The sequence below is a fragment of the Bombina bombina genome, chromosome 1, assembly GCF_027579735.1.
Source record: "Bombina bombina isolate aBomBom1 chromosome 1, aBomBom1.pri, whole genome shotgun sequence".
Taxonomy (NCBI): domain Eukaryota; kingdom Metazoa; phylum Chordata; class Amphibia; order Anura; family Bombinatoridae; genus Bombina; species Bombina bombina.
The window spans coordinates 14,733,667-14,805,755 of NC_069499.1; positions in this window are offsets into that span (position 1 = coordinate 14,733,667).

Consider the following 72,089-nt stretch of genomic DNA (forward strand, 5'->3'; position numbering starts at 1 on the left):
AATATGGTGTCATATGTTAAGTAATACCAGTGTTTAACAATTGAAATCTGAAATATAATGCTCATAAGGTGGACCCTATAAGATAAACTTGTGACAGACCCTTCTGTCAGTACTGAAAGAGTTAACTTTGTTCAGCTTTAAGAAGCTATTTTCTAAAGACAAGGTTGCTAGCCTCAGCTATTGTGTACTGTAATTAAGTTTAGTGATAAACATTCACATTGTTTAATCACATCCAGAGAGCAGACGCCCAAGTGATAAGAAAGACTAAATTGTTTATCTGCTTAAGTAATGTAATTCTATTGTATCATGTCAAAGGGTGTTTTCCCTCTATCTAATGTACAATATTCTTTCAACCCCCCCATCTGGGGTCAGACCAGCATAAATACTGGGCATATAGCCTTCAATAAAGTGCATTCTGTTTTAACCTTCAATGTGGAGCCTGGTCTCATGTTTGAGGGGGTAATTAGCTGGGTTGTGAGTTGCTGATCTCACATACAGGGCATCTTCCATCTGGTATTAACCCTTGGTATCCTGTTGGTACCGTAACAATTGGTGGCAAGCAACGGGATGATCCTTATCGCCCAGAAGAGCAACTACACAAGCCAGTAACCTCAGGAAGAGGGGGATTATTACAATACTGACCAAGATGGAAGGAGCTGTGGGTTTATTGTTCTTATATACACATTTTTACACATTAGTACCACCCACTTACCTTACACAATGGTTGATGCAGTTACCTTACACAATGGTTGATACAATTACCTTACACAATGGTTGATACAATTACCTTAAACCAGTTCCACAGAGTCTTCTATCCTGGAGATAATTGGGAAGTAATACAATTATCTCCATGGACAGAGGCAAAACTCCATTGAACACATGGTAGCAAAAGACAATAATATACATAAAAATATATAACTGTGCAGCTATTGCATAAAACAGGTATATTCAACAAATCCCCAGATAGTCTAGATCTGAACGCACATTATTACTGAATGGCGCTCAGGTCACACACATACAGTTCAATTGCTATGGAGCCAAAGTCTTTCACATAGTCTTTCGTTATACGAATGGGCTCCATGGCATAGCTATCTGGGGTATTACTCTTGAAATAGGGCAAGCACCGAACGACCCGGCCTTCGTTTCCCTGCAGGGGAAAATCAAGCGTTTCAACAGGGGGCCATAGTCTAAAGGCAGCAGGCGGGCAACCAGGCTCCTCCAATGCACAGTGGCGAGATTGGTCTTGTCACATCTCTCCCCTTTTCCAAACAGACTAACAGGGTATCTGACCTCCTGCCGGTCAGTGTCCTGGTTAGTCGGGCAACCCACCCACAAAACACAATCAGCAGTACAGTCCACCCACAATAAATGGTCACTACACCTGGGTAGAGGAGAAACTTGTCCATGTCCAGTTGCCTCACCACGGCTGTGTGGGGGACTGGTACGCTGAATTGGTGGGTTGCGAGGTGGGCAGAGACCTTCTGTACTCTGCCCTGGTGCCAGCACTACCACGGAAGTAGCCTGGTGGGAGCCTGGTTGCTGGAGGGGGAGACCGACTGTCTCTCCTTTGGATACATAGCTGTGCTGCTGGAGGGGGAGAACGATCGTCTCCCCTTTGGACAAAGCACCATGCTGCTGTCGGGGGAGACCGACTCTCTCCCCTTTGGCTAAACAGCCCTGTTGCTGGGGGACAGGACCGACTGTCCCTACCCCCTGTGCTGTAAGTGCAGAGACCACGGTCTCATCTGCACGGTTGTGGGGCTTACTGTCCCCCCCTGGTGCGTTAAGCTGCCACTGGGGAGAGGGGGTAACAAGCTCCTCTCCCATAGATACTTCCAGCCACTGGGGAATGGAGACTGGGCTCCCAATCCCCTGCATCTCACTCTGCTGATGGGGGGCAGAACCAACTGTCTCTGCCCCCTGTAACTCAGCTTGCCACTGGGGAATGGAGTCTGGGCTCCCAATTCCCTGCAGGACCGGTGGAGAGACCTCGGTCCCATCTCCACCGGCCACCTGGGGTCCTTCCCAGTAAATCTCCACAATATCTTCCCAGCTGAACGGGTCTGGATCTGGGTCTGTCATCTTGCTGTCCTGCTGAGCCTTCCCAATGGAGTGGAAGAGATCTCGGTAGTCCTGCTCCAGTTCCCACTCCAGGGTTGCTATGTGAGCCAGGTCTTGCTCTACCTCATGGGAGTCAGCCCAGTCATGCCTAGCTTCCCTCTCATAGAAAATGTCCTGAAGTCTGGTCTGCGCAGGGCTCCCAAAGTCAGGCTCTGCAAAGGACTCCCATAACAAGCCAGGACCATCAAACTCCTCTCCCTCTGGTTTGTCATGCTCGGCTGTCCAGGGTATATACTGTGCCATATACCACCAGAGCGCCTGGTAGGCATCCTCCAGCCATAGCTCCTGCCATACCCGGTGCTCTAGTTCCTTCACCCATTCCTCCAGGGGCTGCTCTCCCAGGAAGGGCATCCACAGGGCCACTTGCTTCTGCAACCGCTGCTCTTCACTGGGGAGACTCTTACCCTGCTGGTATTGTACATTATCCAGGGCCTGGTACCAGATGCCTTTCCTTAATGCATCCCGGCCATCCAGGTCCTCCTCCTCATATAACACTGCTGGTTCCATTCTGTTGCTTTTAGGGTCGCTGTACTGGGACATGCGTTACCCCCAACTTGTAAATCCACGGAATGGTGTCTCCTGTAGCTGTCCTTCTGGCTGTGCGAACGATCCCACCGCTGCCACCAATTGTAACGGCACCCCCAAGCATAAAAGGGTTAAACCACCGTTTAGTAGATCTTCCCTTTCAGAGGCACAGCATACAGTAAATTTCCCCTCTCCCTCCCCCCAAGCATGAGTCAAAGCTCCATGGTGAGGGTCAAACAGATATCAGCAAGTGCTGTGGGTTTATTGTTCTTATATACACATTTTTACACATTAGTACCACCCACACGGTTTTGTAAAACAACCAATAAACACATACAATACTCTCAGACACTCCCACACAAAATCCTCCCCTCTGCCTGATGCAATTACCTTACACAATAGTTGATGCAGTTACCTTACACAATGGTTGATACAATTACCTTACACAATGGTTGATACAATTACCTTAAACCAGTTCCACAGAGTCTTCTATCCTGGAGATAATTGGGAAGTAATACAATTATCTCCAAGGACAGAGGCAAAACTCCATTGAACACATGGTAACAAAAGACAATAATATACATAAAAATATATAATTGTGCAGCTATTGCATAAAACAGGTACATTCAACAAATCCCCAGATAGCCTAGATCTGAGTGCACATTATTACTGAATGGCACTCAAGTCACACACATACAGTTCACTTGCCATGGAGCCAAAGTCTTTCACATAGTTTTTCGTTATACGAATCGGCTCCATGGCATAGCTATCTGGGGTATTACTGTTGAAATAGGGCAAGCACCGAACGACCCGGCCTTCGTTTCCCTGCAGGGGAAAATCAAGCGTTTCAACAGGGGGCCATAGTCTAAAGGCAGCAGGCGGGCAACCAGGCTCCTCCAATGCACAGTGGCGAGATTGGTCTCGTCACATCTCTCCCCTTTTCCAAACAGACTAACAGGGAATCTGACCTCCTGCCGGTCAGTGCCCTGGTTAGTCCAGCAACCCACCCACAAAACACAATCAGCAGTACAGCCCACCCACAATAAATGGTCACTACACCTGGGTAGAGGAGAAACTTGTCCATGTCCAGGTGCCTCACTACGGCTGTGTGGGGGACTGGTACGCTGAATTGGTTGGTTTGCGAGATGGGCAGAGACCAGCTGTACTCTGCCCTGGTGCCAGCACTACCATGGAAGTAGCCTGGTGGGAGCCTGGTTGCTGGAGGGGGAGACCGACTGTCTCCCCTTTGGATACATAGCTGTGCTGCTGGAGGGGGAGACCGAATAGTTCCTTTGATCAACAGACCATTAAGTTGAAATGAGTTTAACAATTATAAACTTTACACAGTTCAAACATGTTTGAGATCTTTAAGCCATTACTCTGTGGTAGAAGTAAAAAATTTCAACACACATTAACTACAAAGTTAACAATATTAGTTAAGCAGCCACCTGCCACCGGACTGCATCCAGTGATATTCTGTTTAGGTAGCGTCACTCCTAGTTCTGGTGAACTGCTTGTGTAATGCCGCCCCCTATATCAATCTACATGATCGGGGGGATTGATGTCCGCAGCCACAGAGGAGGCATACGAGTTAAGGAGCAGCAGTCTTAAGACCACTGCTTCTTAACTCCTGTTTCCAGCGAGATGCATTGGGGCCGATTGACTGTTTGATAAATCAACCTCTATATATAAGCCTCCCTTAGGCAGCACCAAGAAATATTAAACTGTTGCATATCCCAATATGGTGTCATATGTTAAGTAATACCAGTGTTTAACAATTGAAATCTGAAATATAATGCTCATAAGGTGGACCCTATAAGATAAACTTGTGACAGACCCTTCTGTCAGTACTGAAAGAGTTAACTTTGTTCAGCTTTAAGAAGCTATTTTCTAAAGACAAGGTTGCTAGCCTCAGCTATTGTGTACTGTAATTAAGTTTAGTGATAAACATTCACATTGTTTAATCACATCCAGAGAGCAGACGCCCAAGTGATAAGAAAGACTAAATTGTTTATCTGCTTAAGTAATGTAATTCTATTGTATCATGTCAAAGGGTGTTTTCCCTCTATCTAATGTACAATATTCTTTCAACCCCCCCATCTGGGGTCAGACCAGCATAAATACTGGGCATATAGCCTTCAATAAAGTGCATTCTGTTTTAACCTTCAATGTGGAGCCTGGTCTCATGTTTGAGGGGGTAATTAGCTGGGTTGTGAGTTGCTGATCTCACATACAGGGCATCTTCCATCTGGTATTAACCCTTGGTATCCTGTTGGTACCGTAACAATTGGTGGCAAGCAACGGGATGATCCTTATCGCCCAGAAGAGCAACTACACAAGCCAGTAACCTCAGGAAGAGGGGGATTATTACAATACTGACCAAGATGGAAGGAGTACCAGGGACCGAAGGAACCAATGGGCCCAGCATATCCGACAGAACCCCCGAAGAAGCAAGCTTTGATCAGGCGGTTAAAATAAGACTGGCACATTATGGCCCCAACCCATCTGCCGAAATTATCGACCGGGTCATAGCAGCTGTGGAGGCCAACCTACTTCGCCAAAGCAGCGCTGCAGCAGCCCAAGTCACAGCAACCCCAGTGGAAAAGAGAAAAGTAAATTTTGCAGCTTTTAAAAACTTCCTGGAAACAGAAGGAGAGATTGATGGGTACCTTGCGGATTTTGAGAGGCAATGTGCACTACACAAGGTACCCGCAGAGGACTTGGTCATGATATTATCCGGAAAATTATCCGGCCGGGCCAGCGAGGTTTTTCTGGCATTCCAGATGAGGAAGTCTGGGATTATAATGCTGTAAAAGAGGCGCTGCTCTCCAGGTATGCGATTACACCGGAGGCATACAGGAGGCGGTTCAGAGACACTGTTAAACTAGCTGGAGATTCCTACGTTGAGTGGGCATGTAAGGTGCACCGCACAGCAGCTCACTGGATAGCGGGGTGCCAAGCCGTATTTGGGGAAGAGGTGCTGCAGCTATTCCTGTTGGAACATTGCTTCGACAAGTTACCCGCAGGAGTTCGAGAGTGGGTTCAGGACCGTAAACCCTCCACCCTGCATGAAGCTGCTCGCTTGGCAGATGAGTATACGGATGCCCACAAACTGGACACTGCTACCACTAAGCCCCCTGCCAGAGTGGACTACCAACCCACAGTCACCCCCGCAGCTGCCAGTTACCAACCCCCGGCGCACCGCTATATCACACGGCCTCCGGCCACGAACTACCCTCAGAGAGCCCGGTTCAATTTGCGGGGCTACTCACAACCTATTCGGTGCTTTGGATGTAAGCAACTAGGGCACAAAAGAACAGAGTGTCCCCTAAACGCAGCGAACCAAGCACAGTCCTGGAGAAGACCCGCCGGCGGAATCCCACGTAACCCTCAGCCTGCGGCCCACTACGTAGAGGAGCAAGAATGCTTATCCTACATGAAGCAGACCCCGTGCAAGCTGCCCACCGGAATAACCGTCAACTGGTTAAAGTGAATGGGAAGGAGGTCAGTGGTCTATGGGATACTGGTGCTACCATGACCTTGCTTCAAAAGAACTTGGTGTCTGAGAAACAGCACACTGGAGACACTGTGGCTGTGAGGGTAGCAGGGGGCACTGTGTTCCGCCTACCTGTTGCCGTGTGCAAAACTGGCATAGACATGTGTAATCAGTGTAAAGCCAGGTTATAACATTGTGAAATATATATTCATATGTGAAAATATAAGTTTGTGCAAATGTAATTATATACACCTCTAAACTGTGAGGTTCAAGTGAATCTAGTAGCCCCCGCAAGTAGATCTGATCATATATATGACCAAAAACATCCGTAGCACTCGTTCCTTCATGCCTAGGACAACAAATACCCTGATAGGGTAGAATACCTCACACCTCTGGATTTCCATTGGAGAAAAGGATACATCACAAAGCCACGCCTGTATCAACACTGTAGACAGAGTTAATCTGTATAGCACCCATTCGTGAAAAAGTCAACAAATCCTCTGATAGGATGGGATATCTCACGCCTCCGGTTGCTCATTGGAGCATGAGACTACACTCGGGCCCGCATGTTTTAACATACCAAAATAGAAATATATGATCCACTACATATATTGCGGTATCTATACCTGTTCAAACCTCATAAGGTAGCGGTCCGTGACAATCTAGTTGAGTCTGATCGCCCATATTCCAAATCAGAATCGCCGCAACTCTCAACCACTGGTCGAGAGGTTGCCATGGCGATATGTGTAAACAAATAAATAAAGGCACAAATGCGGCTGTATATTATCGTGTCTGAACATTGTTAGTGCTTCCCAGAGCATAAAGTGTTAATAAATGTTAAAGTGGTTACTGATTCAATCCCTGGACATATAACAGTGCTGTTCACAACATGTGAACCCACACCCATCTCGGCACACCAGTTCACTAGTGCTCTCTATATCACACCCAATCCGACTGCAAAGTACAATCACTCCTCACAATCTACTACCATCTATTTTAATGATTTCTTTGCAGTCATTGCCATTTAAAACGTAAGGTTGCCATGGCTTATAAGTGTGTATATCGCTGGATGTTATCACCCGATGAAAGGAAAAACTTTAGATCGAGACGTGAAAGAAGATTCACGAAAAAAAAGCATTAACACCAGCTCGGGTGATAGCTCAGACCCAGAAGTGGCAATAGATAGTGGGGACATCACCACCAGATCCAGAGGTGCGAACAGAGGCCAACAGTGGGATGGGATGAGGGGAGCTAGTGGCGCCAGTACCTCATATACCACATCTCACACCCCCTCGGTTCGTTTTTTAGGACGAGGCACAGGCCACATACGAGGAGGGGGGGCATGTCACGCCGCCCCCCGATCCAGAGGAGATGAACAACAATGTATTTAACATCAGCTCAAGACCCTTGTCACAATCAGAAACCTCTCTATTAAACAAGGGATTATCCTATGTCCCGACAACTAAGATGAACTCATTTAACACATACATCGACATTCAGAAATTTGGGAGAAACTTGAGACTCAAAGAATTTTACAAGACTGACAACAGTGAGACAACACGCTTCCGAACACCTGGGACATTTGATCCAAAATCAGAGAATCCATCCATCACTGCATATACGAACTATCTGACCCAAGTCTCCAAGAATACCCCCAATAAGAGAAGGATGGACAACCTGACTAAGGATGAGAGACGGGCACTTAAGACACTGGCTGACGATACGACCATTGTGATACGCCCGGCAGATAAGGGTGGGGCTGTGGTCGTGATGGACTTACAACAGTACAGATCGGAGCTTTTGGGACAGATAACAGACAAAAAGACCTACAGGACCCTACAAAATGATCCAACCCACAAATTGAAGAGATACATTGATGAAAAACTTGGAAGATGGTGTGAGATGGAATTTATCACTAAACAGGAATATCAATTTCTGAAGAGGGATTTCCCTATAACACCTATTATCTATACGCTACGAAAAATCCACAAGGATCCCCCCCCCCCCCCCCCCCCCCAGGAAGACCTATCGTCTCGGCGAGAGGATCACTCCTACAACCACTAGCTGAGTTTTTGGACTTTCATCTACAGCCAATGGTTAAGAGAATGAAATCATATACACAAGATTCCAATGCCTTCATCCGATCCATCACTCAACTAGGGGATATACAACCAACTGATCTACTAGTGACGATGGACGTATGCAGTTTATATACGGTAATTCCCCACAAATTGGGGATTGCAGCTGTTGTCAACCATCTGAGAAAGAGTCCATATGTGGGACCTCCAGAGGAAGTTCTGGTGGACCTCCTTACGATATGTTTGGAGAACAACTTCTTGCGTTTTGAAAATACTTTTTACTTACAAACAGAAGGGACTGCGATGGGGTCAAATATGGCCCCATCGTTGGCTAACCTATTTATGGCTGATTACGAATCCATACAAATGAAGGTCTATGAAATGGAAGCCATTATGTTCTATTGTCGCTACATAGACGACGTCTTTCTGATATGGCGAGATGGAGAACATTCCCTTGATAACTGGATCCACACCTTGAATGGGATGGATAGCACAATTAAATTTCAACACACTGTCAATAGTGCTACAGTGGATTTTCTGGATGTCAGCGTATTCAAAACCCCAAATGGACTGGGTACCACATTGTTCCGGAAGAAAACTGATCGCAACACGTTATTGCATGCCAAAAGTTGCCACCAACCAGCACTAATACGCAACCTCAGCCAAAATTGAAAAGAGGCGAGTCGGGGCCACAGGCTTAAGAGCTTAAAAGGGTAATTTTATTGCCATACAAATTAAAATAGTGATATTCACAGCAAAAAACATAACAGGTCAGATCTGAGACAGCAGCGGTCTGACATGTTTCAGCTCACTGCCTTAATCATAGACCGTGCTGTCTCAGATGCACAGCCTCCTTAAATTACAAAATCATAGTGACGTGCAATGTCTAAGTTTAACTCTTTGATTACCTGCTGACACATATATATATGTTCTGCAATCCAATGCAAGAGGACTATATAGATATTAAGATTCTGCAGAACGTTACTTTGCAATAGAAATATAAAGTTATTGACAACATGTTAAATAAACAATCTATCAGTTAAAGCAATATTCAATCTATTATGTAACAGTTTGTTCACAAACGTTGCTTAGGGTTCCACAACCAAATTTTGGGTGTTTATAAAGCTAAGGAGTGTCACTTTTTGTAATCAACATTATGACAATTTAAAGAGAAATTATCTCAATACTTCCTATTATATTTATATATTCCTTAGCTTAATCCCTACTAGATGTGTTTGGGTTTCCTCATAATAACTTGGCAGTGTTAAGGGAACTTAACCCCATTTTTTTGTTTTTTTATTTTATATTAAGCTTAAACTAGATGTTGTTGTAACATATAATCTCTATCAACTTGATGTCTATTGCGGTTGTAAGAGAAAGACAGAAACTAGGGAAAGGGAGTAAAGAGCAAAATTCTATAAATATTATACATTAGTGGGACCACTTGACAGTATATATTTTTCTGCAGAATCTTAATATCTATATAGTCCTCTTGCATTGGATTGCAGAACATATATATATGTGTCAGCAGGTAATCAAAGAGTTAAACTTAGACATTGCACGTCACTATGATTTTGTAATTTAAGGAGGCTGTGCATCTGAGACAGCACGGTCTATGATTAAGGCAGTGAGCTGAAACATGTCAGACCGCTGCTGTCTCAGATCTGACCTGTTATGTTTTTTGCTGTGAATATCACTATTTTAATTTGTATGCCAATAAAATTACCCTTTTAAGCTCTTAAGCCTGTGGCCCCGACTCGCCTCTTTTCAATTTTGGCTGAGGATTTTATGCAGACTTACAGAGGTCTGCTGGCGGTTAGCGGGGAGCTCCACAATTGGATGCTGTGCTAAGGAAGGAGCCGAGTAGATTGGTCACGCCTGGTTGTGACGAAGGATCGTAGGAGGGTTCAGATAAGGAAGACAGACCGAGACCGGGAGACCATGCAGCAATTGCAAACACCAGAGGATTAAGGTACTGTGCATACTTTAATTTGATACACTGCCCTCGTATATCCATTGGATTCTGGATCTGCAGTTTAGTTTGAGCGCTATATTGGGACTTTCTGTTTGTATATGCTGATTTGAATTCTGTGTCCTGACAGCGTACACTAACTGTTAGCGTCCGCTCCTCTACACATTTTTTTGTGCACACAGCAGCAGGCTTGTTTAAGGGTATTTAGATAATTATTTCGTGTTTTTTATTTGCCATACGTCTTCCATATATTATAGATAAATATGGATAATACACAGCAACAAGTTAATCTCTTTTCCTTACGTGCTATACAAGATTCTGATGCAAAAAGACCCTCATTAGAGGATTTATTCTCAGTTAATATGAGAATACAAGATATAGGAGATATCTTTCAAATTATGGAGAACAAATTAGTGAAAGAGTACAGATTATGGTGGGACATTAGATCATTAGAAAAATATCTATCTCTGAATATGATCCCCAGAAGGCTGCGTCTAAAAAAACATCCAACCTTTCAAGTGGATATATCAGACAAAGAGTTTATGGTAGCCTGGAATAACATACTTTCAGAATGTTCACTTAAGCTGATGCGCATCATAATCATACACAAAGAAAAACAACATGCACAATTGAAAGAAGAAATCTTAGAACTCCAACAAGAGCTCAATAAATTTATAGAGCACAAAGATTACATACAACTAGACAGCATTCTAGACAAAACGATTACAGAGGTCAAGACAGAAATTGACATAACTAAACAAGGAAAATTTGAAAGGGACTCTTTGGACTATAAATTGAATACAGTTTATAATTGGAAACAAGACAGAACAAGTAAGAGGTCATCGAGATCAAGATCAAGGAGAAGAAATAGAAGACGAGTCACATTCTCGGACACAGATGGAGAATCAGGAGAAGATAGAGACTTTCAAACTAACTCTACCATACTCACAGAGGCATGTAGCAATCAGCAGAGAACCTATGATAGTCAACCTAATACACATAGTACACACATAGAACCCAGTAATGCACCTAATGCAGCCTATAGTAATCAACATGTCACAGGTGCAGTAGGAGGGATTCTAAGATCTAATGAGCCCCCAATAACACAAGCAAAGAACAAAAATAAATACCAATTGCAACCCACCTATGATAGCATTATAGAAACAGCCAATAATGATAGGCAGGTTTTTCAAAGGGACCAGCCCAACCTAAAAGGAGGAGGAGGCCACACAAGAGGGGGGGGGAAACGTAGGGACAAACAGGTACACACTGAGACCCCAAATAAAACAGAAGAACAAGTACAAGATTTAACTATCCTGAATCTTTCAAATACAGACCTAGATGAAGAGGAAGAAAAAGTATTAAAATATGGTCTAGGATTTGTTCCCTCTACCAATTTTAATCTCTTTGAGACATTACTAGATTTAAACAAATTTGTGAGAAATCTAACTGTTAAGAAATGCTTCAAAGAGAGTAGAATTGAAGAAAACACTTCTGATACATGTGAGGTAGGGTCTAATGTGTATGATAATGTTGAATTTAGTGAGGCTACAGATTATCTATCCCTATTAGATTTAGAAATGGAATCATCTCAAGGAGAAAATGTTAAAGTAAAATTTAAATCGACTTCAGTATTTTACCCTACAGGGAAAAGAGGAATCTATTTAGAATCCTTTCATAAACGTGTAGAGGTAGAACTACACAAACTGCAGGAATCTGTTGTAACGGAACATGAAAGATCAAACAACCTGACAAAATTAGAACAGGAAGCCATACAGAGGCTCAAGTCCAAACATGATATTGTGATTCGTAGAAGTGACAAAGGTGGCAACATTGTTGTCTTAGACAAACAGGATTATATCCTAGAAGCAGAAAGGCAATTAAGTCAAACAGAGGTATATGAGAAATTAAGTTTTGACCCTACTAATGCATTCCAGCTAAGCTTGAGACAGATCCTAGATGATGGGAATGAATTAGGCATTATGGATGACGACACTAAGGCATATTTATGGGTTAAAAACCCTAGAATTCCTATATTCCACCATCTCCCCAAGACACACAAGGGTCTTGACAATGTCCAGGGACGCCCTATTGTCTCTGGCATTGGATCCTTGTTGGAACCCTTGGGAAGATGGATGGAAGGTATTCTACAACCTCTAGTTAAAATTCTTCCCTCATTCCTTAAGGATACAAAGCATTTACTGGTCCTGACAAAAGACATTAATTGGAAACCAGAATTCTCATGGTTGACTATTGATGTAGTTAGCCTATACTCAACCATACCATTAGACAAAGGTATGGTTGCTGTGGCATACTTCCTGGATAAATATACAGGTTACAGTAATACAGATAAAGACTTCATATTAAGAGTTCTTTTTTTCTTGCTAACGCACAATTATTTCTCCTTTGGCGGCAGCTTCTACTTGCAAAAACGAGGTACAGCGATGGGGGCCACTTTTGCCCCCTCATTTGCAAACCTATATATGGGGTGGTGGGAGCTATCCCATATATATGGAGAGAGCTGCAACCAGAGGAGAAATATTGTGATGTATCGGAGATTCATAGATGATCTCCTCCTAATATGGCGGTGATCGTCTGAGGAAGGCATCAAATTTGTGGAAAGTCTCAATGACAACGATGTTGGTCTGAGCTTTACGAGTAATGCAAGTAAAATAAGTATTGAATATTTGGACCTTACACTCTCTAGTGAAGGTAGTAAAGTAGTCACCAAACTACATAGGAAACAGATTGCAGGTAATAGCATTTTGCATGCTAAAAGTATGCACCCCAAACACACAAGCTTTGGCATACTTAAAGGAGAATTCATTCGTTTACGAAGGAATTGCTCTTCAACATCAGAGTATCATAATATGGCCAGGGACTTTAAAGAGAGGTTTTTGCAGAGAGGATTCTCTAGGAAGCAAATCACTAAAGCATACAATATAGTATCTAGAATGGATAGAGATCAAATGCTCAATACAAATAGAGCGCACAAAGATAAAAAGATGATCAACGTACCAATGTTTGTAACAAATTATAGCAAGCAATTTGATCAGATTGCAAACATTATTCATGAATGCCTACCGATCCTCAAAGGAGATGGAGATCTCTATGAGATAGTACAAAAAGGATGTAAATGCATCCCAAGAAAAAACAGAACCCTGGGGAACATTTTGGCCCCAAGTGAAATTAAAATAAATCCACAAAGACCCACAAGCTGGCTGGAATGTAAGGGCCACTATAGATGTGGTGCTGCAAGATGCAAAGCTTGCTCCTACACCCTAACTGGTAAAACTTTTCAATCAACATACACACAAAGGGTGTTTACTATAGATGCATGCACAAATTGTCGCAGCACATATGTAGTATACCTTGTAACATGCCAAGAATGTTTAAAACAGTATGTAGGTCTTACTACAAGGGAAGCTAGAGAGAGGATAAAGGAACATATCTATGATATCAAATCAGAAGATCCAGACTCACAAGTAGCGAGACACTTCAAATTTTGTCACAATAGTAGCACAAACAATCTATCGTGGCAAATTATTGAATGGGTTAAAGTCCCCAGTAGAGGGGGTGACAGAGACAAACTGCTTCGCATGCGCGAGGCATTTTGGATCTTCAAATTGGATACGAGGGCCCCTAGGGGCCTAAATATACATACTGACCTTATAAACTGCTGGAGATAATTCTCTCGGCATTAACCGCAATGAAATACATTTCTATTTTTCTTAATTTATGATGCTAAACAAAATGGGCACATTTTGGATATATGTGCCTACTCTGGTCTTGCTACAAAAAATATATACTGTCAAGTGGTCCCACTAATGTATAATATTTATAGAATTTTGCTCTTTACTCCCTTTCCCTAGTTTCTGTCTTTCTCTTACAACCGCAATAGACATCAAGTTGATAGAGATTATATGTTACAACAACATCTAGTTTAAGCTTAATATAAAATAAAAAAACAAAAAAATGGGGTTAAGTTCCCTTAACACTGCCAAGTTATTATGAGGAAACCCAAACACATCTAGTAGGGATTAAGCTAAGGAATATATAAATATAATAGGAAGTATTGAGATAATTTCTCTTTAAATTGTCATAATGTTGATTACAAAAAGTGACACTCCTTAGCTTTATAAACACCCAAAATTTGGTTGTGGAACCCTAAGCAACGTTTGTGAACAAACTGTTACATAATAGATTGAATATTGCTTTAACTGATAGATTGTTTATTTAACATGTTGTCAATAACTTTATATTTCTATTGCAAAGTAACGTTCTGCAGAATCTTAATATCTATATAGTCCTCTTGCATTGGATTGCAGAACATATATATATGTGTCAGCAGGTAATCAAAGAGTTAAACTTAGACATTGCACGTCACTATGATTTTGTAATTTAAGGAGGCTGTGCATCTGAGACAGCACGGTCTATGATTAAGGCAGTGAGCTGAAACATGTCAGACCGCTGCTGTCTCAGATCTGACCTGTTATGTTTTTTGCTGTGAATATCACTATTTTAATTTGTATGGCAATAAAATTACCCTTTTAAGCTCTTAAGCCTGTGGCCTCGACTCGCCTCTTTTCAATTTTGGCTGAGGATTTTATGCAGACTTACAGAGGTCTGCTGGCGGTTAGCGGGGAGCTCCACAATTGGATGCTGTGCTAAGGAAGGAGCCGAGTAGATTGGTCACGCCTGGTTGTGACGAAGGATCGTAGGAGGGTTCAGATAAGGAAGACAGACCGAGACCGGGAGACCATGCAGCAATTGCAAACACCGGAGGATTAAGGTACTGTGCATACTTTAATTTGATACACTGCCCTCGTATATCCATTGGATTCTGGATCTGCAGTTTAGTTTGAGCGCTATATTGGGACTTTCTGTTTGTATATACTAATACGCAACATTCCTAAAGCACAATACCAACGGGTAATAAGGAACAATACCGATGAGGATCTGATGCGGACACAGATGTCAGAAATGACACAAAGATTCATTCAACGAGGTTACAACAAGAAGAATCTTGAGGAACAACAAGAATTGGCTCTCTTATCTCAAGATGAGCGGAGAATTCAGAACATCAAAACAAATCCCCAACTTACGTTTGTCACCACATACAATCCAGACCAATATCAGATTGCACAAGCAGTGAAGGATGAATGGAAAATACTCCAGAGTGACCCCACACTGCCATTTGCGGAATGGGCTGCACCACGATTGGCATATCGTAGAGGCAGGAGTCTGAGGGATCTGCTAGTAAAAACTGACATCCCTTCAAAAAACGACAAGCAAGCCTGGCTAAAGAAGAAATTGGGTTGTTATAAATGCATCAGTTGTGTTACCTGCAACAGCATGCACACGGGCACGACATTTCAACACCCTGATTGTCGTAAGAGATATCAGATAAAATACTTTCTCACGTGCACAACCCAGTTCATTGTATATCTATTGAATTGCCCCTGTGGGAAATTTTACACTGGCAAGACGACTGACGATGCCAGAGTGAGGATGGCGAACCATCGCTCCAGTATCAGATCGGCGATAAACACAGGAAAGGCAGAAGATCCGGTGGCCCGCCACTTCCTTGAAGCAGGACACACTATGAGTGACTTACGTTTCAGAATCATTGACCATGTGCCAGTCCTAAGAAGAGGAGGGAACAGAGCCAAGATACTCCTCAGAAAAGAAGCACATTGGATACATGAACTATGCACATTGGCCCCGAGAGGCTTAAATATACAGACAGGATGGCAGAACTTCCTTTAATAATCTATGATACGTGAGAGTTCATTTATCCATTGAATGAGAGTCCATGATTGCAAGATATGCTGATATAATAACATGAATGAGAGTCCACGCCTCTACTTCCTACTCTTGAGATAGATTTAATTTTGGTAGCTATATCTATATATGATTAGATGAGGTGTTCCCTGTTCTCTAATATTTCTATTTAAGTTTTCAATTGAACGTATATGAGATGTGTTATGTTTTTAATGTGTTTTTAACCTTTTAGTATTTCACTTCACTTTTCACACACATACACTGTGGGTAGTTCATTGTGACCTATATGCCCCCTATACATGTTCTAGCCGACCTGATAATGGTACTTCGGTAACTTTTGCACTATGGTTATATATGATGGGATAAGTTATATTTTTTTGGACTCCATATCATTTATATTTTAGTATTTAATTTGGATACTGATGTTCATAATGGGACACCTAAATTACCACTATCATGAGATCTTTTTATTGTGGCTTTGGTACCATCTTCAGTACTTGTAATTGTTATTGTGATGTTCTTACTAGTTTGGTTAGGTTGATGTCAATTTGTGGCCATGGAAAAGGCATCCACACAAGAGAGGCTTAATATTATGTCAATGGAAAATTGTGTTTTATAATTTTTAAATTTTTAAATTTTAATTGTTTTATAAGAGGCCACAAATATGGGTAATTCTTACCCTTGATAATCACGGTTGGGACACTTCTGTTTTTGTTATTGGTTATAATATATATAAAGGTTTATTATATTTTGAACAAATTCTGATTGGTATTATGTTTCTGGACAACAGGACGGACTGTCTACTATACACTATATTATTCTATGGAAGATAGTTTTGCTATCTGTTTATATTTGATTTTTTTTGTAGCTTGTGATCCAGTTGGATGTTGATTTTGTAGCTACTATGGCAACTTTGTGTCATGAATAGTGGGGATATTTATTTTTTATTTTTATTTTTTTAGATTTATTTTTTATATATATAGACGTGGCAGTTAGTTAAGATAATATTTGGGCACATGTTTGTATTTGCAGAGTTATGTTCTAATTTTATTTTTATTTTTGCTTCACAGTAATATTTTTGTTCTCTTTTGTTGTTAGGTTGCCATGGCAACCTTACGTTTCAAATGGCAATGACTGCAAAGAAATCATTAAAATAGATGGTAGTAGATTGTGAGGAGTGATTGTACTTTGCAGTCGTATTGGGGTGTGATATAGAGAGCACTAGTGAACTGGTGTGCCGAGATGGGTGTGGGTTCACATGTTGTGAACAGCACTGTTATATGTCCAGGGATTGAATCAGTAACCACTTTAACATTTATTAACACTTTATGTTCTGGGAAGCACTAACAATGTTCAGACACGATAATATACAGCCGCATTTGTGCCTTTATTTATTTGTTTACACATGTCGCCATGGCAACCTCTCGACCAGGGGTTGAGAGTTGCGGCGATTCTGATTTGGAATATGGGCGATCAGACTCAACTAGATTGTCATGGACCGCTACCTTATGAGGCAACCGGAGGCGTGAGATATCCCATCCTATCAGAGGATTTGTTGACTTTTTCACGAATGGGTGCTATACAGATTAACTCTGTCTACAATGTTGATACAGGCGTGGCTTTGTGATGTATCCTTTTCTCCAATGGAAATCCAGAGGTGTGAGGTATTCTACCCTATCAGGGTATTTGTTGTCCTAGGCATGAAGGAACGAGTGCTACGATGTTTTTGGTCATATATATGATCGGATCTACTTGCGGGGGCTACTAGATTCACTTGAACCTCACAGTTTAGAGGTGTATATAATTACATTTGCACACACTTATATTTTCACATATGAATATATATTTCACAATGTTATAACCTGGCTTTACACTAATTACACATGTCTATGCCAGTTTTGCACACGGCTCATTTTGTTTTGCACACGGCTCATTTTGATTGGCAGTTCACCTAGGGGAGTGTTTTGTGGGCTTATAAAAGTTCTGTTTTTTCACTTGTTGCTTGTCAGAGGAAGGGACGTTGCTGGTCCCGAAACGTCACAATAAAGTTTTGATTTACATTGTTGTCTACAGTCCAGTGAGTGCTTTTTCAACTTCTGATATCTACATACCTGGTTACAGCACCCTGGCAAGTTGCAGTTTGTTGGTGAGAGTGCACATACAATACTACTTCAATTTATATATATATATATATATATATATATATATATATATATATATATATATATATATATATATATATATATATATAACGGTACCCCCAAGCATAAAAGGGTTAAACCACCGTTTAGTAGATCTTCCCTTTCAGAGGCACAGCATACAGTAAATTTCCCCTCTCCCTCCCCCCAAGCATGAGTCAAAGCTCCATGGTGAGGGTCAAACAGATATCAGCAAGAGCTGTGGGTTTATTGTTCTTATATACACATTTTTACACATTAGTACCACCCACAGGGTTTTGTAAAACAACCAATAAACACATACAATACTCTCAGACACTCCCACACAAAATCCTCCCCTCTGCCTGATGCAATTACCTTACACAATGGTTGATACAATTACCTTAAACCAGTTCCACAGAGTCTTCTATCCTGGAGATAATTGGGAAGTAATACAATTATCTCCAAGGACAGAGGCAAAACTCCATTGAACACATGGTAGCAAAAGACAATAATATACATAAAAATATATAACTGTGCAGCTATTGCATAAAACAGGTACATTCTACAAATCCCCAGATAGCCTAGATCTGAGCGCACATTATTACTGAATGGCGCTCAGGTCACACACATACAGTTCAATTGCCATGGAGCCAAAGTCTTTCACATAGTCTTTCGTTATACAAATGGGCTCCATGGCATAGCTATCTGGGGTATTATTACTGTTCAAATAGGGCAAGCACCGAACGACCCGGCCTTCGTTTCCCTGCAGGGGAAAATCAAGCGTTTCAACAGGGGGCCATACTCTAAAGGCAGCAGGCGGGCGACCAGGCTCCTCCAATGCACAGTGGCGAGATTGGTCTCGTCACATCATATATATATATATATATATATTGTCCTCCACTTTTAGAGGACTATTAGGGGACAATTTATCAAGCTCCGCTGCTCCAAACTTGCCTGCCTGCTTTGAGGCCGCGGACAGAAGTCAACCCGATCGAATACGATCGGGTTGATTGACAGCCCCTGCTAGCGGCCGATTGGCCGCGAATCTGCAGGGGGCGGCATTGCCCCAGCAGTTCACAAGAACTGCTGGTGCAATGATAAATGCTGACAGTGTATGCTGTTGGCATTTATCGATGTGCAGCGGACATGATACGCTACATCATATCATGTCCGCTCGCACTATGTTAAATATACCCCTATGTGTGTCCTCCTTCAGATTTCACTGTTTATGTTGTATAGACCTGGTTTTGTATTTCACTTATTGTGTTTGAATATTACACTAAGTTTTGCACATATGTCACTTATCCTTGTTACTAGTTAGACTATTACTATAAATACACTTAGCTGGTATTTTTCCAGCGTTTCTTTTCTTTTTTTGTGTGTTACGATTTGATATTGTCTTATCTGTTCATTAATTCTGCTGTGCTCATGGAAAGATTTATCTCACAACATAAAGCAAATTTCCCAAATATGCCGCCAAAACAAAGGGATAAGAAAGTGAATAAACAAGTTGGTTTAGAAATCACACAAGAGCGCAGTTGTCTAAATGTTGATATGGCTGAATTAGTCATGCAGATCTCGAAGGTAATGATACCTCAATTTGACGCTATGAAACAAGAAATTAAGCAAAAAATACACAGTTTAACGAAGAAAGACAATTTGCTATAAGAATAGCTGAAGCTGAGGCTAGAGCCTCTGATGTGAAGGACAGACTCAATTTACAAGAAAAGTCAAATACATCAGTGTTATAGCGACCCTTAAAGCTAGGGTAGAAGACCGGTCTAGACGTTACAACATTAGAATTATTGGAGAGGAGGGAACCACAACCTAGGCGTGCAGTATTCTGACCCGGAAGCCCAACGGGGCCAGTGAAACAATACCCCTGTACTCCTGGTGCGCTGTAGCCTTAGGCGTGTCAGGGTTTTTTCCCTGTTGTGTTTGCCATGTGCTGCTGGCAGCCATTTTACTCACCTCTCTTCATGACTATGGTGCATTGTGGGGGATGCTGCTCAATTCCTGCACTTCCTTTTATGGCCAGACTGGTGTGCATCATCCATGTGAGACAGGATGCAGTCTCAGAATTGTGATGTCATCACTTATTATTTAAAGGGCCTCTGTTCAGTATGCTTTGCCTTTGCGTTGTCTCAGACCTGTTTGTGAGAGTTCCTGTGTATTACCTGGCATCCTGACGTCCTTCCTGGTTCCTGATCCCTGGCTTGTTCCTGACTCTGCTGTTTTCCTTGTTCCTGATTCCGGCTCGTCTGACTATTCGCTTTGACTCCTGACTCGGCTCGTCTGACTACCAGCTCTGGTTTTGATTCCTGGCTTGTTATTTGTCTTTGCTATTAATTAAGGTGTGATTATTTTTGCACTTCTCGTCTCAGTCTGATTCCTGGCACCCTGACATTACTCAAAGGCCATGAATCCTGATGGTGCTAATAATCCACCTTTACCTGCCATCATTTCCAGGATGGTTGTACAGGATCACCGATTGGATCAATTTGCACTAGCCCTGCAAACCCTGCTGACTCGCACTGCACATTTGGACCAAAGTGTCCCGCAAGTTATGGATGCTCCTGTTTCCGCTGCAGCAACTATGCCTACCAGGAGCATGTCTGGTTCTGCACCTCTACCTCAGCGATATGGAGGCGATCCTATTCAGTGCAGAGGGTTTTTCAACCAGGTGGGCATTTATCTTGAGATGTTACCTCAGACGTTTCTCTCTGACAGAGCTAAGGTGGGATTTCTCATCTTGTTACTCTCTGACACAGCTCTTGCCTGGGCTAATCCCTTGTGGGAGATTAATAAACCTGTGATTTCAAATTACCCTGAATTTGTGGCCTCTTTTCGAAGGGTATTTGATGTTCCAGCTCGCTCCTCTTCTGCTGCTAAACAACTCATGTCCATTCAGCAAGGTACAATATCTGTTGCTCAGTATGCTATTGAGTTCCGTACGCTTGCCGCAGAGGTAGGTTGGAACAATAAAGCTCTTGTTGCCGCCTTCTTTCATGGGCTCTCTGATGCGATTAAAGACAAAGTTGATGCCAGAGATTTACCAGAGGATCTCGAGGCATTGGTGTCTTTTTATTTTTTTAAATAATTTTTTATTTAGGTTATGCTTTGAAGACAATAACATACAGTGGTAGATTTGCAATAATACATGTGCGTACATCATTTGTCATTGTCAATAAACAATGTTGAACATCGCAAGGCAACAGAAATAAAAAAACACAGAAAGTATAACAATGCCTGAACATAGACAAGCTTCTCAAACCTCAAATTTTATGAATATAGTAGCGTGACTGGCTGACTAGTTAAAAGGTCTCTTATGAGCCTATTAGCTACATGGGAGTGGGATAGCATGTGGTAGTCAGATCTGCGGCCTTATAGGGGGGGGGGGGAATTTCAGCGGGAAAGCACCGCTCATTAAGTAGGGAGGGGGTGGAGGGGTGGAGCCATATAGAGGATCTCCCTGTGAGGAGATTGTGTGGAGGGGTAATTATAGAATAAACCAGCAGTAGGGATCATATGTGTCACGCTCAGCTGCTGGGAAGCTCTGCAGTCCTCTCTGTGTGCTTGATTGACAGGTGTCTGAGCCACCCCTTCCTGATGATGTCACAACCAGCTTTTTATTCTTAGCTTCCTGTTTCTCCAGTGCCAGTTTGTTTGTTAACTTTGTGGCTTCTGATAGGATTTCGCTGAGGAATCTCTCTAACTGCTGCTTTTCTGTTGCCAATCTCTTCAAGGATTTACTATGCTGGATTCACCTTCAACCTCCTGATTACCTGTCTCCAAACAATGCAAGTACTGTTTGTTTTGTGAAACTTTCAAAATTTCCTGTTTACCTGCTGCAAACCCTGCATATTCAGACTACTCTGTGTACTGCAAAAGTATTCAAATACTGTTATTTCTGTGAAACCTTCAATCTGCATGTTTACCTGTTTCCAAACTCTGCAAATACAATTATTCAGTGTAAACCTTCAAACTGCTTGATATCCTATTTCCAATCTCAACAAGTACTGATTAATCTGTGTTAACCTTCAAACTACCAGCTTACCTGTTGCTATCTCTGCAAGTTCTGGCAACACAGTGTTAACCTTCTAACTACCTGATTACATGTTGTTAATTCTGCAAGTTCTGACTACACAGTGTTAACCCTCAAACTGCCTGATTACCTGTTGCATACTCTGCAAAGACTGTCTACACAGTGTTAACTCTCAAACTGCCTGATTACCTGTTGCATACTCTGCAAAGACTGTCTACTCAGTGTTAACCCTCAAACTGCCTGATTACCTGTTGCATACTCTGCAAAGACTGTCTACACAGTGTTAATCTTCAGACTGCCTGATAACAAATGACCTACTCCTGCATTATTAACTGTTTCCTGTTTTACCCTTCTTCTGTCTGAGTATAAGTGGACTATCCCTGCTCTCCTGATACTGTGGAAGACATTTCCTGAAACCAGTTCCTTATTCAGAAGTCTATCTGGCTGATATCATGAATTACTTTGGCACAGGCTAACCCTGCTCCATATCGTGAGTACTTTGTTTTTTGAAGGTTGTCGTGGGGTCTCGTCCTGGATTAAACTCAGAGTGCAAGGGTGTTGTTTAAGTTCGCCCTAGCATTTGGGTCTTCTTCTGGATATTTCCTAACCTGACAATATGGAATTAGAGTGCTTGGGATTTACAAGTCAGTTCACTAAAATATTAAATCTTCTATAGGAATCTTACATAAACATGAACACCTACAAGAGCAACACATCCTAACCCATGTTAAATATTAACACAGAAGGTTTAGTTTAAACATAGTCGTAGTTACACCTAACAGTGAAGGATCTTTCAATGATACTGGTGCTTCTCAAGCTAGTATTAGATCTCCAATTACAGTATGGATGTTCATAAAATATATCATAGTAATAAGTAAACCCAGTTGCAATAAGACATGCCTAATAGCGTAGTTTTTATAAGGTTCTCGAATTACGGCTATACATAGTTTCCAGCACTGGCTTATAGTTATGTGTACCAGAGCCAGAGATCATAAATAAACACTAATTGCACTATAGTGGAGTATAGCATAGTTGTAGAGTAAGGTCTAGGCTGCTCAACTATTGACCATCAGGGACAGGTTATCTATAACAGGTCTAATAAACATAAATATATCCTAAAATCCCTATAGTGGAGTATCTCCTGGTGCAGGGAGAGGGTAGAGTCAAATAAAGAGCTAAGCATTACCCTCGCATAATGTCACTAAAAAACGTAGTCTTGGATAGAGTATAAGCAACTGGTGCAAAGTTATCTGCTTACCAGGAGCACACTTATCTAAAGGGAGAGTACAGTACATAGGTATGTGGGAGGTATATTTATAGCTAGCATACATTCCATACTAATTTAGAGCCCTGTTATAGGTGCACTCAAAACTATATGTGCTGCTTTATATGTCCCTGCCCTTACTTAGGTCACATGCTAGGAAATATAATTTGATATAAAAAGCAGCCGTTACTTTTCTAAGGTCAGAACCTTAGTTTAGCTAGGGTAAAGTAGTTACGCACATAAATGAATATAGAGACATTTAACTAAATCTCTGGACTTATATAAAAAACATATTTAGCCATAACAAGGGAACAGGTGACGTATCATACAAACATTCATAAACTGGAGATAAGTCTGCTTATTCATACTAATGTAAGCTGGATATATTTATAAGATCTCAAACATCAGGTATAACCAATAGAAGGTACCTTCCACTTACATAATAAGACCCTTAACTAATATAAGATCTGAGGGGCAGATTATAGGTAACCTTGTAGTCCAACAGGAGTTATGGGTGAGTAAAATATAGAGGGGCCTAGTAACTGTAGTAAGCTCTATATTTCCTTTTTTTAAAGTGATGGTTTCAGGGACCTAAAGATACAGAGCTTTCCGTTGCCTCTTTGGCATTTCCAAAGTGTGTGTGGTAAGGCTAACCATGGCACATATCAGTAACGCTAAGTAAATGGCCCAGAAATAGGAATCTGCTCTAACAATATATAATTAGGAAGGGATATACTTCTACCTAGTGTTGCCAGACCCTGGAATGATAATCAGCCATGCAATATGTGGTGAGATCGGTATGAGTACTATCCCTCTTGCCTAAGGATCACAAAATATGCATATATCCAATAAAGTAATTACCTCTAGGGCAGGACAGCAGTTTACAATTAGAGAAAACCTGCCTATATTACAGATGAGCTGCTAAATTGTAAAACATTTTATGGGCTGCATTGAGCAGATCAAAAAGAGCCTATGCTGAGAGTTAGATATTGGGGAGGGTAGATAACGATAGATTATAGCTAGCAAAACGGACTCTAAAAAATACTATATCTCCTCATCCCATAGGTTAATAGGTTGATGTCTGAGTATGTATACCTTACCTAGTGGAAGCGTTTACATGTAGAACAGTATAATGCATAGGTCAATAGATAAATACAGAGCATAATAGATTATGTGAGTCAGGACATGCACCTCCTACTCGATATAAGCATATATTACAGTGCAATACGTATGACAATAGATAAACATAGAGCATAATAAACTAAGTGAACTACGTCAGATGCTCAAACATTATATAAGTTACGGCAATAAAAAACTTTGAAAAAATGCATAAAAGACATATCAAATAATAATAACAAAAAGAGTCAATGAACCAAGATACAATATAATCGTTTGTGGAGAGGGCAGATCAGTGGGACCCAAAGCCAGTTGACTGACGCGCCAACAGCATGCAGTCTTCAGCCGATACCCCTTACACACCGGGGAGACGCGGGACCAAGCTGCGACACTTCCCATACTCGGAACTCTTGTAATAGTAAGTTGGCCTCACCTCCCATGCGGCAGTTCCTAGGTGAGTGATTGGGACCCTGAATTATACTAGATTCATGTATAAGCAGGGATTTCAGAGGTGGTTGAAAGTTAATATGCAGGGCTCTTGCGGCTACCAATTCAGCATCCGCTCTCTCAGTTATGCTGTGATCTGTTGAGTTAGTGAACCCTGCGGTATTCACTCCAAGCTCTCCACTGCTTACCGTTTTAGGGGAAGTCAGGGCAGCTCGTGAACTGTGGGATATTATACTGCAATTACCCTCGTTGCACCTCACTGAAAGGATATGGGATTCAAAATTCCCAGAGTATGTGGGAGCAAAGAGTTTGTCAGGGCTCAGGTTGGTATCACAGGAAACCGGGCATGTAGATCTAGAGGTCAAAGACCCTACGCTTATACCCTCCGCTAGCTTAAGGAGTCGTTCCCTCATGCATATAGGCTGGCCCTCTCTAAGCACATCCATTGCCATATGTGGTGGAGGTGTCTCTGTCTTCAGAGCAGCAAGGTCTGGGATAGGCCTACCTGGGCCCGGCTTGTATTGTTCCCTCCCGCCGTTAGGAAATATCATAGGTTCTGTAGGCCAGGCAGAACATTCACTGCTCGTGTCTCTGCAAGCGTCTGTGAGGTCTGCGAAGTAGCAATCCATTTTAGCCTCCAAGTTTTTGAGAAGGGACTGTATAGTGACGTAGGATCCCTCCATTATCAGGGCACATAAAAGGCCTTGTGGCTAAAACTCCTATAGATCTAGATCTTGCTGCTAGGACGTGGGTAACCGACTCTTCAGAATCACTAAAAAGTGCTAGAACTATCTAAGAGCAGTTAGGCGGTAAATAGAGAGTTTTTAAGTGCTTATTGAGTGATAATGACTCTTTTTAATTTACTTGTTGTCAGAGCTCAGTGTTTTAGCAGCCATCCATGTTGGTAGTTGGCTCCGCCCCCCCGGCATTGGTGTCTTTTTTTATCCTAATTGACATCAGACTGAGAGAGAGGCCCTCTTTCAAGGAGCTCTTGCGGAAGCCTCCTGTTCCGTTGTCTCCTATGTGTTCATTCCCACCCATGCCTCCCTCTCCTCCCATGCCTCCTGGTCCTGAGTCACCAGGTACTGCTGAGCCGATGCAGCTGGGATTCACGTGTCTCTCCACGGCAGAGAGGGCCTTTAGGAGGAGGGAGGGGCTCTGCCTCTATTGTGGGTTACAGGGCCGCCTTTTGAAGTCTTGTCCTACACGGCCGGGAAACGCTCACACTTAAGGTCCTGTCGGGGGCAGACCTTGGGTGGTTTATCCTTGTCGCCGGAACCGCTTAAGGAGAAACCTTTGGTCACGGTTGTCCTTTCCTGGGTGGACTCCTCCATAGTCACCCAGGCTCTTGTTGACTCCGGTGCTGCGGGTTATTTCATTGACAGTGCTTTTGTATCAAAGCACTCCATTCCTATTTTGCCTTGGTCCGTTCCGCTTGCTATTGAGGCCATTGATGGCAGGCCCCTTTAGCCTGCACTCGTTACTCACGAAACTGCTCCATTGTCCATGGCTGTTGGGGCTCTCCATTTTTGAAACCCTCCAGTTCCAGGTGATAAACTCTCTGCATTTTCCGGTTGTTCTGGGTTATCCCTGGCTCCAAAAGCACAATCCCAGTCTCGACTGGTGCAGGTCCGAAATTTTGTCGTGGTCCCCGCAATGAATTTCCACTTGTCTTCGGAAACCAGTTAAAGTCTTGTGCACTTCTTCGGTTTCTCAATTGCCAGAGGAGTACCAAGAGTTCCTAGACGTGTTTGACAAGGTGCGTGCCGGTACGTTGCCTCCTCACTGATCTTACGATTGTGCCATAGACCTGCAACCTGGAGCCATTCCTCCTCGGGGCCGGGTGTACCCTCTGTCTGTTGCAGAGAATTGTGCTATGGAGGAGTATGTTGCCGATGCTCTGTCGCGGGGGATCATCCGCAAATCCTGCTCTCCTGCAGGGGCTGGCTTCTTCTTTGTGAAGAAAAAGGGTGGAGAGTTAAGACCATGTATCGATTATAGGGGTCTTAATCGTCTTACCATTAAGAATGCTTACCCTATTCCGCTTATTACAGAACTCTTTGACCGCCTCAAGGGAGCTACGGTCTTTACTAAACTTGATTTGAGAGGAGCGTACAATCTCGTTAGGATTAAGGAGGGCCACAAATGGAAAACAGCATTTAACACCAGGAGCGGGCATTATGAGTATCTTGTAATGCCCTTTGGCCTATGTAATGCTCTTGCTGTTTTTCAGGAATTCATTCATGATGTCCTACGAGATATGTTGCAAAAGTGTGTTGTGGTGTACTTAGACGACATCCTCAAACACTCACCCACACTTGAGGCTCATCGTTCTGATGTAACACTGGTTCTTCAGAGACTACGTGAGAATTACCTTTTTTCTAAACTCGAGAAATGTGAGTTCCATCAGACTCAAGTAACCTTCCTAGGTTATGTTATCTCCGTTGCAGGGTTCTCCATGGATCCTGATAAGTTATCTGCAGTTCTGCAGTGGCCTCGTCCAGTTGGTCTTCGGTCTATTCAACGTTTTTTGGGGTTCGCCAATTACTATAGAAAGTTTATTAAAAACTTTTCTTCCTTGGTCAAACCTATCACAGACATGACCCGTAAAGAGAATGAGCCACTCCATTGGTCACCTACTACCATTAAGGCCTTTGATAGTCTTAAGACTGCCTTTGCTGCTGCTCCAGTTCTGGCTAATCCTAACCCTGTCCTGCCTTTCGTTCTTGAGGTAGATGCGTCTGAGACTGTAGTAGGTGCCCTCTTGTCTCAACATCCTATGCCTGACAGTTCCTTGCATCCGTGTGGTTTCTTCTCTAAGAAATTGTCTCCAGCGGAGTGCAATTATGAAATTGGCGACAGGGAATTACTGGCCATAATTTTGGCACTTAAGGAATGGAGGCATCTTCTCGAGGGTACTAGCGTGCCAGTGCTCATGCTTACTCACCACAAGAATTTAACTTATCTATCTGAAGCAAAACGTTTTTCGCCCCGACAGGCCAGATGGGCGCTATTTTTGTCTCTGTTTAATTATGTGGTCTCATACCTGCCTGGTAGTAAGAATGTTAGGGCTGATGCCCTCTCTCGACAATTTTCGCCTCTGTCCAAGGAGGAGTCTGTACCTACCTGTTATACCTCCTTACCATATTTTGGCTACCATACGTACTAATTTGACTTCTCCCTTGGGGGAGTAGATCCTGGCTGCACAAACCAATGCACCTCCTGAGAAACCTAGTGGTAAGTGCTTTGTTCCTGAGAATCTTCTAACTAAACTTTTGCACACTTACCACTATCCTAAAGCCGCAGGTCACCCAGGCAAGAACCAAATGATTTGGTCTGTCACTCGACAATTCTGGTGGCCAGGTCTTTGTTCTGATGTTGCTGCGTATGTTGCCTCCTGCTCAGTTTGTGCACAGAATAAGACTCCTCGACGTCTTCCTGTTGGTCTTCTTCAACCTATTGCTAATGGTGAGCGTCCTTGGACACATCTTTCTATGGACTTCATTGTCGAGCTCCCTGTTTCCAATGGCAATACTGTTGGAGGTTGACCGTTTTTCTAAAATGTCACATTGCATTCCCTTGATGAAGCTGCCTACCGTTCAGGAGCTTGCTTCAATTTTTGCCCGGGAGGTCTTCCGTTTACATGGGTTACCCAAGGAGATAGTGTCGGACCGGGGTAGCCAGTTTGTCTCCAGATTTTGGCATTCCTTTTGTGCTCAAATGAGGATCCAGCTTTCCTTCTCCTCGGCATATCACCCTCAATCCAATGGGGCTGCGGAACGGTCTAATCAAGCTCTGGAACAGTTCCTCCATTGCTATGTCTCAGATCACCACAATAATTGGTCTGAACTGTTACCTTGGGCAGAGTTTGGTCGTAATAGTGCTATTAATGCTTCCTCCAAGATATCCCCGTTCATGGCGAATTATGGGTTTCAACCATCCTTGTTGCCCGATTCATTCATGTCTCAGGGTATTCCGGCTTTGGAGGAGCATCTCCGGCAACTCCGTTCCACGTGGGTGCAGATTCAGGATTGCCTTCATCGTTCTATGCAGTGCCAAAAGTTCTAGGCTGATCGTAGGCGTCTGCCCGATCAGCCTACCAGTTTGGTGAGTTTGGCTGTCCTCCCGCAACTTAAACCTTTGTGTGCCTTCCAATAAATTGGCTCCTGTTATGTTGGTCCTTTTCGAATACTCTGAAGGGTTAATCCTGTGGCCTACGCTCTTGACCTTCCTCCTGCTATGCGCATCTCCAATGTTTTTCATGTCCCCCTCTTGAAACCATTGGTTTGTAATCGGTTTACCACTGTGCTGCCTCGTCCCCATCCTATCTTTGTTGACAACCATGAGGAGTATGAGGTCAGCAGCATTACTGACTCTTGTATGTCCAGGGGCCGTGTACAGTATTTGGTTCACTGGAGACGCTATGGTCCGGAGGAGCTCCCTCCTCTGATGTTCATGCTCCCGCCCTCCTCCGTGCCTTCCATGCCCATTTCCCCAATAAGCCTTTTGTCCTCCCGCGGGGGAGGGGTCGTTGAGGGGAGGGTACTGTCAGGGTTTTTTCCCTGTTTTGTTTGCCATGTGCTGCTGGCAGCCATTTTACTCACCTCTCTCCCTGACTATGGTGCATTGTGGGGGATGCTGCTCAATTCCTGCACTTCCTTTTATGGCCAGACTGGGGCGCATCATGTGAGACAGGATGCAGTCTCAGAATTGTGATGTCATCACTTATTATTTAAAGGGCCTCTGTTCAGTATGCTTTGCCTTTGCGTTGTCTCAGACTTGTTTATGAGAGTTCCTGTGTATTACTTGGCTGCCTGACGTCCTTCCTGTTTCCTGATCCCTGGCTTGTTCCTGACTCTGCTGTTTTCCTTGTTCCTGATTCCGGCTCGTCTGACTATTCGCTTTGGCTCCTGACTCGGCTCGTCTAACTACCAGCTCTGGTTTTGATTCCTGGCTTGTTATTTGATTTGTGGACTTTTTTATTATTTTTTGCTATTAATTAAGGTGTGATTATTTTTGCACTTCTCGTCTCAGTCTGATTCTTGGCACCCTGACAAGGCGGTAGATCAAACCGCAATAGCACAAATAAAAAAGCGAATGGCAGGCACAACTCCAGACCTGGTTAAGTAAAAACAAAAATACTTTATTGATCCAATTTTAAAAGAATAGGCAGACATGGCAGCAGGAGAGCAAACAGTCTGACATGTTTCGCGCCCTCAATGGGCGCTTACTCATAGACTCTACATTTTTATAGGCTAAAGCAGTTATTAGATTAACTACTTCATGCCCACAAACAAAACAAAAAAACAGAGTAAAAACAATCTCCCAATGGATACTGAAGTATCATTACATTTGTTTGTTAAATTAGATGTACAATAACAACCTAGTGAGCAGTTAACTAATTACAGCTGATATGCAAAACAATACAAATATAAAAGAATACATTGATAATAAGTGAAATAATACAGTGAGATTATATGAATGTGATTGGCAATTAAAGAGATATACATACACATCTCAAAAAGGTATATATCAAAGATACATATCAGACAAGCACAACCAAAACATATCAAGAATACCTATCAGAGATACCTACATATGCTACAAAAGATACACACATATAGATATACTCCATAAGCTTGACAATATGTGGAGATATGTAAGATTATCAATATGGTTATATATAAACATATGAATTTGTAAATAATTAAGAATGGATAAACAAATAAATAAATGAATTTAAAAATAAGTATTAACCATTTAATGTGATGTCTTTTTAATATATATTTAATTGTCTATAAAAAGTTTATATCACATTCCCTATTCATGCCTGATGGGGAACGTGTATGCAGCTTTAGAATCCAGTAAATTTCTTTCTTTTCCAATATTTTATCCCTATTTCCACCTCTTGGGGCGTGTCCGGACGGCAGCCATTACAGACGTGAAATAATGGAGCTCTGAGAAATGCTTAACTATACTAACAAATTCTACCCTATAATTGATCCATTAATTTATCATATTCGGATCTCTGAAGTTCATCTCTATCTCTATCTGTTCATCTCTATCTGGATATACTCTAGCTTCATACCTATGCACTGTTGCTGACCTGTTCCGGACTGTTTAATCTTAGGCCGTGGCCTTACAAGCAATTTTCAACATCTCCCCCCCCCCCCCGGATTCCCAGGTAAAACAGAAGTTGCTATCTTGCTCAGCTTTATATCTATCAATTGCCTAAGGAGTAAATATTGGTGGTGCCTATTTTTCCCTCCACTCACAGCTATAACCTTTCGGATTGAGGTAAGGGAATCATGAAGGAAGACTTAAGTTCTATATTAACCCTTCTGCAAGGGCTTGAAAAAGTGATGATGGAAGATGGAAACATTCCCCCTGGCATAAGAAGGGAGACGACCGTGAAGCAACCGCAAAATGTACAATCTACTGATACCCCAGCGTCATCTGACAGTGCTATATGTTCAGCACCGAGTGACACAGTCAAACCTAATTGCTCCCTGAGGGGCCCTGCTCCGGAGGTGGCGGCCGGATCAATGGAGCAGAAGTTGAGACTTGCGTATCATCGGCTGACACTCGGCACTTACTCATCTAGGGTATCTCTCACCCCCAGGCTTCAGCATGCGACACTGCTTTGGAAACAATTGGCTCGATCAGGTATGCCTATGGGACTTGCTCGCAATGCCACGCGGACCCAAACTACATTGATCCTTGAGTGGGAGAGCAGGCTACTTCCTCCTAACGACTCACAACATAGACTGGACACGGGGTAAACATTAACGTTCAGATACAGCCCTGATATCTGTTAGGTGGCTATATAGAGATCCTTTTCGCCAAACTGGAAATTAATGTTAAGGGTGCAGAAGGTAAAGACTTTGACAGATCTGCTGCTGTGGATATATTTCAACTTCTGCCCCTATCCTTAAACCTATACCCGAGGTGCAGCTTTAACCCTCACGTTTTTATCAAAGCCCTCATTAAAACCTTTTTTCTTTTGTTTGTAATTTGCATTGCCATTGCTATAGTAAATGTAATACCTTTTGTGCCTTTTACCCAAAAGAATACTCTGACCTCAATACCCGTTGTTATAATAATCAGCTAGACCGAGGCTGTCTATTGCCTATGCTGCATATCATTTACTGCCCTTAACACAGGTTCTAATCTATGTATTAATAATACTTGCACTGTTTTCAAACAAACCCTTAGGTATTTTTATTTATCTTAACCTCGCTTTTTTAGAAGGGTAATATAGGTGTATATCCTTTTTTGTATAGCATATATGCAGAACTGTTTTGTTTTTGTTTGTTTTTTTTATTTAAACTTGAGCAGTTGTTTATGATATGATTACAGTCTACAGACATATAGTATGTATCCAGTGTAAAACCGTTAGCAACTTTATCAAATTGGTCAAAAAGTATATAGACTACCTAGGTACTCATATTATTACCCCTTGAAGACCTCATTCGTGTCTTTTGTCAGTTCAACTATGTAGCCTAGTTTCATTATATACCATGGATCTTTGTTCCCTTAGTAATTAGTGATCATTACCCTACTATGTTAGTTAATTAGTACTTAGCCCAAGCAGGTTAGGGATGCTCATCTTATCTTTAAGTCTCCTATACTGCACATTCTTCCTACTATCACATATACCCCCAAATTTGGTCATGCTAAAACATGTGTGATACTAGGTACTACCTTTTTCAAGCTATATTTTACTAACCTTTTTGTATTATATACTCCTTGCTAGAGGGATGTTATCCCTCTTAAACATTTGCTAAAACTCCGCCATTGTTGCTCAACATTTATAATATCCTTAATATTAAGCACTAAGCTATGCATTCTAGCTCAATAACTTACATTTTAAGCGGTGCTTACCCGCTGATTGTTATTGACATCTTTGAGATATACCCCCCCTTACTAAATATTAATTTATATATACTCTTTTGAAGCTCACAATGAGCTGCCTATCTGGCTACAAGTTATATTTCATATTTCTAGACCATTTGGCCTAAATACTTGGCTCCTAACTAGTCAGTCTAACATGTTATAAAATTGTTAAAATGAGGATTGCATCAGTGGGTTGGTTGAAACTTTTTGCTTTGTCATTGTATATGCTCTCTGTCTTCTTATACAGTCTCACTGTAACCTTTATAAAGAGACTATTTGTGCTTGTTATATTCATCATATTCCTCAATAAAAAGAAATAAAAAAAAAAATATTAAAATTGTTGATGTTTTTATGATTTTTAATTTAAAAATATGAAAAAAATATTTTTAATTATTAAAATTGTTGATGTTTTTATGATTTTTAATTTAAAAATATGAAATAAATATTTTTAAATTATTAAAATTGTTGATGTTTTTATGAATTTTAATTTAAAAATATGAATTAAATATTTTTAAATTAATAAAAAATTTTTTTAATAAAAATATATTTCAAAATTATTAATAAATGTGTTTGTTATTACTTTTACTCTTATTATTAAATGTTACTCTTATTATTAAATGTTAAATTTAATAAACATAATAACATTTAATTTAAAATTTAAAATTTAATATTGAGCTTTTGAATAAACAACTCAATTAGAATAAAGTTTACTTGAATCAATAATTAAAATTTAAATATTTATTGTTAACATGTGATATTCACATTTTTATTATTTTTTCATAATTGTCTTGATATCTTTATTTTAAAAATAAAGTCCATAACCAAGCACAGCACTTATTTATTGGTGGATGAATGTATACACCAATCAAAATGAACAATTTTATTTGAAAAAAAAATACCAAGAAAATAATTAACTTTTTATAATAGGAGTGATTAGAAAGTTGATTAAAATTGTATGCTCTATATGAATAACACATAGAAAATCATTAAGTGCAGTGTCTCTTTATTATTTCTAACATTAAAATAAATATATCTATAGAGAGAGAGGGAGATATTGAGAGAGAGAGAGAGAATGAGAGAGAGAGAGATTGATTGAGAGATTGAGAGAGAGAGAATGAGAGAGAGAGATTGATTGAGAGAGAGATTGAGAAAGAGATCGAGAGAGAGATGTTGATTGAGAAAGAGAGAGATTGAATGAGAGAGAGAGATTGAATGAGAGAGAGAGATTGATTGAGAGAGAGAGATTGATTGAGAGAGATTGATTGAGAGAGAGAGATTGATTGAGAGAGATTGATTGAGAGAGAGAGATTGATTGAGAGAGAGATTGATTGAGAGAGAGAGATTGATTGAGAGAGAGAGATTGAGAGAGAAAGAATGAGAGAGAGATTGATTGAGAGAGAGATTGAGAGAGAATGAGAGAGAGAGAGAGATAGATTGAGAGAGAGAGATTGAGAGAGAGAGATTGAGAGAGAGAGATTGATTGAGAGAGAGAGAGGTTGATTGAGAGAGAGAGATTGTGAGAGAGAGAGAGAGATTGAGAGAGAGAGAGAGAGATTGAGAGAGAGAGAGAGAGAGAGAGAGATTGAGAGAGAGAGAGAGAGAGATTGAGAGAGAGATTGAGAGAGAGAAATTGAGAGAGAGAGATTGAGAGAGAGAGAGAGATTGTGAAAGAGAGAGATTGAGAGAAAATGAGAGAGAGAGAGAGAGAGAGAGGGGGGGGGGTAGATTGATAGAAATGGAGAGAGATAGGGAGAGAGAGAGACTGTAATATAGATAAAGACAGACAGACAGACAGACAGAGAAACACATGTATACATTTATAAACCTGTAGTGCATTGCTGCTCGGTCCATAAATGTTAACATTATTTTTTATGTTAAATTTAATATTATTTTAAGGTGACAGTGAAATGAAAATAATTATTTTTTTAATCAATTTGTTTAAATTCATATAGATAACATTGAGCTCATGCATGTTAAAGGGAAAATGAACCCAAATTTTTTTAAATTTTAATGCAGATAGAGCATGACATTTTAATCAACTTTGTAAATTAATCCTATTCTCCGATGTTCTTCTTTATCTTGTTATATTAATTTGAAATGAAAGAATGTAATTGTTGATTCTGGTACATTTATGGTGATAAACTTGTTTTATCTAAAATGAAAGTATGCCCAAAGAAATTAAATGGGCTCATTTTTATAAATGAAAGATAGAATCGAAACACATATTAAACAATTATTCTTGTTATAGCCTTACAAATAACAACAGAGTCAAGTGTAGATCTCATTTTTTTTATTTTATGAGATTGTATTAAACATGTGTCTCATCAACTTTACATTGAACAATTGCAACATTTTCAAAAATGAACCACTTTCAATCAATGGCTTTACAATGATATACAATATCATTCATTGAAAAGAAAATATTTGCTCAACACTAACCCAAAATATAGCAGCTTTTGGAGTAAAAATAATAAAGTAAAGAAAAACACAAATAAAAACTGTATGTTGCACAATCAAGCTTCTTGCCCAAAAAAACCCTGGATATAGACTGATCGAGCTTGGACTCCCAGAGCATCGTGCTCCAGGAATGGGCCGAAGAATTGACCATATTCATTGTCCAAGCTCTCCATATTTATATCCGGGATTTTTATGGCAATATTGTGCAACATACAGCACACCATAAAAATTAAGGAGACTTTGGAGGGGGCGTACTGAAGAACACCACCAGAGATGTCCAAGCAGCGGAAACGGCTCTTCAGCACGCCAAAGGTGCGCTCAATCACAGATCTTGTAGCATTGTGTGCATGGTTGTAGCGCACCTCTTCCACTCCTTCAGGGTTTTGGACGGGTGTGAACAGCCACGGAAGACACGGATACCCAGAATCACCTGCACAAACAAAATAGATCATTGACATTAGCAATCAGAATGAATAAAAAATTTCATATACATATGTTAGAGTATCTAAGAGATATTTACCTATCAGGATTCCTTCTGGCATTTGGCCCTCCTATAAGCGTTGGTATATGGCGGAATTCCGGAGGATGAAGGAATCATGATTGCAGCCAGGGAGTCCAAATCGAACACTCATCACCCTCAACCTGGCATCACAGATGACCTGGATATTCAGCGAGTGATTGAGTTTCCTATCCTGGAAGGGCTTCTCTTGACCACTGGGAGGCTGCACTAAGATGTGTGTGCAGTCTATGGCCCCCAATACCCTTGGCAATCCAGCTCGATGGTAGAACTGGAGCTTGACAGCATGCCACTCCTCCGGTGTTTGGGAAGTGGACATGATGGACTAGGCGTCGGTGCAAAGCATCCAGGTTAACCTTCAGGTGACGTGAGGTTGTCTGGCTCATACCAATGCCTAGACCTGTCACAGCCTGGAATGACCCAGTTGCCAAGAAATAGAGGACCGCAAGCAGCTTTACCATCCCAGGGATTGCCCTAGTTCTTCTAGTGAATGGCTTGAGAGAGTCCGCGATCTCGACAAAGAGCCTCTCAATAGAGGCCCTATCCAGTCGAAATCGACGGATCACCTCTCGGTCACTGAGGACATGAAGCCCAATCCTTGGGTAGAAAACCCTTGGCACTTGCCGGCGTCTTCCGTGTTGGATTGCAGCCATCAACACCCATCTTGCCCTGAGTCTCCTTATTACCAAAACAAAATTGAGAACATTGAGGATGTCCATCCTCAAAATCAAACCAAACAATAATAATGAAATGTAGTGATTGAAGAGCCCTTTTTATAACGTCTAGTTTCACAGATGTGAACGTTTTCAGTAATTGAATAAATGGTGCGTCAATTATGACCTAACTACATGACTTGCACATTTTGATTACTATCGCGTCATTTTACGCGCAATTAAAGCGACTAATTATTCTAAAAGACGTATTTGTCTTTTTTATAGCGTCATTTGACGAGCACAATACGATGTCCATAAAAATATCTGATTAAGCCATCCAGGTGTGTTTATCACCTGTAAGAAATGCAGGTGTCTGTGCAATTATCCAAATTATTTATAAAAAACACATGAGTATTTGGCTCTAGTTTCAATGTTATTTCTGATTTTTCTGTTTGGAGGGCAGCATTATGAAGGTGAAAAAGGTCAGTGATTACTGTGTTTTTAAGATTACATATTAAAGTGTTGTATTAACATTTGCAATCCTAAGTAACAAAAAGAATGCAATGTTGAACATTATGATGTGAAATGTTGTTTGATATCCTTGATGTGATTCCTAATACCATTTACAATTCAGTTCAATGTATTTTGAAAGCGCAAAGTTAAACAGTGACATAAATCCAAGACAAATTTATAAGGGCATTTTAGCTACAAAAAGGGATCATAACAACTGACTGACAACCGTGACATTATTATAAAAGTAATGTTAGTGAATTACCTTTTAAGCCTCCACGATGCTGCCATCCAAACAAAATCTGAGTTCATGTCATGCCTATGTAAATATGCAGGTGTTTTTGCTAATTAATTGATAGCCTAATTTGTATTGTGTATAATTAATTGTTAGCATAATTGCTGTATTTTTTTTAAGATTTTTTTTTTCTTTTATTAAATCTCCTTTATTGCTGTGCAGTGTTTTCATTCTTTTCCTATCTTTTGTGTAAATGTGTTGTTCTTTTTTTAAATCTCCTTTATTGCTGTGCAGTGTTTTCATTCTCTTGCTATCCTTGGTGTGAATGTGTTTTTCATTTTCAAAATTGAATCAATTGCTGTGCAGTGTTTTCAATCTCATGCTATCCTTTGTGAGAATGTGTTTTTCATTTTCAAAATTTAATCAATTGCTGTGCAGTGTTTTCATTCTCTTGCTATCCTTTGTGTGAATGTGTTTTTCATTTTCAAAATTGAATCAATTGCTGTGCAGTGTTTTCATTCTCTTGCTATCCTTTGTGAGAATGTGTTTTTCATTTTCAAAATTGAATCAATTGCTGTGCAGTGTTTTCATTCTTTTCCTATCTTTTGTGTAAATGTGTTGTTCTTTTTTTAAATCTCCTTTATTGCTGTGCAGTGTTTTCATTCTCTTGCTATCCTTTGTGAGAATATGCTTTTCTTTTTGTAAAATTAGAATTACAGGAAGGGAATTGTATTTGAAATAAGGTATAATACATATTTAATAATGCTTTCCATTGAGTTTTATTAGGTGACATGCTTGACTCAAGCAGCATTGAAAATAGTTTTCCGATTTCCATTGACTACTATAGCATCCACGACCTCCAAGGCGACGGATTGAAAACTAGGTACGCTGCGTCGGATAAGACGCAAGCGTAAGTGGTCATTTTTTGATAACTTTCAAAATCTTCTACTTGTGTCGAAGAACAGGGCGAAAGCAATGAATTCTGCAAGATTTCCAGAGGTTTTGGAGTCGCAGCGATCGGTGTTGAATTGAGAGCGCCGGATCGTATGTTACGTCACACAATTTGAATTCTTCCGATGTTGACACTTTGATAACTACGGCGATGCAATCTCGCGACGTGTACAACGCGGATTTCTGACGTATTCTCAGTAGACGCTTTGATAACTAGGCCTCTATGTATCCCTTCAGCTCAGAGGAAGGCATCTATAAAATTGAAGAAGCCTCCCTAGTGTTTGATCAGCCGATCAAAGAGCAAGATTACCCCAATACCCAGAGTCATGGGAACAATGTAAATTATAATCAAGGGGATCTCACCTCTAGGTTGGAAGAAGCCTATGAGATAGGACAGCCTGAAGTGTTTCCAGGATTTCAGCAAATAGTCAAAGAGCAAATCTCCTTAGCTAATGGCTGTTCCAGTGATGATGAACACCGACAGCTACGAGAACTCCTGATGGAGTACAAGGATATTTTCGCTAGGGATTCTTATGACTGTGGGACTACAGACTTGCACACTGCAAGACACACTGCAAGAATCCAAACCGATTCCAATGCACCACCTGTCTTTGTTAACCATTACAGACTTCCTTTAGCCTCATATGATTTTCTTGCAGAAATCATAAGGAACCTGGAAGAACGGGGTATTATACGACAGGTGCACAGCTCTTATAACAATCCTATTCTAGGTGTTCTTAATCCCAATGGACAATGGCGTTTTTATGCTGACTTAAGACAGCTAAACAAATTAGTGTACATGTCTGGTTGGCCTGTGACATATATTGACCAGTGCCTAGCGCAGATGCAGGGATCAAAAATATTCACTGCCGCTGATTGTGCACAGGGATATTGGACCATAAAGGTACATGAAGAGGACCAGTATAAGCTGGCATTCTCATTCCAAAAGGTCCAGTATGCATTTCAAAGACTCACTTTTGAATACATAAATTCAGGACATGAATTTGCTGTATTCATGCATAAGGCTATGCCTGATGCACTGGAAAGGGGAACCTTGTCTTATGTTGATGATGTTTTAATCAAAAGCACAGACTTTTAAAAACATCACAGAACTTAAACACGTCCTCAGCCAAATTAAAAGGGCAGGTGTCAAATTATTCCTACAAAAAGCCCAATGGTGCCGCAATTGTGTAAACTTTTTGGGACATTGTTACTTCTGAAGGGTTAAACCCCCAGAAGAAAAAGGTGGAAGCTATAGTAAATTCTAAAAACCCAACTAACTTAAAGGAATTGAGATCATTCCTGGGTATGACAAATTATTCTTGCATATTCATTGATAATTATGCAGAATTAGCTAAACCACTACTACTTCTTCTAAAGAAGGATGTGAAATGGCACTGGAGTGAGACTCAAGAGACAGCCATCAAGGAGCTGAAGAGAAAACTCACTCAAGCACCTTGCTTAGCGTACCCTGAAGGTGGTAAACCTTTCTTCTTAGAGACAGGTTACACGGATGTAAGCATGAGTGCTGTTTCATACCAAAAGCATGATAATTTAAGCAAAGTCATTGCTTATGCGAGCAAAACTCTATCCCCAGTAGAAATAAAATTTAGTGATTGCAAAAAAGCTCTCTTATCCACTGTATGGGCTCTACAAAATTTCTGCAGCTATATACAGAGCGAGAAAATTATTGTAGAAACGGCCCACCAGCCTTTGCTATATTTGCAAATTGAGAGAATAAGAGATGGGAATTTGTCAAATAGCCGCATAACAGCTTGGACTCTTTCCTTACAAGGCTGGCCTTTAGAAATTCGCTACAAGCAAAATAAAATAATACAGTCACAAAGGGGCTTGCTGAGCTCCATGACTGTACTGCTAGGGATCATGGGGAAGAGTTATTAGAAGATAATTTCCTGGAGGAACAATTGCTTTCCCCATATAAAATATACAATGAGGACCTTTGTCAAACATTACCTAGGGTATATGTTGATGGTTGTTCTTACCATGCCACTATTGAAAATGAGAGCAGATTAGTTGCCGGCATTGGTATAACTTGGGCAAATGGATTCCCAAATATTTCTGTAGGTTTCAACATTGGACCAAGATCCAGTCAAGTTGCAGAACTCACTGCTGTTCTAAAAACCATTGAGATGGCTATTGAACAAGGTAATCAAGAATTTGTGGTCATTACTGACTCAAATTATGTGCGTGACAGTTTTGTTGAATACCTGCCAACTTGGAAAAGAAATGGCATGCAGAAAAATAAAAACAAACCAGTCAAACATGGCAAGTTGTTCTGCGAAATTGATGTTAGTGGTGTCCAATGGTTTAACCATACACTGAAAAAAGACCAAGGGTCATTCCAGGATTCTAGGTCCTGATAAGGAAGGCAATGAACTTGCGGATTCATTAGCCAAACAAGGAGCCATAACTGGAGAACTCCTTAATATTGACCACTTAATTGGTGCAATTCAGGTAGAAGCCATTACCAGAAACCAGGCTAAACAACAAAGTGAGCCTAACCTGGTACAATGGAGTCAGGATTCTCCTAGTGAGGACCTGATCACTAGTCAAAAGGAAGACCCCATTGTAGACATCTTCTATAAACACATAGAAGATCCTGAAAGCAACCCCATCTCAATAGAGGACGGTATTGGCAAGGCAGATCTTAGAATCTTAAAGGGACATAATACTCATATGCTAAATCACTTCTAACTGATGCAGTATAACTGTAAAAAGCTGACAAGAAAATATCACCTGAGCATCTCTATGTAAAAAAGGAAGATATTTTACCTCAAAATCTCCTCAGCTCAGCAGAGTAAGTTCTGTGTAAAAAGTTATACTCAGATGCTCCCAGCTGCAGGGAAAAAAATAAAAAAAATCAAGAAATGAACAGCAACCAATCAGCATCAGCATTGCTGAGGTCATGAACTCTTTTACTGTCATCTCATGAGATTTGACTTAACTCTCATGAGAATTCATAGTAAACTTCCTTTACCTGATTGGTGAAATAAGATGAGAGTGCATGAGGCTCATCCTTTCAGCTGTCCCAGGACGGACATACTAATATGCTGCTTAGAAATCCTTTACAATGGGATGTGGCTACTGAGGAACTTTTGAGGTAAAATATCTTTCTTTTTTACATAGAGATGTTCAGGTGATATTTTCTAGTCAGCTTTTTACAGCTATACTGCATCACTTTCAAGTGTTTAAACATTTGGGTATTATGGCCCTTTAATGAAACTCAGATCACAATTCAAGTTACAGGATGGTTTGTTAATTAAAACCTCCAAAACTGGCAACCAACAATGGGTGGTACCTATAAAGATCAGAGGTCTCATGCTTCAATATGCCCATGATGCTCCCACATCTGGCCTTTGTGGTGCCAAATTAACATATGAAATATTGCGTGACTATGCCTTTTGGCCGCATATGTTGAAGGATGTGAAAACCTACTGTCAAGGTTGTTTAATCTGTCCACAGTTCCAAGTCACTGCGCCAAAGCATAAAGCGCCATTGCAGAAAAGGGGGTGGTAATGCCATGGTCAGATATACAAATTGATTTTATTGGTCCAGTAACTAGGTCATCTAGAGGTAACAAATACATTTTAACAGTGACATGCCTGTTCACTAAATGGGTAGAGTGCATCAGTGCACCTAACAATAGTGCTGAAACATGCGCAGCATTGCTCATCAACCACGTGTTTTCCAGATTTGGTTTACCCCAGAGAATCAAATCTGATCACGGAACCCACTTCACTTGCGTAGTAATGACCAAGATGTGGAAAATACTAGGGGTCAAAAGAAAGCTCCATATTGCAAATAGAACTGCCTCTAATGGTGGTGTAGAGAGTTACAACCAGTCCATTGTGAAAATCCTCAAAAAGTTTGTGAGTGAAACCGGTAAAGACTGGGATGTAAAACAACCTCTAGTCCTAATAGCATTAAGAACAACTCCAAGTAGTGCTACTAAGATGTCAACTTTTAAATTGATGACGGGTAGAAGAATGGTTCTACCTCAACATCTATTGCACTGTACATCAGACCAGAACTTGATAAATGCTGCCAATTCGCATCAATATGTGGAGAACCTAAGGAAGCACCTGCAATATGCCTTTGCATTTGCTTAAAGAAACAAAGAAAAGGCAGCAACTGCCGCTAAAATCTATTATGATCTCAAAACGTCCAAAAAGGAATATGAAATAAATGATAAAGTTTATCTTTATAACTTTGGAAGAGATCAGGTTAAGGAGAAGAAAATTCTTCCATCATGGAAGGGTCCTTTTGTCATTAATGACAAAATATCTCCAGTTGCCTATAAAATTAGGATACCTAAAAATGATACTTTTATGGATAAATGGGTCCATATTAACCAGTTGCAAGCATGCCACCCTAGATCCCAACTACAAAGCATAGAGGGAGAATGAAGTGTCATATCCCCAAATGCACTAAAAGAAATATTATAGTTTAAAGATGCCTAGCTAACGAGCATAAATGAGATGATCGAAAAATAACAGGCTCTCTTCATAATAAGATTATCTATGGTGGATACCGTCAGTACACTCACCAAATACCACTGACTTTAAGTCAATTCAAATACATGTGTTCTACATATATTTAAAATTGGAAGGGGGAATTATGTCAGCGTACCTGTGAAATAACATTAAATAATCTACAGATGTATCACATAATTTAATATTTCATTATAGCTAATTTCTAATTTGATATAAATTGGTCTCACCACAGCCCCCCTCACTGTTTAAGACAAGTTGAGAACAAAAGGGATGATACAATTGTTCAATTAGTGAAGATAGATCACTAATTAAACCTTTGAAGCCAAGGCTTTACAGCAAAAGGGAACATTTGTCCCAATAGTGAAGGCAGTTCATTTCAAAGAGATTTTTATCACATGGCTCTCTCAAGTTTGAACGCCCATATATGGAATTTCCTGCCCCAAGATCTATAATAAAATTACAGAAAACCCCTAGGATGACATAGACCCCCTGTATTGATCTGAAACTTATACTGTATTGGATAAATGTTCTATATTAAATAAATGGCTTTATTGATTAATTCAAAATGTTTTGCAAACATTCAGGATAAAAATAAATAATGTTTTTCTTTGTTTTTTAGAACCTGGTCTGACCGGGAAATTCCAAATAAGACTGATACATAATAAATAAGCTGTCCTATGAATATTTGTCCTAAACATAAGTCCAGACACTGGATATTAAAATGATATCTACAAGCATACTGTACTTCTATAACAATAGAAATGTAACTTTTAAACGCATCTTTTAAAATATCATAAATAGTATATCATGTTTGGTATGAAAATGCTCAGGGTAAATAGTGTTAAGTCATCCCATATATTGGACACATTGTTTGCTGATACTGGAAATTAAATTATATTTAATAAACATTTTAAAGGTTAGATACTAGACTGTTAGCAATATTGATAATGAGACTGCATTTCTAGTCGTTTGCTGTCCCCTAGTGGACTAAAACTGGTATGACAGCCAAACGAATTGACTGTTAGACCCCATACCTTCCAAGTAAGCCAATTAAATGTTCAGCTCTGAGGGCCAATGGGGAGACAAGCACCGTGGAGTGTATCCAAAAGGTTCACCAATGATTAGAATAAAAAAATGTGGGATCTACCATGTGATATATTCTCTTGCACAGAAGAAAAAAAGGGGTCATGTTGCTGAGTTTTAACTCTAACTTATCTTGCTGGTTTACAGAAAGCAACATTGGGCCTAAACCTTTTATTCTCTAAATTGCAAATACCTTTCTTATCTATGAGGTAAACTGGATTTATCTGAAAAAGCTGAACTTCAAATTGGTTTATTTGGTGATGTATATGATTGTTCTATATTTTTAATATTTTAATCAAAGGTATTCTAAAGCTATAGTTAGATTGCAGCTGGTAATTTAAAGAGCATATTTGGTGTTTTAAGTTTATATCCATAGTCTTGTGTAGTTTAGAACAAGTCACATTAATGCTAAATAATTTTATTTGCTAGAAAATATTTTTTTTTTATAAATCAGTTTTACTATTGTGAAATTTCATATAAATTGGTTATTGTAGTTAAATTCCTCTGGTGTATTAAGTTATTTGTAGCTATTGAGATATATTTTAAAATTTGCTTTATTGTGGCTAAACAAGAGGTTATTTCAGCTCAGATTAAAGTATCTTGTTATATTGTTTAACTAAGCACTGTGAAGTTAGCGGTCCATATTCTGCTATTTTATTGTGGTATTCGTAATGCAATTCATTGTGAGTAAGGTTAAAGGGATAGTCTAGTAAAAATTAAATTTTCATGATTCAGATAGAGCATGCAATTGTAAGCAACTTTCTAATTTATTCCTGTCATAAATTTTTCTTTGTTCTCTTGGTATCTTTATTTAAAAAAGATGGAATTTAAGCTTAGGAGCCGGCCCATTTTTTGTTCAGCACCTGGGTAGGGATGCTGATTGGATGGCTACATTTAGACACCAATCAGCAAGCACTACTCAGGTGCTGGACTAAAATTGGGACGGCTCCTAACCCTACATTCGAGCTTTTTAAAATAAAGATACCAAGAGAATAAAGAAAAATTGATAATAGTTGTAAATTAGAAAATTGCTTAAAATTGCATGCCCTATCTGAATCATGAAAGAAAATTTTGGGTTTAGTATCCCTTTAATTTTAAAGATATATTTTTATGATCTGCTGTATAGAATATTGCAATGGAATAAAAGTGCATAATTGATTCATAGGCCCCCTATTTAACAAAGGTCTTGCGGACCTGATCCGACAGTGCGGATCAGGTCCACAAGACCTTGCTGAATGCGGAGAGCAATACGCTCTCCGTATTCAGAATTGCACCAGCAGCTCACAAGAGCTGCTGGTGCAACCCCGCCCCCTGCAGACTCGCGGCCAATCAGCCGCCAGCAGGGAGGTGTCAATCATACTCAATCAGGTTGAATTACGGCGATTCCTGTCCTTTCGGAGCTTGATAGATAGGCCCCATAATCTAGTTTCTACATAAATATAATTCAATGTGTATATAAAGCTAACAAATCTAAGAATTTAGGAATAAATATTAATTTCAATTGTTTCGTATATACATTTTAATTGGAGGTTATTTTAATAATAAATAAATTATATTGTAACCCTGGTATATACCGACACTATCCATCCTCCCTTGGAAAACTTATAGCCTCCTTTTGATTCCAGTACCACTTATATGCTGATGATACCCAAATCTATCTTTCCTCTCCTGATATCTCTCCCTCTTTACTCAACCAGATTTCTGACTGCCTCTCTGCAATTTACTCTTGGATGTCTTCACACTACCTCCAACTCAATCTGTCCAAAACTGAGCTGTTTCTTATTCCCCCCTCTTCGAGACATCGAACATCTGATATTTCTCTGATGGCTGGAGACTCTATTGTCAACACCTCACCCCAGATCCACTGTCTTGGGGTCACACTAGACTCAGAACTCACATTCAACCCACATATACAAGCACTTACCAAATCCTGCCGTTCACACCTACGCATTAATTCCAGAATTCGTCCCTTCCTTACTCAAAAAACTACAAAAATACTTATTCATTCCCTCATTTTGTCACGCATTGAATATTGCAATCTACTCCTAAATGGCCTTCCAAAACACTGCCTCTCCGCCCTCCAATCTATTATGAATGCTTCTGCTAGACTCATCCACCTAAGCTGCCGATCTACATTAGCTGCTCCACTCTGCCAGTCTCTACACTGGCTCCCCATAAACTCCAGAATACAATTTAAAGTATTAACCCTATAACTTACAAAGCACTAAACAGTCTAACTCCCAACTATATTTCCTCTTTTATCGTGAAATATTCCCCATCCCGTCGATCAACCTCTGACCTATGTCTCTCCACTCCTGTTATCTCTACGTTCCACTCCTGCCTCCAAGACTTTGCACGTGCTGCTCCATAGACCACTCGGCCATCCTGACCTGCAGACCCACAGCCAACTGGACCAACCTAGCCTCAGGGACCCAAAACAGGGGAACAAAAGAATCCTGAAACAGGTACAGGAACGAGCGTAAGGATAGCACAGTCATCCCCACAGAGTACAAGCACAACCCGACTCTGAAAACAGACAATAAGTCCATAGACCTAAGGATCTATCAAAATAAAGGTCCCACAAGTCTGCTTGGAGCTAGCAAGACCCCAGTGGGAACCAATCTCACCCTTCTGCCTCCCATCCAGGAGAAGCCTCAAACAAGGACTCTATCTCCATAGGGAGAATAACCCCTAAGTAAAGGGATGATGCCGTAAGGGCAACAACTGTCCTCAAGGTCCGAAGTCACCAGCTAATGGGAAGAGAAATTCCCAACACAGATGTCCTAGAAAAGGACCCTCCTACAAGTAACTTGCCAAGCAGAGGCACAGCCAACCCATTGCCTGCAGAGCAGGGAATCCACGGGTACATTGGCAAGCTGATCAGGGGAATGCCACCCTAAGGCGCACCAGAAATTGGACACCCAATGCCAGCAGCTGGGTATGAACCAACCACCCTTGAGGCTAAAGCCACATGGCTAACCACCAGATGACATGGGCCACTCTGTAGCAAAGAGTAAAAAATACTCTGAAATCCCGACCAGCCCAAGACTGGGTCAGCAACCGGAAGTCTCAGGGAGAAAAACAGGTCCGGTACCCAATAGTTCAGGCAAACCTTACACTAAAACTAAACACCCCAACTGGTCAAAAAGCCAGATGCAAAAGGTATGGATGCATAGCCAGAAATCCCGATAGCAAGAGAACTCGAAAGCCCCGACCAAAGGAAGGAACCACCCCTTAGCTAAAGTCCAACGCTCCAAGGAGCAAGGCTAGAAGTCGTATGACGATACTTCTCAGAGCCTCAAAATGACCAAGGGATACTCGAGGTAAACAAAATCCTACTAACAGGACTAGTCTCCCTAACACCTCCGCACAAGCCAAGGACACAAGGAAGAGAAGGCACTAAGCTTACCCAGCTCCGGAAAACCCCGAGCTAAACAAAGTCCCCGCAGGGAACAACCATCACCCGGAAACACAGATCCCTAAAAGGAGATCCACTCACCCGGAGACAATAGAAGAAGACCCAAAGGCCTCTTGTAACTCAGCCAAGAGCAAGAGCTGCATCTAGATACACTAGAAACAGCTTACGCGTACACCTGAAAGGTGTCAAGAGCTGCAACAGGTTTCAAACTGCAAACCTTCTGCATGCTAGACAGCTATCTGTACAAGCGTTGGATCAAGCCCAAAGGGACAAATCCAGAGGCCTAAAAATGAAGGCCAAACCGCTCAATAGCGGTAAGGGGCATTAAGCCCTCCCACCCCTCACCACATGGGGGAGGAACTCTAAGTTCTGATGAAATCAGATGTCAAATAGAGTGACGCAGCGGAAAAACTCCCCTTCCTGGTCCTCTATGACTGAAGGCTATAAAGACTGAAACAACCCTTCCCACCTTACGGACCCACAGGTCCTCTAAAATGCTTAGTTGAACATGAAAAAACAATGATAACCTGAGCACTTGGCGCATCTACCGAACCAGCCAAGCAGAAACAGCGTCACGTGTCTTAACAGCCGCAAGACCGAACAAACCCGACAGGACCAGCCTGCACCTAGTGTCCCAACCGGCAAGCTGCTAAGTTCTCCCTCGTAGGGGAAAAAACAGGAAACAGAAATTTTTAACAGAGGACTAACATGTCCAAACAACTTCCGAAGAAGTAATAAAGAGTATCAATCCCAGAAGGTTCCTGAAGGAAACAAAAATAAGAGACATCCCATCGGATATAATAAAATATAAGGCAACCCGGAGGTTAACGCCCAAAAAGACACAGGCCCACCCACAGGACCAGCCAAATGGAGCCCTATCTCACAAAACTGGGAAAGATCTCTAACAAATAACAATCAAGAGATTACGTTATCCCCACATGTCTAATGAGGTGCACCAATCGAATTATCAGACTTAAAGTCCTCGTATCTGGTAACGATAGGGTCATTCAATAACTAAAAAACATGTCTGAGCAATACGCGAAGGCGCGAAATCCTGTAACGGAAGGCACAACACTCAGTGACACCCGCGGGGAACTGTAGAGGCCCTCCCCAAGGCAGAAGGCCCGGGACAATAGGGCAAGAGCACATTCTCAAATAAACTTCTGGACTCTGCAGATGAACAATCTCCAACATTATGTGAAAGCAAAAACGAACCATAAACTGGGTTACCCGCATGTGCAGAAGTATGATTTGGTAGGGAACTTGCCTCTCGGAGGACAGGACCCCCAGAGGCGGATGGCTCAGCAGTCCATTGATTCCCTGAGCCTGAGGAACCAGGCACTCTGAAATGGCATACAGAACAAAACTGGTTGACAGGTGTCAACGAAGCCACACCGGATTCATCACCGAACACAGAATCTGAATCTGAAATCAAAATAGTCTTAGTATCAGAATTCTCTGTAACTGAATCTGAAATTAATACAGTCTCAGCATCAGAATCTTCCATAACTGGATAAATACAAACATGGACTAAAGTAGTAAAAACTAAAATGGCATCTGACACCCCCAATGGCTGGGGCACTCACAACCTCCTACGACCAGACCCTTATGTATAAGTTAGACCCGCAAGGTTGTAGCCTCTCGGGAAACATTCACATTACAGTACATTGCAAATAAAGTAAAATGAAACAATGTTACCGGAATCTACGCCGTGGAACAGGAACACGGCCCTTCAAGTGTGACAGATAGTAGCATCGCCTCCGCCATGGACTTGAGAGACGAAAGCAGGCAGCGAAGTGAAGTTCGACAATGTTGATTGCTTGAGGAGCTGTTAATATGAGTCGGGATGGTTTTGCAGAGAGAAACTCCCTGCATCTCCGGACTCTAACTTTCACTGTCCCAGAAGGGGATTAATATCAGTCTCTGAATGAGCAGAACCCTGCTTTTTCACATACCAATGTGCCTGCCCACTGCCTATAATTAACCCTGAACCCAGGATATTAGTCCCATAAATAAATGCAGAGGGTCTCATTAACCCCTACAGTGCCAGCCTCCCAGCCCCAGAAGACAAAAGGCACTTACCTGTATTTCTAGCCGTCTGTCAGGAAGACAGCTCACAAAGCGTGAAAGGATGACAACTCCTTACAGAGGACTGTGTAAAAAAGAAACAGAGTAAACGTACCCTGGCTTTCTGTACTAGGGCAGCAACATGTTAGGAAAATGCAGCAAGGCCCACCTTACAAGTTCCTAACTGCTCTAAAGCCACCACTACTCTACTAAAGAGATTGATGTGGACTACACTTCAGACACCAAAACTTCACCTCCTACATTAACAGAGGCAAAGAGAATGACTGGGGATTATGGATAGGGGAGTGACACTTAACAGCTTTGCTGGGGTGCTCTTTGCCTCCTTCTTCTGGCCAGGAGTGATATTCCTAACAGTAATTGATGACGTTGTGGACTCACCATATCTTAGGGGAAAAAAGACAGTCTGCCCCCTACTCGATCCAGTCCCGGATTGGCGACCCTTAGTTCTCGCCTTCTTATCCTGGGGAAGGAAAGCACCCTTCCTTCCTGTTACTGTGGAGATGATGGAGTCCAGGCCTGGCCTGAACAAAATATTCCCCTTGAATGGAGAGAAGTCTGGTCTTAGAAACCATATCTGCGGACCAAGATTTTAATCGAAGACCTCTACTCGACAAAAATGCAAAACCTGAAGCCTTAGCATTCAGATGGAAAATTTGCTTATTAGCATCACAAATAAATGAGTTGGCTATCTAGAGACTCTTAATCCTGTCCTATATATCCTCCATGGGGGATTCGACTTAAATTAGTTCTGACAATGAATCACACCAGTATGTAGCAGCACCTGTGATTGCTGCCATAGCGGCCGCTGGCTGAAATAGGAGGCCCATATGTTGAAATATCTTTCGTAGATAGCCTTCCAACTTCCTGTCCATGGGATCTCTAAAAGAGGAGCTATCCTCTAGAGGAATAGTAGTATGCTTGGCAAGAGTAGAAATGGCCCAGTCTAACTTAGGGATAGAGTTCAATAACTCTAAATGTGATTCAGGGACCGGAAAGCTTCTTAAAGGTAGAAAAAGGGGAAAAAGGAATTCCAATCTTTTCTCATTCTCTAGAGATAGTTTTCGCTATTCGTACGGGTACCGGGAAGGTTTCAGGAACCTTCTTTACCTCATAAACCCTATCTAATTTAGGGATAATAGGTTCTTCAGGAAGCTTAGCTTCCGGAACCTCTAGGGTAGACAATACCTCCTTCAAGAGTTTTCAAGAGAATTTGTTTCCTCAGGAGTAGATTTAATTTCAGATACCTCTGACTCCGAATGCTCACCTTCAGATGCAATCGAGGTTAGATCATCCTCAGAAAGGTGAGACGAACTAGCCAACTCAGACTGAAGAGAGGTGTTAACCCCCAAGTCAGTGGAACTATGCTTAACCTTTCTCTTACATTTTCCAGAAATAGGCATAGCGTTTAATGCAGCTGATACTAAAGGCTGAAGCTGTGAAGTAAAGTCTGCTGGCAAAAAATTACCTCCTGCCGGAGATAAAGGTGCGCCGCAGGGCACTGACTGTGTCATAGGGTTAAAAGTGGACTGCAACTGCAGAATAGGCATCTCATGGACAACAGAGTATTAGGCTCAGAGCACATAAAAGTACCAGGGGATAAACCAGATTTATACCCCTTCTTGGTCTTTAACACAGAACATAAGCAGACAGAACAGAATTGTGCAGGTGGGCAAACCATAGTCTGAACCCAACATAAACATGAATTTGTCACAGTGATTGCTGAAACAGAATCCTTTGAGGGGTTAATATCAGAGTCCTCCATAGCGGTATAAGGTTTTAATATTATAGCAACCAAAAATATATTTTTAACACTAGCGTGGCACCTCTACCCTCAGCCTTGGCTGAGGTACTCACCACCTCCTAGCTAGACAAGTGTGACTGGAATGAAGTCAGGATCTCTCCCAATGCCTGCAGCAAACTCGTTATGATGATCGCTATGCAGAACCACATTTCCGAGCAGCTTCAGAGAAAAACTGCACCCTTTTCACATGGTGCGCATCTAGAGACCGCCCCCAACTAGAAGAGAAACAGCGCAAAGCTCAATATCAGCTGCATAGAGGTAAAAAAGGCCCCTGTGGGAAATTTTCCCAAACTGTCCTGCATAGTCTGTCAATGTTCCTAATGAAAACTCTTACACACGTGCTCCGGTTGGGAAGGAGCAAAGCAGCACACAGAGTGGCCCCAACTGCTCAGTAAAAAACCTTATGACTACCAGGGTTAACCAACCCTGTGCCAGTCACTATTTTAGTACATAAAGGGGCCTATTTATCAAAGGTCTTGCGGACCTGATCCGACAGTGCGGATCAGGTCCACAAGACCTCGCTGAATGTGGAGAGCAATACGCTCTCCGCATTTAACATTGCACCAGCAGCTCACAAGAGCTTCTGGTGCAACGCTGCCCCCTGCTGACTCGCGGCTGCCAGCAGGGAGGTGTCAATCAACCCGATCGTACTGGATCGGGTTGAATTGTGGCGATTCCTGTCCACCTCATCAGAGCAGGCGGACAGGGCTTCATAACTGCTGTTTCTGGTGAGTCTGAAGACTCGCCAGAAACACGGGCCCACAAGCTCCGTTCGGAGCTTGATGTCAGTATATGGCCGGGTTGTAATACAATATATTTAATAATTATTCTTTAAAAATAAACCCTCAATCAATATGCATATACTAAGACAATAAAATTAATATAAATTCCTGAATTGTGCCAATTTCATTAGGATTCTAAGATCTTCCTTACCAATACAATCATCTTTTGAGATGGGGTTACTGTCAGGATCTTCTATGTGTTTATAGAAGATGCCTACAATGGGGTCTTCTTTTTGACTAGTGATCAGGTCCTCACTAGGAGAGTCCTGACTCCATTGTACCAGGTTAGGCTCATTCTGTTGTTTAGCTTGGTTTCTGGTAATGGCTTCTACCTGAATTGCACCCATTAAGTGGTCGATATTAAGGAGTTCTCCAGTTATGGCTCCTTGTTTTGCTAATGAATCCGAAAGATCATTGCCTTCCTTATCAGGACCTAGCACCCTGGAATGACCCTTGGTCTTTTTCCAGTGTATGGTTAAATCATTGGATACCACCAGATTATCAATTTCGCAGAACAACTTGCCATGCTTGACTGGTTTGTTGTTACTTTTCTGCATGCCATTTCTTTTCCAAGTTGGCAGGTATTCAACAAAACTGTCACACACATAATTTGAGTCAATTCTGATCACAAATTCATGAATACCATGTTCAATAGTCATTTCAATGGGTTTTAGAACAGCAATGAGTTCTGCAACTTGACTGGATCTTGGTCCAATGTTTAAACCTACAGAAATATTTGGGAACCCATTTGCCCAATTTATACCAATGCCAGCGACTAGTCTGCGCTCATTATCAATAGTGGCATGGTAAGAATAACCATCAACATATACCCAAGGTAATGTTTGACAATGGTCCTCAATATACATTTTATATGGGGAAAGCAATTGTTCCTCCAGGAAATCACCTTCTGATAATTCTTCCCCAGGATCTTTAGCAGTACAGTCGTGGAGCTCAGCAAGCCCCTGTGCAACTGGATTCTTTTTATTCTGCTTGTAGCGAATTTCTAAAGGCCAGCCTTGTAAGGAAAGAGTCCACGCTGTTATGCGGCTATTTGACAAATTCCCATCTCTTATTCTTTCACTTTGCAAATATAGCAAAAGGCTGGTGGGCCGTTTCTACAATAATTTTCTCGCCCTGTATGTAGCTGCGGAAATTTTGTAGAGCCCATACAGTAGATAAGAGGGCTTTATCGCAATCGCTGAATTTTATTTCTACTGGGGATAGAGTTTTGCTCGCATAAGCAATAGCTTTGCTTAAATTATCATGCTTTTGGTATAAAACAGCACGCATGCTTATATCTTTGTAACCTGTCTCTAAGAAGAAAGGTTTACCAACTTCAGGGTACGCTAAGTAAGGTGCTTGAGTGAGTTTTCTCTTCAGCTCTCTTATGGCTATCTCTTGAGACTCACTCCAGTGCGATTTCACATCCTTCTTTAGAAGAAGTAGTAGTGGTTTAGCTAATTCTGCATAATTATCATATTCAAATTGTAGTTAAGAGATTTAAAAGAGCAGTTTGTATTTTAGCTTATATTCAGAGCCTGTGTATTGTTAAACATATATCCTTAATGCTAAGTTGTTTTATTTGTGCCAATAACCAATCACTGAGTTATAACTCTATATTTGCACAGATAAAACAACTTAGCATTAAGGATATATGCTTAACAATACACAGGCTCTGAATATAAGCTAAAATACAAACTGATCTTTTAAATCTCTTAACTACAATTTGAATATGGTCTTACCAATAACCTTTGTTTCAAATATTAAATATTAGAACAATTATACATCACCAATTTGAACCAATTTGTAGTTGTCTTTTCCAAATATCTTTAGATCATCTCATTTAAAGGAAAGCTATTGCATAGATCAAGGTAAGTTTTCAGTTCCTTGCTTAAAATGATTGTGTCCCCAAGAGAATGGCTGCCAGTTATCAAAAAACACAGACATAAACAGATCACCAAAAAACTGTTTATGTCTTGCATTTAGCTATTCCTTATATAATTATTGATGATCTTTTTTGTTCACGCCCACGGTGCATGTCCCTTCTCGGATTGGCCCTGGAAAATTTCATTTTTAACAGCCAAAGCCTTCTGGCTGTAATACTGGACCTTGGCCATCGGGGGGCAACATGACAAACACACAGACTCATTTAGTCCTAACATTCATGTTTGCTACAATTTAAATATCTTCCATATAATGATTATTTAAAATCATCATAATTTCTTGCATTAATTACTTATACTCCGAATTCCAGGCAGGATAGCATAATGTGAATTTTCTGATTATTCTGATACCAAAAAGGTTATGTTATTAACATTATATTATATCAAAGTAATTTATACTGCTAACTATTCCAAAATGAATATCATTTAAAATCCTGATATATATATTCATACAAATACAGCATGTTTTATATTCAGTACTGCACTGTATCCCAACATGAGTATAATATAATCCATATTTCTAATAAATCCTGAATGCATGAATCTTGTCTATGGTCCATATTCATAGGACATCTTGTCATTATATGTCTGAAAAATATAGAGATACAGAGGTTATTATTCCATACAGATTAATATTTTATATCTGTATATCTCTCTTTGAGAGGATAAAATACACAGAATATCATTTAAAATATTAATTAGATATGTACTTCTTAGATGCCTGGCATGAAAGAGATAATTGTTAGAATACTCATTTCAAAATCCTATAATATTCTATGCTTCCAATATATATATATATATATATATATATATATATATATATATATATATATATATATATATATATATATATATATATATATATATATATATATATATATATATATATATACAAGGGTTGATACAGCGCCTATATATCCATTAAAATATGGGTAATGTATGGGAATATAAATAAAAGAGATAAATAATAGATTAAAAAATAATGATAATAAAATAAAAAAGATATAAAAATATATAGTAAAATAAATAATACTAAAAAGTAAATAAATTGTGAAACAATGTTCATATAAGTCTTTAGAATGTATACAGTCCGTAATAAATCTTCACATAAAGTTGATATGCAGTAATAGATGGTATATAATACCCTTACCAGATATTACCCCAATCTAATGAGGTAAGTATGCCGCACTGGGGGTATATATAGATAGTAGAATCTTCTCCTTGTATCCAGATGTGATGCCTCTTGGGTTTTCGTTAGCCTCCTGGAGTATGCAGGGATGTGTTTCTGGTTGTAAATAGATCCCTTGCACTTCCTTTGGGTTGGTAGTTAGCCTCTTGGAGTACCTTTTCTGTCTTGGTATAAACTTTCTCCAGCGTAAGGATACCCAGGGAGACAAGAAAGGATATATAGTGTAATACAGTTTATTTACAGTTAGGCACAGAACAGTAAGAAACCAATATGTAACATCATCATTGCATACTAATCTTACTATTAAAATATAGAAGGGATGTATTCATCACTATAAATCCCGGTATTACAAAATGCAAAAATAATACATAAGATGGCCTTATGTGAATATCAATCTTAGATTACTCATTATGATATGTTCATGTCCCACCAATGCCTATATTGCATCTCGCCATTATTGTTGTTAGACTGCTCTCGAGATTGGTGATATATGTATATATATAGAGGGGCATTCCCTAGTGAACTACATATCCCACAGGCCTCTATTGTGTCTAACCAATCAACAGGCGAATATGTACCAAAGCGTACCAATCACTATGGGTCCCGATATTGGAAATGTAATTACAGTGCATAGGATGGCCTCATGTGATGGTCGTATGTAAGCATCATTTTTAGATCACACACCACGATATGTGTATATTCTACTGTTGCGAGTGTTGCATCTCGCCAATACCACTGTTGATCATATGCATTTATGGGCAGTAACTAGAGAACTACATATACCACAAGCCTAGGCTGTATTAACCCAATCAACCATGTAGCAAAATGCAACCAATCAATAAGCCTTACAGCATCTATCCTGTACCTAATACAAACGTGAGACTCACGTCACGTAACGCTGGCACGCATGACTTCACGTACGCAGAGGGCGTGCCGCCGCCCGAAGCGTACAAGTAGCGATAACGGCCCAGCTCTTCACTCAACCCTCTGAGGAAGAAGGATTTATCTACACAAACCTTTGAAACGCGTCAGGGATACTAATTACTTATATTTTTTTACATGCTTAATTTTAACTGTGCTTTGTCTAAATCGTTTTTAAATAACATTGTCACTCCTTGTAGCTAGCTTGCTAGCATTACTTCATGAGATACTTGTATTATACAATACTACCTCACTTGGGAAACAGCAACAGCTGTATCTCATATCTATCTGTGGAAGGACCCATTGGAGTCCTATATGCCATACACATACCTCATATAGTTTGAGGATGTTAAATGTGAGTGCTATGTGAATTACATTTCTGTGCCTAACTGTAAATAAACTGTATTACACTATATATCCTTTCTTGTCTCCCTGGGTATCCTTACGCTGGAGAAAGTTTATACCAAGACAGAAAAGGTACTCCAAGAGGCTAACTACCAACCCAAAGGAAGTGCAAGGGATCTATTTACAACCAGAAACACATCCCTGCATACTCCAGGAGGCTAACGAAAACCCAAGAGGCATCACATCTGGATACAAGGAGAAGATTCTACTATCTATATATACCCCCAGTGCGGCATACTTACCTCATTAGATTGGGGTAATATCTGGTAAGGGTATTATATACCATCTATTACTGCATATCAACTTTATGTGAAGATTTATTACGGACTGCATACATTCTAAAGACTTATATGAACATTATTTCACAATTTATTTACTTTTTAGTATTATTTATTTTACTATATATTTTTATATCTTTTTTATTTTATTATCATTATTTTTTAATCTATTATTTATCTCTTTTATTCATATTCCCATACATTACCCATATTTTAATGGATATATAGGCGCTGTATCAACCCTTGTATACACATTTACACTTACTGATTGGGGTCATACATCTCAACCAGTACTTGTCTTATATAGCTGCCACTATACCCTACACAATATTGACTAGCACCAATTATAGAGTATCACTTGTGTCTACCCAGTATACTGAGTGAACACATTTTACTTGATTCTCTCTCTCTCTCTCTCTCTCTCTCTCTCTCTCTCTCTCTCTCTCTCTCTCTCTCTCTCTCTCTCTCTCTCTCTCTCTCTCTCTATATATATATATATATATATATATATATATATATATATATATATATATATATATATATATATATATATATATATACATACACACATTCATTTCTATGCAGTGTTCAAAATTATACAAAAAGCAGATTAAACATTGTTATACAATTATTTAAATTATGTAGGCTGTAATGTCATATGTGTCTCTGCTTGGTTTTATCCTCCCCCAGACATATGTCTGAGTTACGTATATTCAAGTGTCAGCAGTTACATAGCAGGGTTCATTTTAAAAGCCTGTGCTAATTACAAGTTCCTTGGGATTTTGACCAGCTTATCTAGTTTATAGGATCAGAATGTTGTCCCCTGCAGGGCTGTGAGCTTCAAAAGCTATGTTATCTTTTAATGTAAGCTATAACACTCTGCTCTTTCTCAAAATCACTTTTACAACATTCCTTTTTAAGTGATTGTTTAAGTTAAGTAGACCAAATGTTTTATTGTCTTCACTTGGATGCATTTCAACTTTGCTTACTGAATGGGGGAGGACTGAACATGAGTTTCAAGTCAATTTCTCTGAATGAATTAATCATTTGGTACTGATTAGCCAAATATATTATATATATATATATATATATATATATATATATATATATATATATATATATATATATATATATATATATATATTAATATTAATCTTTACATATACCTTGACATAAATCCCCCTTCCAATTTTAAATAGATGTAGGACACATGTATTTAAATTGGCTTAAATTCAATGGTATTTGGTGAGGATGTTGACGGTATGCATTATAGATAGTCTCTTATGTAGAGAGTCCATCATTTTTAAGCCTTCATGTTTATCAGTTAGGCATCTTTAAACTACAGTATGTCTTTAGTGTATTTGGAGATATGACTTCATTTTGACCTAGGATGACATGTTCGCAATTGATTGATATGGACCCATTTATCTATGAAACTTTCATTTTTGGGGATCCTTATTTTATAGGCCACTGGACATATTTTGTCAGTAATGACAAAAGGAACTTTCCATGATGGAAGAAATTTCTTCTCTTTAACCTGAGGTCAGGGTGCCAGGAATCAGACTGAGACAAGAAGTGCAAAAATAATCACACCTTTATTAATAGCAAAAAATAATAAAAAGTCCACAAGTCAAATAACAAGCCAGGAGTCAAAACCAGAGCTGGTAGTCAGACGAACCGAGTCAGAAGCCAAAGTGAATAGTAAGACAAGACGGAATCAGGAACAAGGAAAACAACAGAGTCAGGAGAAAGCCAGGGATCTGGAACCAGGAAGGATGTCAGGCAGCCAGGTAATACACAGGAACTCTCACAAACAGGTTTGAGACAACGCAAAGGCAAAGCATACTGAACAGAGGCCCTTTAAATAATAAGTGATGACGTCACAATTCTGAGACTGCATCCTGTCACACATGGATGACGCACACCAGTCTGGCCATAAAATGAAGTGCAGGAATTGAGCAGCATCCCCCACAATGCACCATAATCAGGAAGAGAGGTGAGTAAAATGGCTGCCAGCAGCACATGGCAAACACAACAGGGAAAAAACCCTGACACCTGATCTCTTCCAAAGTTATAAAGATAAACTTTATCATTTATTTCATATTCCTTTTTGGATGTTTTGAGATCATAATAGGTTTTAGTGGCAGTTGCAGATTTCTCTAAGTTCCTTTGAGCAAATGCAAAGGCATATTGCAGGTGCTTTCTTAGGTTCTCCACACATTGATGTGTATTGGCAGCGTTTATCAAGTTTTGGTCTGATGTACGGTACAGTAGATGTTGAGGTTGAACCATTCTTCTACCAGTCATCAGTTCAAAAATTAACATCTTGGTAGCACTACTTGGAGTTGCTTTTAATGCCATTAAGACTAGAGGTAGTTTTACATCCCAGTCTTTACCCGTTTCACTCACAAACTTTTTGAGGATTTTAACAATGGACTGGTTGTAACGCTCTACACCACCACTTGAGGCAGCTCTATAAGCAATATGGAGCTTTATTTTTACCCTTAGTATTTTCCACATTTTGGTCATCACTTCGCTAGTGAAGTGGGTTCCCTGATCTGATTCGATTCTTTGGGGCATACCAAATCTGGAAAACACGTGGTTAATGAGCAATGCTGCGCATGTTTCAGCACTATTGTTAGGTGCACTGATGCACTCTACCCATTTAGTGAACAGGCATGTTACTGTTAACATGTATTTGTTACCTCGTGATGACCTAGTTACTGGACCAATAAAATCAATCTGTATATCTGACCATGGCATTACCATCCCCCTTTTCTGCAATGGCGCTCTATGCGTTGGCGCAGTGGGTTGGAACTGTGGACAGATTAAACAACCTTGACAGTAGGTTTGAACATCTTTCAACATGTGTGGCCAAAAGGCATAATCACGCAATATTTCATACGTGAGTTTGGCACCACGATGACCAGATGTGGGAGCATCATGGGCATGTTGAAGCATTAGACCTCTGAACTTGGTGGGTATTACCCATTGCTGGATGCCAGTTTTGGAGGTTCTAATTAACAACCCATCCTGTAACTTGAATTGTGATCTGGATTTCATTAAGATTCTAAGATCTTCCTTACCAATACAATCATCTTTTGAGATGGGGTTATTGACAGGATCTTTCTTTTTGACTAGTGATCAGAAACATAGAAACATAGAAACATAGATATTGACGGCAGATAAGAGCCATAGGCCCAGCAAGTCTGCCCCACCTTACCTAACAGTATAAACTTATCTAGTTCGTAGGATAGCCCTATGCTTGTCCCATGCATTTTTAAAGTCCCCCACAGTGTTTGTTGCTACTACCTCTTGAGGAAGTTTATTCCATAAATCAATCACTCTTTCTGTAAAGAAGTGCTTCCTCAAATTACTCCTGAATCTACTACCCTTTAGCTTGAGCTCATGACCCCTTGTTCTTGAATTTTCCATTTTATGTAAAATACCCACAGCCTCAGTTTTACTAAACCCTTTAATGTACTTGAAAGTTGCTATCATATCACCTCTTTCCCTTCTCTCCTCTAAGCTATACATATTTAGGTCATTGAGCCTATCCTGGTAAGTTTTATTTTTTAGACCATGTACCATTTTGGTAGCCCTCCTTTGCACAGATTCAAGTTTGTTAATATCCTTCTGAAGATATGGCCTCCAGAACTGCACACAATACTCAAGATGAGGCCTAACTAATGATCTATAAAGTGGCATAAGAACCTTACTATTTCTGCTGCAAATACCTCTACCAATACATCCAAGCATTCTGCTAGCCTTACTCGCTGCCTTACTACATTGTTTACTAAGTTTTAAATCATCTGAAATAATAATTCCCAAGTCCTGTTCCTCGTCTGTAACAGTCAGTAAAGTGTCATTGAGTCTGTAATTAACATTTGGATTTTTCTTCCCTAAATGCATTATTTTACACTTTGCTGTGTTAAACTTTAGATCCCAGTCGTTTGTCCAATCCTCCAATTGTTGTATATCACTTCTCATTTTGTCTACCCCCCCTGGAACATCCACTCTGTTGCAAATTTTTGTATCATCTGCAAAGAGACATACTTTCCCCTGTAGCCCTTTGCTGATATCGCAGATAAATATGTTAAACAAAACAGGCCCCAGAACTGACCCCTGAGGAACACCACTAGTAACAGCCCCCTCTGCTGAATGAACTCCATTTACTAAGACACTTTGTTTTCTGTCCTTAAGCCAGCATTCCACCCAGTTCACAATTTTTGAATCTAGACCAAGGAGATATAGTTTGTGAATAAGTTTATTGTGTGGGACGGTGTCAAATGCTTTGCTGAAATCTAGATACGCTACATCAACTGCTCCTCCCTTGTCTAATACTTTTGTTACATAATCAAAGAAGTCAATTAGATTAGTCTGACATGATCTCCCTGAAGTAAAACCATGCTGATTTTGGTCCTCTAAATTGTTTGTCTTTATGTAAGTCATAATTCTTTCCTTTAAGAGGCTTTCCATTAATTTCCCTACTACTGAGGTCCTCACTAGGAGAATCCTGACTCCATTGTACCAGGTTAGGCTCATTCTGTTGTTTAGCCTGGTTTCTGGTAAGGGCTTCTACCTGAATTGCACCCATTAAGTGGTCAATATTAGGGAGTTCTCCAGTTATGACTCCTTGTTTTGCTAATGAATCCGCAAGATGAATCAGGACCTAGCACCCGGGAATGACCCTTGGTCTTTTTCCAGTGTATGGTTAAATAATTGGATACCACCAGATTATCAATTTCGCAGAACAACTTGCCATGCTTGACTGGTTTGTTGTTACTTTTCTGCATGCAATTTCTTTTCCAAGTTGGCAGGTATTCAACAAAGCTGTCGAGCACATAATTTGAGTCAGTTATCATCACAAATTCATGAATACCATGTTCAATAGCCATTTCAATGGTTTTTAGAACAGCAGTGAGTTCTGCAACTTGACTGGATCTTGGTCCAATGTTGAAACCTACAGAAATATTTGGGAATCCCTTTGCCCAATTAATACCAATGCCAGCGACTAGTCTGCGCTCATTATCAATAGTGGCATGGTAAGAACAACCATCAACATATACCCAAGGTAATGTTTGACAATGGTCCTCATTATACATTTTATATGGGGAAAGCAATTGTTCCTCCAGGAAATCATCTTCTGATAATTCTTCCCCAGGATCTTTAGCAGTACAGTTGTGGAGCTCAGCAAGCCCCTGTGTGACTGGATTCTTTTTATTCTGCTTGTAGCGAATTTCTAAAGGCCAGCCTTGTAAGGAAAGAGTCCACGCTGTTATGCGGCTATCTGACAAATTCCCATCTCTTATTCTGTCACTTTGCAAATATAGCAAAGGCTGGTGGGCCATTTCTACAATCATTTTCTCGCCCTGTTTGTAGCTGCGGAAATTTTGTAGAGCCCATACAGTAGATAAGAGGACTTTTTTGTAATCGCTAAATTTTATTTCTACTGGGGATAGAGTTTTGCTCACATAAGCAATGGATTTGCTTACATTATCATGCTTTTGGTATAAAACAGCACTCATGCTTATATCTGTGTAACCTGTCTCTAAGAAGAAAGGTTTACCACCTTCAGGGTACGCTAAGCAAGGAGTGAGTTTTCTCTTCAGCTCTCTTATGGCTGTCTCTTGAGACTCACTCCAGTGCCATTTCACATCCTTCTTTAGAAGAAGTAGTAGTGGTTTAGCTAATTCTGCATAATTATCAATGAATATGCGAGAATAATTCGTCATATCCAGGAATGATCTCAATTCCTTTAAGTTAGTTGGGTTTTTAGAATTTACTATAGCTTCCACCTTTTTCTTCTGAGGATTTAATCCTTTAGAAGTAACTTCATGTCCCAAGACGTTTACACGAGTGCGGCACCATTGAGCTTTTTGTAGGGATAATTTGACACCTGCCCTTTTAAGTTGGCTGAGGACGTGTTTAAGCACTACGATGTGTCTTTCAAAGTCTGTGCTTTTGATTAAAACATCATCAACATAAGATAAGTCCCCCTTTCCAGTGCATCAGGCATAGCCTTATGCATAAATACAGCAAATTCATGTCCAGAATTTATGTATCCAAAAGGGAGTCTCTGAAATGCATACTGGACCTTTTGGAATGAGAATGCCAGCTTATACTGGTCCTCCTCATGTACCTTGATGGTCCAATATCCCTGTGCACAATCAATGGCAGTGAATATTCTGGATCCCTGCATCTGCGCTAGGCACTGGTCAATATATGGCACAGGCCAGCCAGATATGTCTTAAGTCAGCACACAAACGCCATTGTCCATTGGGCTTAAGAACACCTAGAATAGGATTATTATAAGAGCTGTGCACCTGTCTGATAATATCTCTTTCTTCAAAGTTCCTTATGATTTCTGCAAGAGAATCATATGAGGCTAAAGGAAGTCTGTATTGTTTAACAAAGGCAGGTGGTGCATTGGGATCTGTTTGTATTCTTGCAATGTGCAAGTCTGTAGTTCCACAGTCATAAGAATCCCTAGCACAAATATACTTGTACTCCATCAGGAGTTCTCGCAGCTGTTGGCGTTCATCATCGCTGGAACAGCCATTAGCTAAGGATATTTGCTCTTCGACTATTTGCTGAAATCCTGGAAAGATTTCAGGCTGTCCTATTTCATAGGCTTCTTCCAATCTAGAAGTGAGATCCCCTTGATTATAATTTACATTGCCCCCATGACTCTGGGTATTGGGGTAATCTTGCTGTTTGATCGGCTGATCAAATACTAGAGAGGCTTCTTCAATTTTACAAATGCCTTCCTCTGAGCTGAAGGGATACATAGACTGAATAATAAATAGACCCTCTGGGATAGATGCAAAGGATTGTTCTATTAATTGTTCTTCAGTTAAGTATCCTTCAGGTATTAGCCCAATTATATTATTCTGGAATCCAAAAGTGTAATAACTTGATTCCAGCGCATATCTATGGTAGTTTCCTTAGATAAGGTTATATCCTGTGGGGTCATGTTATGCACAATAATATGTATTGGAATAGTCCCAATATTTTCCAAAGTAGTGTGGGCCATTGTGACACCCAGATTCTGTATTCTATGGGATAGGCAAATTAGTGTTTCAGAAGTTTTTAATTTCTGACCTCTTTTTACCTGTAAGGGTAAAAGAAATTTATCAGCCCCGGCAGGAATTATAACATCGCTAGACACCTGCATATTCACAGCATATGGCAATTGCTGGTTTGATTTCAGGGCTGCATTTTCATCCTGAAATACTTCAGGGTCCCCCTTTAACCTGCTCCAGAGGCAAGAGTTAATCAAATCTATTTGTATGGCATATCTATGTAAGATATCATTGCCAATGTATATTTGATTATGGGGAGTATTTAAAACTAAAAACAGGTGCTTCACTGACTTATTACCTATAGATACAGATAATAAGCACTTAGCTGTGATGTTATAGCTTTCAAACCTGTTATCCAGGCCGTGGACACAGTGGTCTTGGGGAGAAAGATATTTAATCACTTTAGGTTCAGCTATCTGCGCTAATAAGCCTTTGCTTATATAGCTAGCTTCCTGTTTTAAGCTAAATTTGGCATATTTGGTTTTCCCAAGGTCATGCACTTGTATAGGGATAAATAGATCCTCTTTAACTCTCTCAATTCTTGTGAGGTATTGAGCGTGCCCCCCCCTTAGGGATTTTATGATCCCCCTTGTGGAGAGATATGGTTAATACAACACCGTCTAAGGAAATATTCGCTATCTTTCCAGGCGAAATTTTAAAAGTATTACCATCAGAGCCACTTAAAGGAGTTTGATCATCTATGTGTAAAATAGTGATTTCAGGTACAGAGTTATTCCTGAAATGAATCTCCACAGCATCTGGTTTCTCTTCCACCATGTGACAGTTATGTCGGGGGCGAGATATAACAGATTTCTCATAATTAATAGGCCTTTTAACTTGTGACCAAATTACATTATTTATGCAATCAATTATGGTGCTTAATCGCTTCAGGAGATCACTACCAATAATTAAACAATCAGTTGGCAGATCCACTATAATGACAGGGTGTCTTATGACCCTGTTCCCCAGTTTAAATTTTAACCAGGCCGTACCGTAGACTTTTAGAGAGTCACCCCCAACTCCTATTAGAGAACCATCAAATTCTTTTATTTTAGGTTTGTGGGGTGTTGGCTCATTTAGCTGTGTGTAGTACCTGTGGGATAAAATAGTTGCCTGAGACCCAGTATCAATAAATCCATGATAGGGTTGTAGACTGAATCTTGCAGCTCAGCTAATACATAATATCTCCCTGCAGTTTCTACCATTTCACACATAAAATTGGCATGATTGTACACTTGTGGGCTTCACCATGTGTTACCTGAATCCACCATGTTTTCCGATGCAGAAGAAACTTCATACCTACCGGTCCCCTCTATAATAGGGTCAACTGGGTTCTTGTGTACTGCATCTGTGGAAATAAGGTTAAGAGAATGCTGCAAAGGAAGAGATTGGTTAATTTTTCCCGGCTGAGGTTGCTCGTCATCACAGCTAAATTGTCTGTTTCCGGTCTGTGGGGAGAGAACATGATTATTATCATTTTTGACATTTATCATTTAATTTGGTATATCTCTCCCCTCCCTTTCAGGTGATACTGCAGTATTTATGACTGTGCCTGTGGCCCACTGCTGGCCACTGGCTGTACCCCTAAAAAAGGTTTGTTCGGTGGCTGAGCCGTAAAAGGTTGACTCATATTAGCGAATTGTAGACATGTGCGATTCGTTTCGGATCGGTTCGGAAATTCGGCCGAATTCGGTAAATTCAGAGATTTGGATCGATTCGAATTTCCAAATTGAAATAGTGCCGAATCTACAGAATAAATCTGAATTAGTTTGGATTTATTCGGTAGATTCGGATGGCCATGGATTACACTAGTATTGTACAGTATATTAGGTTAATCACTCTGCTATGGGTTACACCTAATATACAGTACATAATACTAGTCTAATACACAGCATATCCCACCTAACACATACCGAAATTCCAAATTTCCGAACCGAACCGAATCCAGCCGAATTTATTCAAATCCGAATTAATCCGAAACGAATCCGAAATAAATTCATTCGAATTTTTCCGAATTAGAATCGATCCAAACCGAAATTCGAAAAAATCAGAATCGATCCTAACCTAAACAAATTTTTCGTTCATGCACAAGTCTAGCGAATTGTTTGCTCAACCGATTTAACTGGGTATAAAGCTGATCTATTTGATCGTACAAGTTACCTCTACTCCTGGGCCTATCTCTTGATGCCCCATAGTAGTGACTCCTGGACTGTTTGGTTCCTTCAGAATCAGGGCCGCTATTTCTATTCTGGCATGGTTGCCTCTGGGGTTCAGCTTGTTCAGCGTTAGTATTTTGGGGAGCACTATTTACTTGGGGTGTCTGGTTACCCTGAGAATATCTTCACCACTTATTGTATCTACCAATAATTTTGTGGGTATTCTCTTTGGGAGTAATTATTTACCTGAGTATGTCCCCCACTTGGTTATAGTCTCTCTGCACCTCAGCCCATGTTGGGGGAGGGGTAGAGTTAAACCTCTGTGGAGATGGCCTGTTTCCTCTGGCCACCTCCGCATAGGTTTTCTTTTTAGACTCCAAATTGAGGGGGCTAGGTGACACCCTAGTCTCTGCCACAATTTTGAGTTTTGATTCCTTTTTAACCCTCTGTTCACCGGACTGCTGATTAGAGTATAACTTTGTACTCTCTTTGATCAGCCATTCCATTGAGCAGTTCTCATCAAAATCTCTAGCTAAATTGATTTTGATGGGTGCGGGCAGTGCTTCAAAAAATAAATTCACAAATTCTGAGCATTCAAATATGGGATTATCTTCAGCCATACTGAACGCATTTTTCAGTACGGAAAGGAACTCTATGGGGCTCTGATTTGCACTACATTTTAAACCATATACAGCTATTTTCACTGCAGTTTTAGTGCGATGTTGCCCGAATTCTTTTCTGCACTGTCGCTTTGTTTCACTCCAGGAATGAATATTCATATCCTTTAGTGACGCAAAGAATGTGTGATGTTTACCTTCAAATATCCAGGGCAGAAATTTAATTTTTAATTGCTCACTTGTAACATTCATTATAGCTAAAGCGTTTTCAAAGGCTTCTAAGTGCTCAATTACAGAGTTTGTTCCCTTGTTGGAGAATTTAGGTACTGCATCCTTTAGGAAAGTAATTATTTTATGGGAGTCATATACCTTATTAGACTTATTTTTGGATTCTCTAGGAACCTTATTTTTGGGGTTGGAGTGTTCCCTATTTTCACCATGGGGAGACCCCCTACGTACATTAGTATTACGTGGGCTATTTGGGTGGTTAGCTCCGCCCCCTGACTCTCTATTAGAATTTCCGTCCCCTTCATCAGCTGAGTTACAGCAGCTCCCTAAATTTACATCATGATTTTAGTATTAGTTTGGCTCGTTTTTTGAGAACCTTGCATTGATTAATAATTAATAATTCTTGGAATAATTCACTTTTTTCATTCCACCTATCATCATCAATGGCAAGATTTTTAGCCTTAATTTCAAGCATATTCATGTACTCATTGAATTTACCCGCAATATTAAACCTCTCTTTAATGTGGCTTATAATGTCCCTCTTAAGGACCTGACCTCGAGTAAGGGGTATTGTTAGGGCATAACCTTCAACGTTATGTACAGAATTAAATGATTCACTCCTAGTAACAGAAATGATTATATTGGCTTAGTATTTAGTTAAATTAAAACGCTAATACAATTTTTTACCAATAAAAAGAGAGAAAAAAAATTATATTAAAAAAAAAATTAATATAATTTTTTAAATATGAAAAATTAATATTTTTATAAATTTTTCATATTTCAAAATTAACATTTTTATGAGTTTTTGAAATATGAAAAACTTATATTTTTATTAATTTTAAAATATGAAAAATTTATATTTTTTATTAATTTTTAAAAAATTTATTTTTAATATTTCAAGATATTAATATTAATCTTGAAATATGAAAATCAATATTTCAATTTTCAAAAAAAAATATATTTTCAAAATATTAATTTCAAAATATGACATCTTTTCTCTTTTTTTCTAATAATTTCTATTTACTACAAATATATTATATCAATATGATAAATATTAATAATATCTCATGCAAAGTGCCTTAAAATAATATGTCAGTATATGGCAATACAATACATTTAATAATTATTCTTTAAAAATAAACCATCAATCAATATGCATATACTAAGACAATAAAATTAATATACATTCCTGAATTATTTTTATTAGTTGATATCTATAAACACATTGAAATATATTTGTAGGAACCAGAATATGAATCAATATTATACACATTTAAAACTATTAAAATATGCTATGCAAAGTTCATAAAAGTTTACCTTTAAAATTAGCCTTATTCACAATAGCCTTTCATTCAATTAACACAATGAGATTCCAAGATATTCAGCTACTAACATTCAAGCAATACACTCAGCTATTTAACCACAATTTATCCTATATAATTCCAATTTAAAATATCAGAAATTGTATATATTATTTGTGCCAATAACCAAACTCTGAGTTATAACTCTATATTTGCACAGTTAAAACAACTTAGCATTAAGCATATATGTTTAACAATTTACAGGCTCTGAATATAAGCTAAAATACAAAATGCTCTTTTAAATCTCTTAACTACAATTTGATTATGGTCTTACCAATAACCTTTGTTTCAAATATTAAAAATTAGAACAATTATACATGACCAATTTGAACCAACTTGTAGTTGTCTTTTCCAAATATCTTTAGATCATCTCATTTGAAGGAAAGTTATTGCATAGATCAAGGTAAGTTTTCAGTTCCTTGCTTAAAATGATTGTGTCCCCAAGAGAATGGCTGCCAGTTATCAATCATTGATGATCTTTTTCGTTCATGCCCACAGTTCTTGTCCCTTCTCATTGGACACTAGGGAGGACATCAGATTGGCCCTGGAAAATTTCATATTTAACAGCCAAAGCCTTCTGGCTGTAATACTGGACCTTGGCCATCGGGGGCAACATGACAAACACACAGACTCATTTAGTCCTAACATTCATGTTTGCTACAATAAATAAATATCTTCCATATAATGATTATTTAAAATCATCATAATTTCTTGCATTAATTACTTATACTCCGAATTCCAGGCAGGATAGCATCATGTGAATTTTCTGATTATTCCGATACCAAATATGTTATGTTATTAACATTATATTATATCAAAGTAATTTATACTGCTAACTATTCAAAAATTAATAGCATTTAAAAGCCTGATATATATATTCATACAAATACAGCATGTTTTATATTCAGTACTGCACTGTATCCCTACATGAGTATAATATATTCCATATTTCTAATAAATCCTGAATGCATGAATCTTGTCTATGGTCCATATTCATAGGACATCTTGTTGTTATTATATGTCTGAAAAATATAGAGATACAGAGGTTATTATTCCTCTCTTTGAGAGGATAAAATACACAGGATATCATTTAAAATATCAATTAGATATGTACTTCTTAGATGCCTGGAATGAAAGAGATAATTGTTAGAATGCTCATTTTAAAATCCTAAAATATTCTATGCTTCCAAAATATAGCTAAATTTATGCTTACCTGATAAATTGATTTCTTCTATGGTAAGACAAGTCCACGGATTCATCCTTTACTTGTGGGATATTATCCTTCCCTACAGGAAGTGGCAAAGAGCACCACAGCAGAGCTGTCCATATAGCTCCTCCCTTAGCTCCACCCCCCAGTCATTCGACCGAAGGTACAGGAAGAAATAGGAGAAACTACAAGTTGCAGAGGTGACTGAGTTTAAATAAAAAAAATATAATCTGTCTTAAAATGACAGGGTGGGCCGTGGACTCGTCTTACCATAGAAGAAACTAAATTTATGCTTACCTGATAAATTACTTTCTTTTACGATATGACGAGTCCACGGATTTCATCCTTACTTGTGGGATATTAACCTCCTACTAACAGGAAGTAGCAAAGAGCACCACAGCAGAGCTGTATATATAGCCCCTCTCCTTCCCCTCCACCCTCAGTCATTCGCCAAAGTTATAGGAAGAGAAAAAGGAAAGGCTAAAAGGTGCAGAGGTGACTGAAGTTTACAAAAAATATAAAGAAAAACTGTCTTAAAAAGAACAGGGTGGGCCGTGGACTCGTCATATCGTAAAAGAAAGTAATTTATCAGGTAAGCATAAATTTAGTTTTCTTTTACAAAGATATGACGAGTCCACGGATTTCATCCTTACTTGTGGGAAACCAATACCAAAGCAATAGGACACGGATGAAAGGGAGGGACAAGACAGGAACCTAAACGGAAGGCACCACTGCTTGAAGAAACTTTCTCCCAAAGATAGCCTCAGAAAAAGCAAAAGTATCAAATTTGGAAAATTTGGAAAAAGTGTGAAGGGACGACCAAGTCACAGCCTTACAAATCTGTTCCACAGATACATCATTTTTAAAAGCCCATGTGGAAGCCACAGCCCTAGTAGAATGAGCCGTAATTCTTTCAGGAGGCTGCTGTCCAGCAGTCTCATATGCCAGGCGGATGATACTTCTCAGCCAAAAAGAAAGAGAGGTAGCCGTAGCTTTCTGACCCCTACGCTTTCCAGAATAAACAATGAATAATGAAGATGATTGACGGAAATCGTTAGTTGCCTGTAAGTAAAACTTTAAAGCATGGACCACGTCCAAGTTATGTAACAGACACTCCTTCTTAGAAGAAGGATTAGGACACAAGGAAGGAACAACAATTTCCTGATATTTTGTATTAGAAACAACCTTAGGAAGGAACCCAGGTTTGGTACGTAAAAACCACCTTATCAGAATGAAATATGAGATAAGGTGAATCACACTGTAATGCTGAAAGCTCAGAAACTCTTTGAGCAGAAGAAATAGCAACCAAAAACAGAACTTTCCAAGATAATAGTTTAATATCTATGGAATGCATAGGTTCAAACGGAACCCCTTGCAGAACTCGAAGAACTAAATTCAAACTCCAGGGAGGAGTAATAGGTCTAAATACAGGCTTAATTCTAGATAGAGCCTGACAAAAAGACTGAAAATCTGATACATTTGCCAAACGTTTGTGAAACAGAATTGACAAAGCAGAAATTTGTCCCTTTAAGGAACTTGCTGATAACCCTTTCTCCAATCCTTCTTGGAGAAAAGACAGGATCCTGGGAATCCTAACTTTACTCCATGAGTAACCCTTGGATTCACACCAATAAAGATATTTACGCCATATCTTAGGATAGATCTTTCTAGTGACAGGCTAACTAGCCTGTATCAAAGTATTGATAACTGAATCAGAGAATCCTCGCTTCGATAAAATCAAGCGTTCAATCTCCACGCAGTCAGTTGCAGAGAAATTAGATTTGGATGTTGGAAAGGACCTTGAATGAGAAAGTCCTGTCTCAACGGAAGTTTCCACGGTGGCAGAGAGGACATGTCCACTAGATCCGCATACCAAGTCACGCAGGCGCCATCAGGATAACTGAAGCTCTCTCCTGTATGATTTGAGCAATCACGCGTGGGAGGAGAGGAAATGGTGGAAACACATAAACTAGGCTGAACAACCAAGGTACTGCCAAGGCATCTATCAGTTCAGCCTGAGGATCCCTTGACTGGGATCCGTATCTTGGAAGCTTGGCATTCTAACGAGATGCCATCAAATCCAATTCCGGTTTGCCCCATCTGAGAATCAATGAGGCAAATACCTCCGGGTGAAGTTCCCACTCCCCCGGATGAAAAGTCTGTCGACTTAGAAAATCTGCTTCCCAGTTCTCTACCCCTGGGATGTAGATTGCTGACAGATGACAAGAGTGGGCCTCTGCCCAACTGATTATCTTGGATACTTATATCATCGCTAAGGAACTCCTTGTTCCCCCCTGATGATTGACCTATGCCACAGTCGTTATGTTGTCCGACTGAAATCTGATGAATTTGGCCGAAGCCAACTGAGGCCACACCTGAAGCGCATTGAATATTGCTCTCAGTTCTAGAATATTGATTAGAAGTAGAGTCTCCACCTAATTCCAAACACCCTGAGCCTTCATGGAGTTCCAAACTGCACCCCAGCCCAGAAGGCTGTCATCTGTTGTCACTATCACGGAAACAAGTCCCCTGGGACAGATGATCTGGCAACAACCACCAAAGAAGAGAGTTTCTGGTCTCTTGATCCAGAATTATCTTTGGAGATAAATCCGCATAATCCCCATTCCACTGGCCAAGCATGTACAGTTGCAGTGGTCTGAGATGAAAGCGAGCAAAGGGAATGATGTCCATTGCCGCTACCATTAATCTGATTACCTCCATATACTGAGCCACTGATGGCCGAGGAATGGACAGAAGTGCTCGGCAAGTATTCAAAATCTTTGATTT